The sequence below is a fragment of the Ornithorhynchus anatinus genome, chromosome X2 (assembly GCF_004115215.2).
Source record: "Ornithorhynchus anatinus isolate Pmale09 chromosome X2, mOrnAna1.pri.v4, whole genome shotgun sequence".
NCBI lineage: Eukaryota > Metazoa > Chordata > Mammalia > Monotremata > Ornithorhynchidae > Ornithorhynchus > Ornithorhynchus anatinus.
Genome location: NC_041750.1, coordinates 9,480,661 through 9,544,196, shown reverse-complemented (window position 1 = coordinate 9,544,196; position 63,536 = coordinate 9,480,661). Strand labels below are relative to the sequence as shown.

The 63,536-nt window shown below is 54.4% G+C and overlaps 4 protein-coding genes across 5 annotated transcripts; 2 read left to right on the top strand and 2 right to left on the bottom strand.

The window, feature by feature from the left end:
* The first annotated feature begins 4,444 nt into the window (after positions 1 to 4,444).
* On the top strand, positions 4,445 to 13,908 carry LOC114807439 (TLC domain-containing protein 4-like). The gene is made up of 7 exons (XM_029053351.1): positions 4,445 to 4,490; positions 9,836 to 10,001; positions 11,477 to 11,566; positions 12,048 to 12,106; positions 12,871 to 12,965; positions 13,421 to 13,494; positions 13,614 to 13,908. The coding sequence occupies exons 1-7, from the start codon at positions 4,445 to 4,447 to the stop codon at positions 13,906 to 13,908; spliced, it is 825 nt and encodes a 274-aa protein (XP_028909184.1).
* A 13,416-nt stretch (positions 13,909 to 27,324) lies between these two features.
* On the top strand, positions 27,325 to 35,167 carry CNN1 (calponin 1). The gene is made up of 7 exons (XM_029052475.2): positions 27,325 to 27,483; positions 32,059 to 32,180; positions 32,444 to 32,510; positions 32,643 to 32,780; positions 32,964 to 33,074; positions 33,540 to 33,686; positions 33,953 to 35,167. Exons 1-7 carry the CDS (start codon positions 27,421 to 27,423, stop codon positions 34,202 to 34,204), a joined length of 900 nt encoding a protein of 299 aa, XP_028908308.1. The 5' UTR covers positions 27,325 to 27,420; the 3' UTR covers positions 34,205 to 35,167.
* Positions 35,168 to 39,178: 4,011 nt separating this feature from the next.
* ELOF1 (elongation factor 1 homolog) lies at positions 39,179 to 44,638 on the bottom strand. The gene is made up of 4 exons (XM_001510903.6): positions 44,454 to 44,638; positions 42,394 to 42,527; positions 40,594 to 40,664; positions 39,179 to 40,385 (listed from the first exon to the last, which is right to left on the bottom strand). Exons 2-4 carry the CDS (start codon positions 42,507 to 42,509, stop codon positions 40,321 to 40,323), a joined length of 252 nt encoding a protein of 83 aa, XP_001510953.1. The 5' UTR covers positions 42,510 to 42,527; positions 44,454 to 44,638; the 3' UTR covers positions 39,179 to 40,320.
* A 10,059-nt stretch (positions 44,639 to 54,697) lies between these two features.
* On the bottom strand, positions 54,698 to 62,823 carry ACP5 (acid phosphatase 5, tartrate resistant). 2 transcript variants are annotated; one of them, XM_029052486.2, is made up of 5 exons: positions 62,744 to 62,823; positions 57,620 to 57,886; positions 57,171 to 57,298; positions 55,562 to 55,907; positions 54,698 to 55,451 (listed from the first exon to the last, which is right to left on the bottom strand). In XM_029052486.2, the coding sequence occupies exons 2-5, from the start codon at positions 57,875 to 57,877 to the stop codon at positions 55,209 to 55,211; spliced, it is 975 nt and encodes a 324-aa protein (XP_028908319.1). In that variant the 5' UTR covers positions 57,878 to 57,886; positions 62,744 to 62,823; the 3' UTR covers positions 54,698 to 55,208. The 2 variants fall into 2 exon arrangements, with proteins under 2 accessions (XP_028908319.1, XP_007667528.1); XM_007669338.3 differs by lacking the exon at positions 62,744 to 62,823 and adding an exon at positions 59,010 to 59,109.
* Between the last annotated feature and the right edge of the window lie 713 nt (positions 62,824 to 63,536).

The following is a 63,536-nucleotide window of genomic DNA, read 5'->3' as shown; positions in this document are numbered from 1 at the left end:
TCATTCATTCATTCAGTCAGTCAGTCAGTCAGTCAGTCGTATTTATTGAGCGCTTACTGCGGGCAGAGCATTCATTCATTAATTCACTCGCATTTATCGAGCGCTTACTGTAGGCAGAGCATTCATTCACTCGTATTTATCGAGGGCTTTCTGTGGGCAGAGCATTCATTCATTCACTCGTCTTTATTTATCTGACTGTGAGCCTCACGTGGGACAACCTGATGACCCTGTATCTACCCCAGCGCTTAGAACAGTGCTCTGCCCATAGTAAGCGCTTAACAAATACCAACATTATTATTATTATTATTATTATCAAGCGCTCAATAAATACGAGTGAATGAATGCTCTGTCCACAGTAAGCGCTCAATAAATAATAATAATAATGTTGGTATTTGTTAAGCGCTTACTATGGGCAGAGCACTGTTCTAAGCGCTGGGGTAGACACAAGGTCGTCAGGTTGTCCCACGTGAGGCTCAAAGTTAATCCCCATTTTACAGATGAGGTAACTGAGGCACAGGGAAGTGAAGTGACTTGCCCACAGTCACCCAGCTAACAAGTGGCAGAGCAGGGATTCGAACCCATGACCTCTGACTCCCAAGCCCGGGCTCTTTCCATGTGGGCAGAGCATTCATTCATTCATTTGTATTTATTGAGCGCTTACTGTGTGCAGAGCATTCATTCATTCAATCGTATTTATTGAGCACTTACTGTGTGCAGGGCACTGTACTAAGCGCTTGGAAAGTACAATTCAGCAACAAAGAGAGACAATCCCCACCCAACAATGGGACCACCTTCAGAGGGTACAGATCCTCATTCTTTGCAGCTTGGAGATGCGATGGCTTAGTGGTTAGAGCACAGGCTTGGGAGTCAGAAGACCCTGGGTTCTAATCCTGACTCTGCCCCTTGTCTGCTGTGTTGCCTTGGGCAAATCACTTTACTTCTCTGTGCCTAGTTACCTCATCTTTAAAAAATGGGGATTAAGAGTGTGAGTTTAATGTGGGACAGAGTCTGTGTCCAACCTGATTAACTTCTATCTACCCCAGCGCTTGGCACACAGTGCTTGACACACAGTAAGCACGTAACAACTGCCATAATTATTATTATTTATTCTACAAAGATTAAACCTTTCCTAGTTATCACAGGCAGATATGCAGTGTAATCACCTTCCACATAAGCAGGCTCAAAGTTTTTTATCACCATCGTTGGAAAGCATGTCACTTCTAGAGATAGGTTTCACAATTCTGTACAAATAACCGCTCTTTCACAATTTATTTAACGATCGGTGGGGCATCAGTTATTTGTTCAACGTTTATTTTAATGAATAAAGGAACAACTAAATGCGGCCTCCTAATTTAGCCACCTCTCCCCTTTTGTGTGTCCAGGGGTTGCGGGGGGGGGGGGCGGTTTCCTATCTTTTGAGGTCCCTGATTTTGTTCCGGGTGAACCAGGCACAGCAGCTGCTGAAGTCTCGACAGGCAGGACATCCATTAGGAGCGATTACATCGCTCACGTGACAACTGCTTGGGCAGGAAATCCATACCCAGGCCCAGGTTTGGGTCAGTCAATCAGTAACGTTTATTGAGCGCCTACCATGTGCAGAGCTGTGTACTGAGCGCTTGAGAATGTGGGACACAGACTGTGCCTGACCTGATTATCTTGTACCTATCCCAGTCCTTAGTCCAGAGCTTGGCACATAGCAAGCACTTAAATATACCACAACTGAGAATACAGTAGAATTAGAAGAAATAGCTTTCGGGCCTTGACGCCACTAGAATGAACTGGAAGAGTGTGGCGGCCTCCATGGGTTTCTGGGGGCTGTAGTCCCAGAAGCTCAGGGAAGTCTTTACGCCCCGGCAGTGAGGCCTTGGTCACCGTGGTTTGGGGGCGTTCCCAATGCTTGGCTCTGGTTGTCCTGCCAGAAGGCTGTAAGCCCATCAAAGGGCAGGGACTGTCTCTATCTGTTACTGATTTGTAAATTCCAAGCGCTTAGTACAGTGCTCTGCACATAGTAAGCGCTCAATAAATACTACTGAATGAATGAATCAATCAAAGGCAAGAGGCAGGCTGAGCTCAGCCTGAGCCTGGCCAGATTCAGCTCTGGGCCAGCCCAACCTGATTGTGAGTTCTTTGTTGTCCACCAACTGTTATTCTATTGTTCCTTCCCAAGAGCAGTGTACTGCACACAGTAAGTGCTCAATAGATACCATTGATTGAGTGGTCCCTGCTGGGGGCTGGCATGCTCAATTCACTTCTAACTGCAGTAGCGATCATCTTGCTTCCTCTCTTCCAGTTATGCTGTTTGAAGCTCATGGTACAATCACTCATCCTATCCCGCCTGGATTACTGCAGCAGCCTCCTTGCTGACCTCCCATTCCTGTCTCTCCCCACTCCAGTCATTCATTCATTCATTCAATAGTATTTATTGAGCGCTTACTATGTGCACAGCACCGTACTAAGCGCTTGGAATAGACAATTTGGCAACAGATAGAGACCATCACTGCCCAATGACGGGCTCACAGTCTAATCGGGGGAGACAGACGGCAGAGCGAAACAGAACGAAACAAAAACAAGACAACATTATCACGATAAATAGAATTGAGGGGATGTACACCTTATTAACAAAATAAATAGGGTAATAAAAATATATACAAATGAGCACAGTGCTGAGGGGAGGGGAAAGGGGGGGAGGAGCAGAGGGAAAGGGGGCTCAGCTGAGGGGAGGTGAAGGGCGAAGGGGGAGGAATACAGTCCATACTTCACTCTGCTGCCCAGATTATTTTTCTACAAAAACGTTCAGGACGGGTCACCCCGCTCCTCAGAGAACTCCGACGGTTGCCTATCCACCAGCATCAAGCAAAAACTCCTCACCATTGGCTTTAAAGAGCTCCACCACCTTGCCCCTCCTACCTCACCTCACCTTGATTCTATTTAGTTGCCATTGTTTTTACGAGATGTTCTTCCCCTTGACTCTGTTTATTGCCATTGTTCTCGTCTGTCCGTCTCCCCCGATTAGACCGTAAGCCCGTCAAACGGCAGGGACTGTCTCTATCTGTTGCCGACTTGTTCATCCCAAGCGCTTAGTACAGTGCTCTGCACATAGTAAGCGCTCAATAAATACTATTGAATGAATGAATGAATGAATGAATACTCTCCTTCTACAACTCAGCCCGCACACCTTGCTTCTCTAGTGCTAACCTTCTCACTGGGCCTAGATCTCGCCTATCTTGCTGACGACCCCTAGCCCACATCCTACCTCTGAACTGGCAGGCCCTCCCTCCTCAAATCCAATAGACAATTACTCTCCCCACCTTCAAAGCTTTATTGAAGGCACAACTCCTCCAAGAGGCTTTCCCTGACTAAGCCCTCCTTTCCTCTTCTCCCACTCCCTTCTACAATCGCCCTGACTTGCTCCCTTTGTTCTTCCCCCCTTCCAGCCCCACAGCACTTATGTACATATCTGCAGTTTATTTATTTGTATTGATGTCTGTCTCCGTGGCTGTAGATTGTGAGCTGGTTGTGGGCGGGGAATGTGTCTGCTTATTTTTGTATCGCATAGTCCGAAGTGCTTAGAACAGTGCTCTGCACACAGTAAGCTCGCAATAAATACGATCGAATGAATCTCTCTCTTCCCTTTCCAGGTCTGAGGTCACTCCTCTCCCACTCACTTTGGGATGGGAAAGGAGACCTGTCCTGTCAGCAAACCGTTGATCCCCAGCACCAGTGCTAGGTGGGGAAAAGCCACCCGGTTGGTGCCCTCCTCCCTCCAGAAGGTGCTTGGAACTGCCAGGCTCGGAGGGGCCCTGATCTCCGATCTCAGCCTTAAGTCCCGCTCAGCCTCCCAAATCTCCTTCTCGTGCCAGGCCAGGAAGGCCCTGTCCCTGCCCTCTGCCCCTACCCCCTTGCCCAGGTCTCCACAGGTCTGTGAGGAGAGGGGGAGACAGCAGAGAAAGTGAAGGGGAGGGGATCCGGAGAGAAGGTGAGGAAAAGTCTGGAGACTTAGGGGGTGGTGGGGAATGAGATTGGATGGGAGAGGAAGAGACTGCCCTTGTGGCGCCGATCCAGCCCGAGTTCCAGCTAGCCCACGGGTCTGTCCTCCATGCCGGTGGGGTGTGGGAGAGGCGGGACACGGACCAGGGCAGGGAGAAGGGACCCGGGCCCCCAGAAAGAGGTGTATCCCTAAGCTTCAATTGGCCAGACCTAGCAAGTGGGGTGGAGCCTGGAAGTGCTGACATTGGGTGGAGCACGATTCCCTCTGTCAGAACGCAGGCCAACGGCTCAGCAGAGCGGCTCCTGTAGTATAGTGGTCCCTGTTCACCCCTGCCCCATCTGGCCTGATCCTAAGAACGGGGCTGGGGGGGGGCCTCCAGCCCCCAACTCTTCAGAGAGCTCTTCTCAAGGGGCTCATCCACTGGTAACAGAAGCAGAAGCAGCCCGCCCTGCTCCCATGACTCCTCGGACCGTGGGAGGAGATTTGATTCAGTATCTCTCAGGTGAGTACTTTGGAGGATTCGCCTTCTTTCCCAGAATCCATAACCCCGGCCTCCCTGGATCCCCCCACCCCCCAACTCCTTTCGCCTAGCCACCTGACATGCGTGCCCTCAAGTGCCCTCTTCCTGCCCAGCTCAGAGACCTTCCCTGACTAAGCCTTCCTTTCCTCTTCTCCCACTCCCTTCTGGGTCGCCCTGATTTAGTCCCTGTATTTACTCCCCCCCTCAGCCCCACAGCACTTATGTACCTGTCTGTCATCGATTGATTGATTTCTATTAATATGTGTCTCCCCCTCCAGGCTGTAAGCTCGTTGTGAGCAGGGAATGTGTCTGTTTATTGTTATACTGTACTCTCCCAAGAGCTTAGTATGGTACACACAGTAAGCGCTCAATAAATACACGTGGAATGAATGAAGAAAAGGCAGTGCTCAGGAGCAGGACCAGCTGGGAGCTGGGCTGTGGAGGGTGGTGGGCCTTGGGTCGTAGGGGGGTCAAGGGATGGGCAGGGAGGTGAGAGAGAGACTCCCGGCCTATTCATTCATTCATTCATTCAATAGTATTTATTGAGCGCTTACTATGTACAGAGCACTGTACTAAGCGCTTGGGATGAACAAGTCGGCAACAGATAGAGACAGTCCCTGCCGTTTGACGGGCTTACAGTCTAATCGGGGGAGACGGACAGACAAGAACAATGGCAATAAATAGAGTCAAGGGAAAGAACATCTCGTAAAAACAATGGCAACTAAATAGAATCGAGGCGATGTACAATTCATTAACAAAATAAATAGGGTAACGAAAATATATACAGTCGAGCGGACGAGTACAGTGCTGTGGGGATGGGAAGGGAGAGGTGGAGGAGCAGAGGGAAAAGGGGAAAAAGAGGGTTAAGCTGCGGAGAGGTAAAGGGGGGATGGCAGAGGGAGTAGAGGGAGAAGAGGAGCTCAGTCTGGGAACGCCTCTTGGAGGAGGTGAGTTTTAAGTAGGGTTTTGAAGAGGGAAAGAGAATCAGTTTGGCGGAGCTGAGGAGGGAGGGCGTTCCAGGACCGCGGGAGGACGTGACCCAGGGGTCGACGGCGGGATAGGCGAGACCGAGGGACGGTGAGGAGGTGGGCGGCAGAGGAGTGGAGCGTGCGGGGTGGGTGGTAGAAAGAGAGAAGGGAGGAGAGGTAGGAAGGGGCAAGGTGATGGAGAGCCTCGAAGCCTAGAGTGAGGAGTTTTTGTTTGGAGCGGAGGTTGATAGGCAACCACTGGAGTTGTTTAAAAAGGGGAGTGACATGCCCAGATCGTTTCTGCAGGAAGATGAGCCGGGCAGCGGAGTGAAGAATAGACCGGAGCGGGGCGAGAGAGGAGGAAGGGAGGTCAGAGAGAAGGCTGACACAGTAGTCTAGCCGGGATATAACGAGAGCCCGTAACAGTAAGGTAGCCGTTTGGGTGGAGAGGAAAGGGCGGATCTTGGCGATATTGTAGAGGTGAAACCGGCAGGTCTTGGTAACGGATAGGATGCGTGGGCTGAACGAGAGAGACCAGTCAAGGATGACACCGAGATTGCGGGCCTGAGAGACGGGAAGGATGGTCGTGCCATCCACGGTGATAGAGAAGTCTGGGAGAGGACCGGGTTTGGGAGGGAAGATGAGGAGCTCAGTCTCGCTCATGTTGAGTTTTAGGTGGCGGGCCGACATCCAGGTGGAGACGTCCCGGAGGCGGGAGGAGATGCGAGCGAGTGAATGAGTTCACCGAGGGAGTGAGTGTAAATGGAGAACAGAAGAGGGCCAAGAACTGACCCTTGAGGAACTCCAACAGTTAAAGGATGGGAGGGGGAGGAGACCTAGCCTGTCGGGGGAGGATGGCAACCCCAACTCCTGAGCTTAAACCTTCCAACTCCCTTCTGCCTGCACCTGGGGTTGCTTCTGACCCCTTCTCACCTTTCCCTTCCACAGTCAATTCTCTCATGCCTGCTCTAGGCCGGCATCCTCACTCAGAGACAGCACCCAGCTGGTAGCTCCTCTGTGGCTCACCTGGCACCTGGCCGACTCACCCATCACCCAGACCGCCCCCCGCCCTCTCCCCTGGGTTGGGCCAAGCACCAGATGTCAGCCCCGGGTGAGGACTAGGGTGATCTAAGGATCAGATACCTTCAGGGCTTAAGGGCTTACAACAGAACCGTGAGCCGTGCCAGCTTTCTCCCACACACACCTCTCCGCCTTGGCTCCCTACCTCTCTTCAGCCCCTCCTTCTCCCTGCCGTCTCCTTTTCCAGCCACCCTTGGAAGAGAGGGAAGTTTAGCCCTGCCCCCGCCGCAACCCCCGTTCCACCCTTCGTCCCTGTCCCTGTCCCTATCTCTGTCCCTGCTCCTGTCCCTGTCCCCATCCCTACCTCTGTCCCTGCCTTCCTCCCTGCCCCTGTCCCTACCTCTGTCTCATCCCTCCCTCTGGCCCTGCCTCTAGCCCTGCCCCTAGCCCTGTTCCTTCCTCTGTTCTTGCCTCTGACCCAATCCCTGGCCAGGTCCCTTCCCCATCCCTACTTGGGAGAGTTTCTTATGTCTCCACAGGGGAGGGAGTGGCAGATGGCAGACAGCAGCAGCAGCAGCAGCAGGTTGGACCTTCCAGGTTACTGAGGGAGCCTGACCCTCCCCACCCCCAACTCTAGGACTCTTGGGCTCCTGGGTCGGGTCCCTTTGGCTTAGGCAGCGTGGCTTAGTGGAAAGAGCTCGGGCTTGGAAGTCAGAGGTCGTGTGTTCTAATCCCACTCTGCCACTTGTCAGCTGTGTGACTTTGATCGTCACTTAACTTCTCTGTACCTCAGTTACCTCATCTGTAAAGTGGGGATTAAGATTGTGAGCCCCACGTGGGACAACCTGATCACCTTGTATCTATCCCAGCTCTTAGAACAGTGCTTGGCACATTAATTAATGAATTAATTAATGGTGGTATTTGTTAAGCGCTTACTATGTGCAAAGCACTGTTATAAGTGCTGGGGGGGGGATACAAGGTGATCAGGTTGTCCCATGTGGGGCTCACAGTTTTAATGCCCATTTTACAGATGAGTTAACTGAGGCACTGAGAAGTTAAGTGACTGGCCCAAAGTCACACAGCTGGCATGCGGCGGAGCCGGGATTCGAACCCATGACCTCTGACTCCCAAGCCCGGGCTCTTTCCACTGATCCACGTTGCTTCTCTAGAACATCGTAAGCACTTAACACACACCATCATTATTACTATTATTATTATTATTATTTGGCTCCTCCCGGCTACGGTGTCTACGCAGTCACAATCCTCCCCACAGCTGCAGAGGCTCACGCGTGACAGTTGGCCCTTCCAGGCCCGGGAGCCCACCAGTAGAACAGACCTCGGGGTTTGGGCTCATAATCACCCTCAAGGGCTGAATTGGGGAAGTGGGGTCATGGGTCAGGGGTGACAGGTAAGGGCCCTGTGGGCAGGCTAAGACTGAGCAAATTCAGGCTGGAATGCGTTTAAAAATAAGAACTGTGGTATTGTTAAGCGCTTTGGGATGTTCCAAGAGCCGAGATAGGCAGATCAGATGCAGTCCCTGCCCCACGTGGGTCTCTCAGTCTAAGGGAGAGGGAGAACCGGCATAGTATCCCCATTTTACAGATGAGGAAAGTGAGGCACAGAGCAGTGAGGTGACTCGCCCAAAGGTCACAATGCAGGCATGTGGCAAAGATGGTCTCAGAACCCAGGCCCATGCTCTTTGCGGTAGGCCACACTGCTTCTCCCACTCCCATTCTGCTGCGGCTGCTCATTCCGGGTCATATCCCTTTCCCCCAACGAGATTTCCAAGGCTCCAAAACTCACCCCTGGGCCCGGCGGATGCGGCACGTTGTCTCACCCGGCCTGGAGTTGCAGCCCCATCTCCCTGGGGGAAATCAAGGGGCTGGAGGCTTCAGTTCCCTCCTCAGCACCTCACTGCCCTCAAGGACACAGCCAGGGACTGGGTATTGATCCCTCTCCCTTCCCTCAGCCCCATTCCGGTCCTTGGGGCCTTTGGCTCTCTCTGCCCCTGCTCTCACCTGCCTGCTGCCGAGAGACTGGGCTGGGATGGGTGACTGGGGAAGGGGGAGTCAGTCAGTCAGTCAGTCAATCGTATTTATTGAGAGCTTTCTGTGTGCAGAGCACTGTACTAAGCACTTAGGAGAGTGCAACACAACAATATAACAGACGCATTCCCTGCCCAGAACAAGCTTACAGTCTAGAGGGGCAGGGGGCAGGTCCTTATCCAGTCTGAGTCTAAACATCTGGCGTGGATCATTTGGGCGAAGCCCCCGCTTGGCTGGCTCTGCCCTCATCCTCTACTTCCCTGTTAAGAATGATAATATTGAAGTGCTTACTGTGTGCTAAGTATTGTACTGTGCGTTGAGGTAGGTACATGATAATCAGGTCCCACAAAGGGCTCACGGTCTAAATCGGAAGGAGAACAGGTATTGAACCCCCATTTTGCAAATGAGGGAACTGAGGCACAGAGAAGGGAAGTGACCCGCCTGACGGCAGTCAGCAGACAAGAGACAGAACCGGGATCAGAACCCAGGTCCTCTTTTCACTAGACCACGCTGCTTCCTCTCTCCTCGTTACGGGCAGGGAACGTGCCTGCTAATTCCCTTCTACTGTACTCTCCCAAGCGCTCAGTACAGTGCTCTGCATATAGTAAGCGCTCAATTAATACCATGGATCGATGGATCGATTGAATAATACGTTTCCCCAGCTCCACTCCCCCATCCTTCCCAAGCAGGAGGACAAAGGTGGGGGATTGGCAAAGGAGGTTCCTCTGGGCAAGGTTATCAGGGAGTTAGGCAGGGGGTTCGCCTTTAGGAACCCCTATAGGAGCTATCATGGGACAGCTCTGGAGGGGGCGGGCGGTGGTGGGAGCATCAGGGGAGAGGTGAGGACAGGGAGCGGGGAGCTGCCCTCGGAGTTTTCCTCATGAAAAATGAAGGCAAAGGTCTTGGGATGAGCACCGAGATCTCTATCGGCATTGCGCCACGGAGCAGGTAAGAGACGAGGAGGTGGGGGCAAACCCGTCCCAAGGGAACCAGATGTGTGCTGCTCCCGCCTCCCCCAGCCCCCACCCCCTCACCTCCAGCTCATGAATCTCTTCCAGTCCTCCAAATTCTGCACAAGGCAGAGAGGTAGGGCTGGGAGGCAGCTGAGGAAGCCCACCACTCTGCTCCAACGGGCCCGGTCCCTGCCAAGGTCCTGCCCCGCCCTCCCCTACCCCCCGTCCCCCAACACCATGCCCTAGGGGTGCTGACAGGGGCGGGCTCCATTGGCATGGGCTCCGGAGGCTGTTTTGGGGAGTCGGGACCCCCTGATCCCGGTGCCTTCTGCCCCCTGCAGGCGTTGTCCACATGGAGGAGTCCATTCTTCTGGGGTACTTGGTGCTGACCATCAGCTTCGCCGTCTTCCAGCTCTGCTTCTCAGTTGTCAGCCCCAGGCTCTCCTCAGCCCTCAGCCACAGCTACCAGGCCCTCCCCAGGAAGAAGCACCTTGAGTGGGACTCCAGGTAGAGGCTCCCAAATACCTTTCTCTGGCCTCTCTGGGAGGAGAAAGGACCCTCTCGGGCCAGGTGGTTGCCATGGCTCATCGCCCCCGTTGGGCTCCAAACTCCAGGTGGGAGAACGGCTGTCGGGGTGATGTCCGTCCCGGCCGGTCTGGATCCCCAAAGGGGAAGTTGGGGAGGGGCTTTCATCTTCCCCTAGCACTCTCCTCTTCCCGCCCGTCTCCCCCCACCTAGACCCCCCCCCATCTCCCTGCTGCTCTGCTCCGCTCCTTCCTCTCCCCTCCCGCTCTCCCTACCCCAACCCATTCACCCCTAACCCCCTCATCCCTCTCCCCCGCACCCTTCCCCTCACATCAGTTCCGGTTCTCACTCCACGCTCCCTTCACCTGCTCGTGTCCCCTCTCCCACTTCTGCCCCCCAACTTCCTTATCTCCCCTCCTCCACCATCCCTCCTTTTTTCATGGTATTTGTTAAGCACTTCCTATGTGCCAGGCACTGTACTGAGCGCTGGGGTAGATACAAGATAATTAAGTGGGACAAAGTCCCTGTCCCGCATGGGGCTCACAGTCCTAATCCCTATTTCACAGATGAGGTACTGAGGCCCAGAGAAGTGAAATGACTTGTCCAAGGTCACAAAACAGACAAGTGGTGGAGCCGGGATTGGAACCCACATCTTTCTGACTCCCAGGCCCGTGCTCGTTCCACTAGGCCACACTCTTTCTCCAGCTCCAGTCCTCCCTCCCATCTGACCTTCTCCACCTCACATCCAATCCACGTTCTCCCCTCTCTCCCGCCTTGTCCTGTGCCCCGTCTCACTTCCCCCTACCTCCCCCCCACACCAGCTCCCAGAGCTCTCCCAGAGACTCCTCTAGCCTGTCGCCCCCTCTAGACTGTAAGCTCGTTGTGGGCAGGGAACATGTCTACCAACTCTGTTATATCGTCCTCTCCCAGGAGCTTAGCACAGCTCTCTGCACACAGTAAGCGCTCAATAAAAGTGATTAATTGATTGATTGATTGCAGGGGGAGGGGGGAAGGGTGGGTAGAGGGGAAGGTAAGTGGAAAACTCCGGATGGGGTCGGGAGCTGTGGGATCTTAGAGGGGTGGGCTGGGGATGGGGAGATGTGGACCTGGGGGACGGATGGACATGGATGGACATGGATGGACGGATGGAGGAGCAGCGTGGCTCAGTGGAAAGAGCACGGGCTTTGGAGTCAGAGGTCATGGGTTCGAATCCCAGCTCGGCCACTTGTCAGCTGTGTGACTGTGGGCAAGTCACTTAACTTCTCTGCGCCTCAGTTACCTCATCTGTAAAATGGGGATTAAGACTGTGAGCCCCACGTGGGACAACCTGATTCCCCTGTGTCTACCCCAGCGCTTAGAACAGTGCTCTGCACATAGTAAGCGCTTAACAAATACCAACATTATTATTATGATTATGGACGGGCTCAGCGTGGGTGAAATCCTGTCCTGCCTCCCAGGTGTGTGTCCACCATTCATGCCACCATCATCAGTTTTTTCAGCCTCTACATCCTGCAGTACGATGACGCCATTAATGCCAACAAACTGAGGTGAGTCCTGCCGAAGCCCCTACCCACCCTCCTCCAGATCAGAGCTGTGGGGCCCAACTCCCTTCTTAGCCCCAGGGTCCCTACGGCCCCTCTCCCCTCCCTGCAGGGCCCGGGTCCTCTTCCTGTGGGGACCCTCTTTCTCCTGGTCAAATGTCCAGGACCAATTTTCCACTGTGGGGGCCCAGCCACCTACCCTCTGACCACACACACACACACACACACACCCCTCTGGCTTGAACCTGCCCGGCTTACCTGAGATACCCAGGAAGGGAGAGGTGGGCATCAGCAGCCACATAGGGAAAGCCAGGGGCAGGAGGGGCAGCTGGACAATGCCTGGGGGCGTGCTGGCTCCTCTGCCAGTCTCCCACTGGGCACCTTGCCTGGGGAGGAGGTGTCCGATGGACGAACATCAAGCCCCACAGCTCCCTCCGCCCACCCCCGGTTTCTCCTTGTGCTGCTCACCTCCCACTCTCTGTTGCAGGGGAGACCCAAAGCTGGTCAGGCTCATCGTGGCCATTGCCTCTGGCTACCTGCTCTATGGTAAATGGCAAAGCTGGTGAGGGTCCCCCAAAGCTAGTCAGAACCCCAGATCCATCTCCTGCCCAGACCTGGGATCCAGGGCCTGGCGAAGGCCCCCCGTCCAGCTTAGAGTATATTTCCAAACTGAGCACAGAGATACTGGAAATGGCAGACACACATTACCCAAAGACGTACAGGCAGACAGAAAACACACACACATTAAACACTAACAGCCACATCCACTCCCAATCAATCAATGGTATTTATTGAGATTTTACCGTGTGCAGAGCACTGTCCTAAGCACATGGGATAATACAATATAATAGACACGTTCCCTGCCCACAACAAGGTTATAGTCTAGAGGGGGATAAGAGGTACAGATAGGAGAAGCAGCAGAGTACATGAGTGCTGTGGGACTGGAGGGTGGAGTGAATATCAAGGTGCTTACCGGGTTCAGACCCAAGAGCATGGGTGATGCACAAGGGAGAGGGAGTAGGGGAAGGCCTCTAGGAGGAGATGTGATTTTAGGAAGGCTTTTGAAGGCGGGGGGGAGGGGTGGTCTGTCGGCTATGAAGGGGGAGGCAGTTCCGGGCCGGAAGGAGGACGGGGGCGAGGGGTCGGCGACGAGATAGACGAGATCGAGGTACGGTGAGTAGGTTGGCGTTAGAGGAGCAAAGCGTGTGGGCTGGGCGGTGGCGGGGGAATCAGTGAGGTTAGGTAGGACGGCCTCCATCCACCGCCCCCCTGACCCTGCCCCAGCCTGACCCCACTCCATCTCTGCCTAGATCTGCTGCTGCTGCTCCGGTTCTGGAGCTTCCTGGGCGACGGGATGTTCCTGTGTCACCATGTTATCTCTTTGTTTTCTTTCCAATACCAATTGGTGAGGACACCCCCTCTCTCCTTCCCCGTCCCTTGGCCCTTCCCCTAACGCTCCTCAGCCAGACCCCTGAATCCTGTCCCTTCCCGGCAACTAACTCCCAAACCAAGGACGGAGCCCAAGCTCTTCCTCCCTAAATGCTTCTCCTGCCCCTTCTCTGAGAAGACTGGAAAAGGGCAGGGCCCAGGAGGTCATTCAAGGTTGAGGGGGTGGGAGGAGTCTCTTACCTCCCTCTTTTGCCTGGCTGAGATCCCCTCCCCTTCCCGCCAGGCAGGGGCTCCTCCTCCCTCCCCGATTCCCCACCCCTTTGCCCCGTCCCATCAGTGGTATTTATTGAGCTCTTGGGTGTGCAAAGCACTGGACTAAGCACTTGGGAGAGTACAACAGAATTAGTAGACACGCTCCCTGCCCACAACCAGTTCACAGTCTCTCTCTCTCCCTTCCCGGTTTCCCCCCAGATCACAGGAGCCCTCCCATACTTTGCCAACTTCCGCCTTCTCTGTGAATTCTCCACCCCCTTCGTCAATTTCAGGTAACGGGGCTCCTGCCGGGCAGGTGGGAAGGAGGCAGCACGTTGTCTCCAACCTGGCCGTCCCCAACTAAGCAGTGTGTCCATCGTCCCCCCCCCCCCACATCCCCGTTTCCCCACAGGTGGTTCCTGGATGTAGCCGGATGGCCTCGCTCCTCCCCCATTGTCTTCCTCAATGGCCTGGCTATGGCAGTGGTCTTTTTCATAGCGCGCATTGCCGTGATTCCCACCTACTACCATCACATGCTGGCGTGGGTGGGCACAGAAGCCATGGCCCAGTTGTCCCTGCCGCTGAAGTCCACGTGGGTGTTGTCCAGCCTAGGACTGGAGATCCTCAACATCTACTGGATGTACCGCATCCTACGGGGTCTCCTTCACGCCTTCAGGAGCCTCCAAAGCTCACACCGCAAGGATTGAATGGGAGTCGGAGTAGACGCGGGAGCAGTAGTTAGAGTAGTTATTAAGCATTTCCCGTGTGCAGAGCACTGTCCTAAGAGCTGGGAAAGGATACAGGTGTAGGAAATCGACAGGGTCCCTGGCCCTCAAGGGGCTCTCAATCTAAGAGGAAAGGGGACAGGCGACAGATGGGTAAGGAAAAAAATGAAAAAATGAGAACATGAAAACGACATAAAAGATGAGGACAGAGATAAATACAAAAGTACAATTCAAATAAAATAAAACCCGCAGCGTACTGTGGTTAGAAGAACAAAGTTTGGGGCTTTTCTCAGCTCAAACAGTCACAGCGGCAGCTAGGACTTCTGGGGAGGGGTTAGTGACCGTGAGTTGCTGGGAGGGAGGGGGTGCATTCCCGGACTAATTTAGGGGATCTTCCAGAAGCTGAGGGAGGAGGGAGTCACACTGCTCCTGGGTCTTTCTCTGCCTAGTCCCAGGCCAAAAAGGGGAGGAGGGGCAAGGCCAGACGAGAAAGAGCCTCAGAAGATCAGTCGGATGGGGTCCGACCCCCCCGATAGGCTCTGGGGGTGAGGCAACCAAGGTAGTTGGGGACCCGTGGGGTCAGAGCCACAGGGGGAACTAGGGTTTGGAAACCCAGACCACCGAGGCTAAAGTCAACTGAAGTGTAGGTGGGGTTTGGGCTCTGCGCACAGAAACACACACACGAACACATATCATCCGCTTCCTTGATGGCACATCCCCACCCCCACCCGCCTCAGTGGAAACTCCAGGTCTCTCGGCTGCTGCCCTGCCGCTGCCCCTCCCTCATCCCATTTTTTTCCCTTTTCCTCCCTCCTCCCTTCATCATCGTCATTATCAATGGTGTATATCGAATGCTTATGACGTGCGGAGCGCTGTACTAATCACTTGGGAGAGGCCGATACAATAGAGTTGGGAGACCTGGCTCCGCCACTTGTCCGCTGTGTGACCTTGGGCAAGTCACTTCGCTTCTCTGCGACTCACTTACCTCATCTGCCAAATGGGGATTAAGACTGTGAGCCCCATGTGGGACATGGACTGGGTCCAACCCCATCACCCTTGTATCTACCCCAGTGCGTAGAACAGTGCCTGGCACGTAGTAAGCGCAAAACAAATATCATTTAAGAAAAAAAACATTCCCTGCCCACAGTGAGCTTACAGTCTAGAGGGGGAGACAGGCATTCGTGTAAATAAATAATTTATGATATACAATTTATAGATATGCACATACATGCTGTGGGGTTGAGGGTGGGGCGAATATCAAATGCCCTAAGGTCACAGAGCTTTCCTCTCTCCTCCCTGTTGGCTGGGCCCCCACAGTTAACGGTGTCCCTGCAAGGAAATCATTACGGGGGTCTTCCTGTGTCCGCGTATGAATAGAGCCAGAGGTCTGGTCAAGCCAGGGAGGGAGGATGACCCAGGAGCTGCGAGACAGGGGCCGGGCAGGACCGGGAGGCCGGGGGACTCTCCTCCACCGGAAGAAAAGCCTGCTAATGGCAAGAATAATTACAGCATTTATTAAGTGCTTACTATGCGCTAAGCTCTGGGGTAGATATGAGCCTATGAGACTGGCCCCGGTCCCGAAATCTATCTTATCCCCATTTTACAGATGAAGACGATGGTGATGAGGAGTCGGGGTGGTTGTTAGGAGCATTTAGTCAACTCTCACTGTCCTAAGCACTTGGGAAGTTCAAAACGAGCAAGCGACACATTCCGTGCCCACAAGGACCATAGACTCTAACGGGGGAAACAAACATAGAAGCATTTACAGTCAAAATAATTGAATGTCCAAGTATCTCTCATCTCCCTCTTCCCCAACTGCCAGCTCAGGACTTCTGCGTTGCTGGAGTAGTGGGTGACCGACTGATTTTTTTATGGTATTTGTTAATAATAATTACGGTATTTAAGCGCTTACTACTACTGTTGTACTAAGCGCTGGAGTCCCTGTCCCACAGAGGGCTCACGGTCTTAATCCCCATTTTACAGATGAGGGAACTGAGGCCCAGAGAAGTGAAGCGACTTGCCCAAGGTCACACGGCCGACAAGCGGAGGAGCCTGGATTAGAACTCAGGTCCTCTGACTCCCAGGCCTGTGCTCTCACCCCCCCGCCCAGTCGTAGCATTTATGTGCAGATCTTCATTCTCCATTGCCTGCCCCTAACTGTCATTTATTTTAGTGTCCGTCTCCTCTGCTAGACTGCAGATCCCTTAAGGGCAGGCATCCTGGGTCTGCTAATTCTCCTGAACACTCCCTGGCGTTTAGTCCAGCATCCTGCACACAGTAGGTGCTCATTTGTCTGCTGTGTGACCTTGGGCAAGTCACTTCACGTCTCTGGGCCTCAGTTACCTCATCCGTAAAATGGGGATTAAGACCGTGAGCCCCACGTGGGACAACCCGACTACCTTGTATCCACCCCAGCGCTTAGAACGGTGCTTGGCACAGAGTAAGTGCTTAACAAATATCATAATTAGTCCCTTCTAGACTGTGAGCCCGTTGTTGGGTAGGGATTGTCTCTATCTGTTGCTGAATCGTACTTCCCAAACGCTTAGTCCAGTGCTCTGCACAAAGTAAGAGCTCAATAAATACGGTTGAATGAATGAATAAGTACCACCGATTGATGAGTCGATATACAGAAGCGCTGAGGAAAGCAGCGTGGCTCAGTGGAAAGAGCACGGGCTTAGGAGTCGGGGGTCATGGGTTCTGATCCCGGCTCCGCCGCCTGTCGGCTGTGTGACTTTGGGCAAGTCACCTCACTTCTCGGTGCCTCAGTCACCTCCTCTGTCAAATGGGGATGAAGACTGTGAGCCTCACCTGGGACAACCTGATTCCCCTGTATCCACCCCAACGCTTAGAACAGTGCTCGGCACATAGTAAGCACTTAACAAATACCAACGTTATTATCATTATTATTATTATTATATTAATTTCATACAGGCCAGAGAAGGGTGATGGGTTGATGTGATTAATCGGGGAGGGCATGTTGGAGGAGGTGGGCTTTCGGAGGGTGGGGGGCTTTGAAATGTCCTTTCCCAAGCACTTAGTCCAGTGCTCTGCACATTCATTCTTTTAATCGTATTGATTGAACGCTCACTATGTGCAGAGCACTGGACTAAGCGCTCGGATCGTACAATTTGGCAACAGATAGAGACGATCCCTGCCCAACAGCAGGCTCGCAGCCTGTAAGCGCTCAATCACCACGACCAAATGAAAGAATCGATGTTCTTTTCTATCCCGCTTTTTTCCACCGTCCAGCTTTCGGATCCCTGGAAATACCGTCGAGTTGGCAGTCTGTGTTTCCGTGGCCAGCGTCGCGTCGGTCTTTTCCAAAGAGAAGCAGCGTGGCTCAGTGGAAAGAGCCCGGGCTTGGGAGTCAGAGTTCATGGGTTCGAATCCCGACTCTGCCACTTGTCAGCTGTGTGACCGTGGGCAAGTCACTTAACTTCTCTGTGCCTCAGTTCCCTCATCTGTAAAATGGGGAGGAACTGTGTGTCTCACGTGGGACAACCTGATTACCCTGTATCTCCCCCAGCGCTTAGGACAGTGCTCTGCACATAGTAAGCGCTTAACAAATAACCAACATTATTATTATCCCGGATTCCGCCTGCGGGCTGGATTTTGGGGTCCCAGGGAAGGACGATTAGACTGTGAGCCCGTCCGTGGGAGGGTGTCGATCTGTTGCCGAATTGTCCATGCCAAGCGCTCAGTCCAGTGCTCTGCACGTACTAAGCGCTCAGTAAGGACGATCGAACGAATGAGGGTTGGGAACGGATCGTGAGAAGCAGCGTGGCTCAGTGGAAAGAGCACGGGCTTGGGAGTCAGAGGTCATGAGTTCGAATCCCGACGCTGCCACTTGTCAGCTGGGTGACTGTGGGCAAGTCACTTCACTTCTCTGTGCCTCAGTCACCTCATCTGTAAAATGGGGATTAACTGTGAGCCTCACGTAGGACAACCTGATTTCCCTGTATCTCCCCCCAGCGCTTAGAACAGTGCTCGGCACATAGTAAGCGCTTAACAAATACCAACATTATTATTATTATTATTATTATCGTGGGATGAAGGGGGGGGGGCTCGCTCGGAACGCGCCCCCACGTGGCCGCAACGGGTCGGTGCGGCCAGGCGCCGCCCTCTTCGGCCACAGCGCGCAACGAGCCCCAAGGCCCAGCGCAGGATCCACGGGAGCCTCCTAAACGCTTCCCCTCCCGCTCTGCCGCTTCCTCTAGCCCTAATTGAATTTAACAGTCGCCCCCCCCCCCCCGAAAGCTTTTTCCGGGCCGGGATCAGGTCTGCCCACCCTCCTGCACTGTCCCCTTCCAGGCACTGCAGGAGCCTCGTGGAGAGAGCTCGGGCCCGGGAGTCGGAAGACCCGGGTTCGGATGGTAATCATCGCCGTAACCGTGGTATCTGGGAAGCTCCTTCTACGAGCCGGGCACCGGGGATGGATACGAGTAAACTGCGGCGGACGCAATCCCTCTCCCACGCCGGGCTCATGGCCTCGATCCCCATTTTACAGACGAGGTGACCGAAGCGCGGAGAGGTGAAGTGGCTCGCCCGAGGCCGCACGGCGGACGAGTGGCGGAGCTGGTGCTCTGCACATAGTAAGCGCTTAACAAATACCAACATTATTATCAGAACCCGTGACCTTCCGACTCCCAGGCCCGTGCCCCGTCCGCCACGCCGGCGCTGCCGCCCGTCCGCCGTGTGAACTCGGGCGAGTCGCCTCACTTCTCCGTGCCTCCGTTCCCTCGCCTGCAAAATGGGGATTCAGTAACTGTGCTCCCTCCTACGTAGACTGTGAGCCCAGATCATCGTGTAACTGCCCAGACACTTAGTACGGCGCTAGGTGCGTAGTTAGCGCTTAACAAATCCCATAACTGTGATTATTATTATCATCAATTACTACAGTGTATGCGCACGGCATTTCGTAAATACCGTCGAGTGATCGACCGAGTCTGGGCTCGGAGAGGGGGATTTCAGAATATTAGAGGACCTCTCCCCTGACCCTTCTGAGTCTGAGCTGCCGGAGAAGACTCGACGTGCTCTTCCCCGCCTGGGGGTTTGATCCCCGACCCTCTTCACTCCCCAGGCCAGGCGGGGCTCTTCTTCCCCTCCTCCTCCCTTGGGTCTGGGCAGTGTCAAGGCCCCAAGGTCACCAGTAGTGGTGGCAAGATTTGGGGGTTAAGTCAGGGCTCGATAAAGCTACCCCTCCCCTTTGGTAACCCACCCAGAATGGCCTCATTGTTCCTCACGGGGATCAGAGACACAGGCTGAGCAAACGCTATTTATAAAAGCCACTAAGGGGAGGAATGGAGAGAGCGTCAAGTGCCCCAATGGGCCTGGATCTAGTTTCCATTCATCTGTGTGTTTTAGACGATGTGGTCAAAGATGATGCTGCCAAAGGTGAAACTGCATGCAAGAGGGTCGGGGGGGGGGGGGGCGGGGGGCGGGCAGGGTACTGACTGACTTTATGAATTCCAGAGAAGGAGCCACTTGCCTGCTGTGTGACCTTGGGCAAGTCACTTAGCTGCTCTGGGCTTCTCCTCATCTGTCACATGGGGATAAAATACCTGTTCTCCCTCCCCCTTGGATTGTGAGCCACGGATGGGTCAAGAACTGTGTCCGATCTGATTGTATCTACCTCAGCGCTCAGTACAGGGTGCGGCACATAGTGAGCGATTAACAAATGCCAAAGGTAGAGTGTTTCTCCATGAGGACCTCTGCACCTTTCCCTCCTCCTTCCCCCCCCCACCCGACCCCACTTCTTCCATATGAACTCTCGTGCCATACCACGGCCGTGGAACTTAGAGGCAGGAGCTGTGGTGGAGGGAGGAGGGGCGCCTAAAATTTTTAAATAGACATAACAGCACCGGTGCCATATCAGTACCGGACAGCGGATGGGCCATTCGGTATCGAGCCTCTAAATTGTAAGCTCCTTATTGATAATAATAATAATAATAATAATAATAATAGTACTTGTTAAGCACTTACTATGTGCCAAGTACCGTTCTAAGCACTGGAGTAGATACAAGTTAATCAGGTTGGACACAGTCCCTGTCCCAGACAAGGCTCACACTCTTAATCCACATTTTACAGATGAGATAACTGGAAGCCCAGAGAAATGAAGTGTCTTGCCCAAGGTCACACAGCCTACAAGTGGCGGAGCCAGGTTTAGAACCCAGGTCTCTCTGACCCCCCCCAGCCCGTGCTCTATCTGCTAAGCCACGCTGCTTCTCCTTGTGGGCAGGGAACGGGTCTGCCAACTCTGTTGTACTCTCCCAAGCGCTCAGTACAATGCTCTGTACACAATAAGTGTTCGATAAATACGATTGATTGATTGATTGATCGATCTGAACAAATAATAAGAAATATGGTACTTGTTAAGTGCTTGTTATGTTCCAAGCACTGTTCTAAACACTGGGGTAGATACAAATTAATCAGGTTGAGCAAAATCCCTGTCTGATATGGGGCTCACACTCTTAATCCCCATTTTACCAACGAGATAACTGAGGGCCAGAAAAGTCAAGTGACTTGCCCGAGGTCACCCAGCAGACACGTGGCAGAACTAGGATTAGAATCCAGGTCCTTCTGACTCCCAGGCCTGTCTTCTATCCACTAAGCCACACTGCTTCTCTGACAAATGACCACCCTCTCCGAGTAGCGTAGGAATCACTGAGAGAGAAAATATAATAGTCCCCCTTTCCTGGCCCCTTGCCAGGCAGTCGAACAGACACCAATCAGTTAAAGGGAAAGGAATGCCCTACAGGACCCCCTTCACCAACCCTCACTCGCCTCTTCTTCTTCATTTTTTTTAATGGTACTTTTTAAATGTTTACCAGGTGCCAAGCACTTTTTTAATAGCATTTGTTACAAGCTTACTATGTGCCAAGTACTGTACTAAGCACTGGGTTAGATACAAGATAATCAGGTTGGACACAGTTCATGACCCACATGGGGTTCACAGACTTAATCCCCATTTTACAGATGAGGTAACTGAGGCTCAGAGAAGCTAAGTGACTTGTCCAAGGTCACACAGCAGACGAATGTTGGGGCCGGGATTAGAACCTAGGTCCTCTGACACCCAGGCCTGTGCTCTTTCTCCTAGGCCATGCTGCTCCTTACTCTTCTAACTACTGGGGCAGATACAAGGTAATCAGATGGGACACAGTCCCCGTCCCACAAGGGGCTAACAGTCCAAGAAGAAGGGAGAAGAGGTATCGAATCCCCATTTTACAGATGAGGGAACTGTGAGGCCCGGCAAAGTGAAGTGAGTTGCCCAAAGTCGCACAAGCAGACAAGTGGCAGGACTCATTCTTGCCTCCTTCACCTCCAACCCCTTGCTCATGCCCTTCCCCCTGCCTAGATCTCCCTCTCTCCCTTTACATCTGACAGACCACAGATCTCCCCATCCTCAGAGTCCTTCTAAAACCCCCCCGGGAGGCCTTCCCTGATTAAGATCATATCCCCCCGGCCCACTCCCACCTCAGCACTTTTGTCCCACCTCACCACTCACAACCACCCGTAGCTCTTCTGTCTGTGCCGTCTATTTAAGTACATACTCCCCCACAAATCCATCTTTCCCTTTGTCCTCTGGTCCATATTTTATTTTACGTCTGTCTCCCCCCTGGACTGGAAGCTCCTTGAGGGCAGGAGTCGTGCCTGTCAACATTAGGAGCCCCGTTGGAAGAGATGCTTCGGACCTCGGTCTCTAGGAGTACGGCATCCCACGTCCTAAAGTCTGTTTCCCTTTTCCCTCTGCCACCTGCTGGGGCCCCAACACGGTCAGTCAGTCAATCGTACTTATTGAGCACTTACTGTGTGCAGAGCACTGCACTAAGCGCTTGGGAGAGGAGTACAATATGACAGACACCTTCCCTGCCCACAAGGAGCTTACAGTCTAGAGGACGAGCTAACCGCGCTAGCGGCGGAAGCGAGTGGTGGGGTGAGAACCGCTGGCGATCTCTCCTTGCTAATCCTGGGGCCGACCCTGGGGTGCCCCCTGAGGTGTGTAGCCCTGCCCCCTTCTTGCCCCTGGGGGGACCCGGAGAGGAGGAAAGGAAGGGAGAGAACCCCAGGCAGAGGGGAAGGAGAGGTTGGCCCCAGAGCAGAGCATTTGCGCTGACTTCTGAGCGGGTAAGGCAGATTCTATAAATGGAAATGCACAATGAGGGAAAGGGTGTGGGCGAGCCAGAGGGAGCTGGAAGCGGAGAGAGTCAGACGGGGTGCGGGGGGAGAGGGGGGGAAGGCCTGCAGGGATGACCAGAGAGTCAGGAACTACTGCCCTGTGACTCAGCGGGATCGCGGGAGAGACATCATTCCCTCCCCCCTCTGGCTCCTCTCATCCATGGAATGTCTGGGGCAGCACTCTGGGGGACACACAGAGAGGCCCAGACCCCACAGTACAGATTGGCCAGTCCCGATTCTTTCTCCTGCTCCTCATCCTCCTAGAGAAGCAGCGTGGCTCAGTGGAAAGAGCGTGGGCTTTGGAGTCAGAGGTCATGAGTTCGAATCCCAGCTCTGCCACTTGTCAGCTGTGTGACTGTGGGCAAGTCACTTAACTTCTCTGTGCCTCAGTTCCCTCATCTGTAAAAGGGGAATGAAGACTGTGAGCCCCACATGGGACAACCTGATTCCCCTGTGTCTCCCCCAGCGCTTAGAACAGTGCTCTGCACATAGTAAGTGCTTAACAAATACCAACATTATTATTATTATCTGCTTTTTGCCCACCGGAGACCGGGACAGAACAGGGCAGCCTGGCAGGCTGGGACCAGGGTTGACCCACAAGGGGCCGAGACCCCAAGAGAAGCCGGGGTGGGGCAAGTGCCTAAATTGCGGACTCGATCAATCAATCGTATTTATTGAGCGCTTACTGTGCGCGGAGCCCTGTGCTAAGCGCTTGGGAGAGCACACTACAGCAGAATTGGCAGACACCTTCCCTGTCCACAATGAGTTTACAGTCTAGACTCAAAGATGATCATCTAGTAATGAACCCCAGTGTTTCGCTCAGAGTCGGGGCTCGACAAATACCAGCTTTAAAGCCTGCTTGATTTGTATTTGAATTGGCATAAACCGGAGCCACGGCCATCGTGATGCCCTGGAGGTGGCTGTCTGGCAGGTACGGGTCAGGGGAAGTGGGGTCAAAGCAGCTGATCCCCTGCTGCCGGATCCAGCCCTCTCTTCCTCTCCCGCCCCCCCGCTCTCCCTGCTCCTTGGCAGATTCTGACCTGGACCTCACCCTGCCCCATCATCATCATCATCATCACCCCATTCCCCGTGGGAAAGCCTGGTCCCTGGTTCCAGACCGGTTAGAGTTTCTCTGCCATCCTAGAGGAGGAGGTTGGGGGGAAGAACTGCAGGAGGAATTAAAGTCATCCTTCTGGGCTCTCTCCCCCGCTCCCGGCCCTGCACCTGCCCCTGGAGAATTCCACCCAGCCATATATAGGGTGGAGTACGTGGCAGGACCTGGCAGCCAGCCAGTTTCTTCCCCCCCCACCCCCCCGCGACTTAATCCCCCCACCATTCCTTGCCCAGTCCTTTCCCCTCTGTCCCGTCTCCCCCCCCGACACCCCCAACCTCCCGTCCTCCCCGGCCCCGGCTTGCTCCCGCAGTCTTTTGATTGTTCCCAGATTTATGAAGCAGGGAGAGAAAAGTTACACAAGAGAAAAGAAAAAAAAGGCAAAAAAAGAAGAGAGCGGAGCTGCCAGAGATGCCGGAGCTGAGCAACCACAGCTCAGAGGGGAGACGGACTTATAAGGCAACCGCAGCGGATGCCCAGCACCTCGGTGGGGGAGTTCTGGGAAGGCCCTGCCAGAAAGGGGAGCCCCTGGGTCCAGCCCAGGGTAGCCAGGGACAGCTGGAGACTGCCCCCCCACCACCCCAGCTCTGTCCCCTTGGGCACCCCCCATCCCCACCCCACCCGCCCCCCAGCCTGTGACTTTCCCTCCCTTTGGTGCCCAGGGGATTAGGGAGGGAGGATTCAACTTCTAACCCAAAATAAGGAGTGTGTCAGCCCTAACCCTCCCTTCACCCACCCTCCTTCCCCTCTCTCATCGACTCAGCACAGGCCAATTCACTGACCCTCGGGAACAGCTTGGGGCTCGGCCAGTGGAGGTGTCATGGCCGTGGAGGGAGGGAAGGGTGGAGGAAGGAAGGACAACACGAAGAGAGAGAGGAAGGAATTCTCTCCCTTAGACTCTAGAGCTACCAACTAACTCCATGGGGTGATGGAGCCCCCTTGCCCCTAGATTCAAGCCAACTTTTTATGGTATTTGTTAAGCGCTATGTGCTAGGCACCGTACTAAGCGCTGGGGTAGATTCGAGATAATCAGGTTGGACACAGTCCACGTTCCTCAGGCCAAAGCCACGGCCCCCTCTTTTTCTTGACCCCCGCCCCCCGCCCCTTGACAGAGACAGAGAGAGGTGGAGACAGGGATAGTAATAATAACAACTACTGTAGTATTTGTTAAGCACTTACTATGTGGCGAGCACTGGGGTAGATACAAGGTAGTCAGGTTGGACCCATTCCCTGCCCCACATGGGGCTCACCGTCTTGATCCCCATTTTACGAGATAAGGTAACGGAGACGCAGTTAAGTGATTTCCCCAAGTTCACGCAGCGGACACGTGGCGGAGCCGGAATTAGAACCCACAGCTTCTGACTCCCAGCCCCGTGCTCTTTCCACCAGGCCAGGCTGCTTCTCTGAGACAGAGAACAGAGACAGGGAAAGGGAACCACAGAGAGGGACAGAGAGATAGGAGCAGAGGAACAGAGATGGCAGGGATAAATACCATAACTAACTAGAAGAGCAGAGAGAGAACAAATAGTGCAAAAGTGGAAAAGATTTGTGAAGAGAGATGAGGAGAAACAAAGGGATTTGATAGGCTCTCTTTATCCGTCGCTTCCCAGCTCACTCTCTTCATTCTTCAATCAATCAATCAATCAATCAATCAATAGTATTTAATGAGAGCTTACAGTGGGTAGAGCACTGGAAGAGTGCCATCGAGTAAGGCGACACGATCCCTGCCTTCAAAGAGCTTCATATCTGTACCTCCCTCTTAACTCTCTCACCTCCTTGGAACCCCCCCTCCTCCCCCCCCAGTCCAAAAAATGTCTGCCAGATCCCCGCTCTTCCATCTTCAAAGCTCTCCTAAAATCCCACCTCCTTCAGGAAGCCCTCCCCTACCCCTCCCCAGCGCCCCGACCGACTCCCTTTGCTCTACCCCCTCCCTGCCCCACAGCACTGGTATATATATGTGCATATTTATAATTATAATTCTATTTATTTTGATTAATGATGTGTATATATCTATAATTCTATGTATGCAAAATGATGCCACCGATGCCTGTTTAGTTGTTTAGATGTCTGTCTCCCCCCTTCTAGACTGTGAGCCCATTGTGGGCAGGGATTGTCTCTATTTCTTGCTGAATTGTACTTCCCAAGTGCTTTGGTACAGTGTTCTGCACACAGTAAGCGCTCAATAAATACGATTGAATGAATGAATGAAATAATTCACAAGCCTCGGCTTCTTCACCCTGATGTACTTAAACCACTTTCTGTTCTAGCCGCCCATCTGCAAGTAGTTTTTAATCTGTTTAGATTGTGAGCTCCTTGAGGGCAGGAAACATAGGTATTTCTTCCTTCTGCCGTTCTCTCCCAAGCCCTTAGTATGCCGCTTCACACTCAGTGAACTTGAATCCATCTCCTTAGACTGTGAATCCCATGTGGGACTTGTACCTCCCCCAGCGTTTAGTACAGTGCTCGGCACTGAGAATTATTATTTCTCTCCCCCTCCTTCTTCCTCTCCCTCTTCCCACCCCCCTCCCTCTACTCTCCTCCATTCTCCCCTCTTTCCCCTTCTCTCATTCATTCATTCGTTCAATAGTATTTATTGAGCGCTTACTATGTGCAGAGCACTGTACTAAACACTTGGAATGTACAGATCGGTAACAGAGACAGTCCCTGCCCTTTGACGGGCTTACAGTCTAATCGGGGGAGACGGACAGACAAGAACAATAGCAATAAATAGAATCAAGGGGATGAACATCTCATTAACATCTCTCCCTCCATACAGAGCAGAGGACCCCGGACTGAATGAAAATAATAATTGTGGCACTTGTTAAGCGCTGACTACGTGCCGGGCGCTGTACTAAGCGCTGGGGTGGAGACAAGCAAATCGGGTTGGACACAAGCAGATATATACTTGACCGGCCTTCCCAGTCAGCAGCGGTGAAGCCAGCAGCAATTCCATGTCACCTATGCAGTGCACTGGAACCTGTCCCCTTCGAGCACTTGATAATAATAATGATGGTATTTGTTAAGCGCTTACTGTGTGCCAAGCACCGAGGTAGATACAAGGTAATCAGGTTGTCCCACGTGGGGCTCACAGTTTCAATTCCCATTTGACAGATGAGGTAATTGAGGCACAGAGAAGTGAAGTGACTTGCCCCAAGTCACCCAGCCGACAGGTGGCAGAGCCTGGATTAGAATCCATGACCTCTGACTCCCAAGCCCGTGCTCTTTCCACCAAGCCACGCTGCTTCTCTACTTGATATTCACCCCACCCTCAGCCCCCCAGCGCTCTGTACATATCTGCCATATATTTTAATACCCGTCTCCCCGGCTAGACCGTGAACTCCTTGTGGGCAGGGAATGGGTCTGCCAACTCTGTTGTACTGTACTCTCCCAAGTGCTGAGTTCGGGGCTCAGCACATAATAAGTGCTCAATCAATACCATTGATTGATTAAATGATCGGTCATCATCGTCCATACTGTGGGCAGAGGCCTGTACTGGGCGCCTCTAAATGCAGGACACTGTACCAGGCACTTCGAAGCATACAGAAAATAAAAATAAGAGACAGCACCCCTGCCTCTAAACATCATTCATTGCCCAGGGTAGTTAGGGGCTGGGGAAAGGGAAGTCTCTCTGTTCCTGTCTCGGAGTCTCAGGCTATCTGTACTTCTGCCTGTTCCCCTCTCCCCCCATTATGCCTTTCCCTCCCCACGTTTCTCGCTTTGCCGACCGGCCTCTCCAGCCCAACTTCAGTCCTTTCCTCGGTGTTTTTGTCACCCCCCGTCTGTCTCCACCCGCCTTTTCAACCCCTCTCATCGGTCCCCTCTATCGGTCCCCTCTCCGTCTATCTTCCCGCTTTCGACCTCCCTTTCTGTTTTCCTCTCCTCCTCCTCCTCCTCCTCCCCTCACTCCAGCCCCTCCAGTGACACATCCCCCCCAGCCTGTGCCTCACTAAGGTGGAAAAAATGACACCATCCTCCTCAATACCAAGGGGCTGACATCAGGGGTGGGGGGCGGGGGCAGTGAGGGGAAGGCCCTGCGTGCCATTGGGCAGTCAGTGGGCCAATGAGACAGGGTCCCCACAGTCACACATATGGGGAAGCCCAAGAGCACAATGTTTTAAAAAGTTGCAGGGAAAAGTCCTGGGCAGCAGCTGGGACCATCACCAGGAAGAGTCAGTGCCCGAGCCGGAGACTCCACCCGCCCGACCAACATGTCCTCTGCCCACTTCAACCGCGGCCCGGCCTATGGACTGTCCGCTGAGGTCAAGAACAAGGTAAGGTCACCAAACCTCTGGCCGAGCCAGGCTGGCCGAAGGCATTCCTCATAGGGGACCAAGGCCCGTGCCCACCGGGGTGGGAGGAGAAGCTCCTGGGAAGCTTCATGGGCTGTGAAGGTACCCGAGGGACTGTGATCCCTTGACTCGAACACTGCTGGCCCGGACCGATTATAGGGCCGAGCGACCTTGGAAGAGAAGCAGAGAGGGAAAGGTTCTCTGTGCTGCACCTCACCCTGGGCTCGGAGACACTAGGAGAGGGATGGAGGTGGCTGGAAATAGCAGCAGATTGGCAGTTACACAAGCCGCTCCCCCCTACACACACCCCCGGACCCTCACCCACCTGTGAGAGTCTGGATACGGAGGAGGGCAGGGATGGATCGCGGGGGAGACATAATTGAATAAATGTGGTCTGTTAATACTTGGATATGCTCATCTCTCCTGGGCATCCGCCCCACGCCATCCTCTGCAGGTGGCTGGGGATCCAGGCCAGGGTTAGGGGCCCCAGAGATGGGGGGCAGGAGATGGGGAGACAACTGGAGGCAGAGGGAGGGGCAGAGGTTATTTCTTCCGGATCCAGCCCACGGCCCACTGGGCTCTTTTCTTGGGCAGGGGAAATCACCAAGACAGAAACATCTATGTGGGGAGAAAGAGAATGCAGGCAAGATTCGGGAACAGCTAGGGAGGTCGGAAGGCTTGGAGGAGGAGGGGGGCAAAGGGGTCAAGAGGTAGACTCCGGAGGGTTCCCCTACCTGTGATTCCGTTTAGTGTCTGTCTCCCCTGCTAGACTGTGAGCACCTAGAAGGCAGGGAACAATACTCCATTGTATCGTCCTTTCCCAAGCGCTGAGTACAGTGCTCTGTACCCAGTAAATGCTCAGAAAATTCCACTGATTGATTGGAGGGGCTAGCCAGAAGGGTTCTGGCTAGAAGGGAGGCTGAGAATCCATGCCAGGATGCCACCGTGACTTGACTGACAGAGCCCAGCACCACGCTTGCTAGGACAGAGAGGGTGACTGGGCTTGAATGAAAGCTCTAGCAAGGAGCACCAAGCACCCAGAAACAGGGTAAGATAAAACACATCACAAATCCCAGTGGCCACAGAGCATGGGAAGGTACGACTTGGGGGGGAGAGCTGGGGGAGCCCCATCTCCTGGGGTCCAAAGCCTATCCTATTCCATCCCTTGCCAGGCTGGGCCTTGCCCACTCCCTTCTTGATCCTGGGATGGCAAGGGCAGGGTAGGGGTGACGGCCACTGAGGAGTTCATTCCAAAGGCCCTGCACCCTGGTGCTGGGAGGACGGGGAAGAAAGGAGGTGGAAGGCAGGGCACAGAGAGTCCAAAGAGGCAGAAGAACGCCCTCGCCCTATCCAACCCTACCTCCACATATACGGTCCAGAACCGTACGGGGAATGATTTAGTTCCCCCAGGCCCAAGGCTCCCTTATGTACTGGCTGTGGACTCTGGGCCCCTCGGGGCCCCTTGCGCATACAAACTTTGGGGCTGGAAGGCATGATTTTTGACTTGAAATCTGGGCTCAGGGGCTTGAGAAAGGCACTGGGCGGTGAGGATGGGTGGCGGAGCAGACAGAGAAGCAGACCTGGCTTCTGTTTCCAGCTCTGACCCTGCCTCCTGGGTCCATGGCCAGCGGTGGGGAGAAAGGAACCTATGCCTCAGTTTCCACCTCCCAAGCCTCCAGTTTCATTTGGGATCTGGGGGACTTCACTCCCAAAGCTGTCAGGTCGACGCCACTGCTGGCTGGAAGCGCGGCCCGCTGGGGCTAGGGATCCAGGAGTAGCTTACCAGAGTCCTCTCCTCTTGACTCCCGGGATCCTCACTTCCGCTACCTCGACTGAACTCAACTCGCCAGGTGGCATTTCCTGTTCATTTCCACCTGATCCGGTTTCCACCACCACTTCCATCCCCACCCCCACCCCCGTCCCCCTCCGGACTGGCAGGTGCTTTGATCCCCATGGTCGAAGGGTTGGGGACAGAGAAGATTTCTGGGGGCGGGGGGGAAAGGAGCTGGAGATCCAGGGGGATGGGTGAGGGGGCTATTGCATCCTGGTCTGGCCTGGGGGGAGGGGCCTGTTCCCCCCCTCATTCTGCAGGAAGAGGAAGGGAATTCCTAGTGATTGGGGGGGGGCGTGTTGGGGAGTGAACCTCGGCTCTCTCTCCCCCACCCTTGGACTTTGTGGGGGGACACGCTCCTTATCTTCCTACTCCTGAACACGGCCCCGGCTTGTGGCTCTGAAGAAAACTGACGGGAAAAAGGAAGCCTCCACATCCGACATCCCTTTCTGCCCAAGTCCCGCCACCCTCTACTCCCCCTCAGCCCCCGCCCCCCCCAGAGATGCTCCTGTGCACCCTCCCCTCCCCCCGGCCCCTGCTCTGTTTAAACTGGAACACCATGTTCTCCATATAAGGCTGCCTGCAGGAAATCTGGGCAGGTTTGCCCAAGCTCTATATAAGGCATGATTTGCTTTATAAAGTGGAGAGTGGGGGCTGGGAGGGTGGGGGGCCGGGGGGCTGGGATGGCTGAAGGCCAGAAGCCCAGGTGAGAAGCTGTAGCAGGCAAAAATAATTGGGACAGGATAATTCAGGAGTCCCAGCACTCCTCCACCACCCAAGAAACAACCACGCACTGGGCCTGCCCTCTGTCCCAGAGCTCCCCTAACTCAAATCCTTCCCCTTCCTCCCTCTCTTCGGTTGCCCCTCCACCCGCCATGTCGGGGATAGTCTCTAACCACGGGCGCCATGCCACCTCCCAGGGCTTCCCCTCGCTCCCCGCCGGTCGACCACGAAACCCGAGGCCCCAACGCTTGTTGCTCTCGTCCCCCGCTCTCCCTATCCGCCCCCAGCCCCGTGGGGCAAGGGCACGCCAAGGGGCAGGGCCTGGCGAGGGCTTGGGCAAAGTGGAGCACCAGCAGGACCCAACTGAGAGTTGAATGCCAAGGGCCGAGGGCGACTGGAGCCCAACTCCTTGGGCTGGACAGAGGAGAGCCTGCTGCCCGATGGCTCGTTAGGGTTGAATAAACCCTGGGATGGCACCCGCAGCTAGGACGAAGGGATGGTCCCGGCTCAGAGGCTGGGGTGGGCGGCTGGCTAGGTTGCCCTGGGTCCCGGCTGGGCTGGTCTCCGTCTGGGTAGCAGTAGGGGAAGGAGTCTCTGGAGAGAACTGTCGAACATCTGGGCCCACCGCTCACTGCCACGGGCAGATGGCGGAGGGAAGACTGAAGTGAGAGTATGGTGAGTGGAACAGGGGCCTCGCTGGGGTCCAGACACAAAGCCCAAGGACCTGGGGGCAAACCTGAGCTCCGTCCCCAACCGACAGCAGAGCCGAAGGGGCCCGGGGCCTTTTACAACCATCGCCCAGGACAGAGCCTGAGCAGAAGACCGGGCCAATCTTCTGCCTCACCAGCCGCCTCCCAGCCAGCAAACACAAGTAGAGAGCAGGAGGGCCGGTCAGGAGTGGCCGAGCCCCTTCCCCTACTCCTCTTCTGGAACCCAGACTGGGCTATCCTGGGGAAAGGCACTTTTTTTTTTTTTCCAATCGTATCTGTTAAGCACTTACTATGTGCTGGGCACTGTACTAAACGGCTGGAGTAGATACGAGCTAAATTAAGTGGGACACAATCCACGTCCCACATGGGACTCGCCATCTTAATCCCTATTTAACGATGAAGTAACAGGCACAAAGAAGTTAAGTGACTTGCCCAGAGTCACACAGCAGACAAGTGGCAGAACCAGGATTAGAACCCAGGTCCTCTGACTCCCAGGCCTGAGCTCTTTCCATTAGGCCACACTGCTTCCCTAAACTTCTGAATTTCGCTGAACTCCTCCCCCAGTTTGGTGCCACCCTTTCTGGGGCACTTCCCCGTTTGGGTTAGCAAGATGTTGGGCAGAGGGTCCTCGCGTAGAGGCTGGGGGTTTGGTCGGCAGGAGAGAAGATGTCAGGGAACGCTCACTCTTCCCCCACCGTTGTATCCCCCGCCCCCGGCCCCCTGGCCCTGCAAAACCTGGCACGGGAACAGGGGAAGTTAAGGGCTGCCTGCAGACTCCTCTCTAACAGGATGCCAAGCAGGTAATTAGTGGCCCTGGCCGGGTGCCAGCCCCAAGGGCCCACAGGCAGGCAGGCTAGCTAGGGAAATATTACCTTAGTTGGGAAGATGTGGAGAGAGTGACATCCAGGGGAGGGCCCTGCTGGCTCATCCATCGAGCCCGGGGGAGTTGGGGGGCAGGGAGGCAGCGGGTTCGGTGCGCCCAGGGACCGCTAGATGGCGGGGGGAAACTGAGGCACCAAACGGGGAGGCACCTGCGCCGTCTCCCGGCTGTGGACGACGGAGCCGAGAAGACAGAACCCGGGAGGGGCTGAATCCCAGCGGCCATTCCATCTTGGCCCCAGTTCCCCAGCTCCTCCCAACCCATCCGAAAGCTGCCGAGGCACGCGAACGGCAGGCAGCGGCAGGAAGGGGGGGGTTCCCGGAGAGACGGGAGCAGAGTAGCCCCAGGCCCGGCTTGCCCCGACTCTCTCTCACATGCTTCCCCTTCCGCCCGCCCTCCCCCAACCGCCCCAGCTGGCTCAGAAGTACGACCCCCGGCGAGAGCAGGAACTCCGGGTCTGGATCGAGGAGGTGACGGGCAGACGCATCGGCGACAACTTCATGGATGGGCTGAAGGATGGAATCATCCTGTGCGAGTGAGTGGCCTCCGGGGGCCAGGCAGAGAGCCCCCCAACCGGGGCCGCTCAACCCCCGCTCCAAGGGCTCCGGCTGACCCTCGCCCCTCCCCTGCGCCGGAGGGCAGGTGGACTTAGCTGCGTCCAAGCTCCATCCCAGGACTCGCCGCCCCACGAGGCAGGCCGCTGTGGGACCCAGGCCCAGGGCTGGACGGGAGAGGAGTGGAGGGTGACAGGTGGGAGGGGAGGGGGTCAGGGAGCTCCAGGCTCCGTGCTCCTTTCAGGTTCATCAATAAGCTGCAGCCCGGTTCAGTGAAGAAGGTCAATGAATCCACTCAGAACTGGCACCAGGTAAGGGCTGGGCCCTGTCCCGAGAGACCGACTCCCCCCGCTCCCTGGGCCCTGCAGGCTCTACCATGACAGGTTCCAGGCTCCGATTCCCCCACCCACCCCACTCCTCGCCCTGCCCCTCTCCCCTCTCAGCTCGAGAACATTGGGAACTTCCTCAAGGCCATCACCAAATACGGCGTGAAGCCCCATGACATCTTCGAAGCTAACGACCTGTTTGAGAACACCAACCATACCCAGGTCCAGTCCACGCTCATCGCTCTGGCCAGCATGGTGAGTAGTTGGGGGGGTTCGGACTTAGTGGGTGGATCCCGCAAACTGATCGGGACTGGCGGAGGGGGAGGGGGACAGGGAGGGGCAGGAGTCTCTTAGGGCCTCTCCAGCGGCCCAAAGGCAGACCTCCATCCCCCCCCCAACGGCCTGTGTCCTTGTTCTCGCCCCGACTCCTTCCTTCAGGCCAAGACAAAAGGGAACAAAGTGAACGTGGGAGTGAAATACGCCGAGAAGCAAGAGCGCAAATTCCAGCCTGAAAAACTGAAGGAGGGCCGGAACATCATCGGGCTACAGGTGCAGGCCTCCGCCAGCCCGCTTTCCTCTTAGGGGAGGGCTGGGGGAATCCCGGGGCACTGGTCCACCACCTATGCCAACTCGGGGAGAAGATATTTTCCCTACCCCTTCCTGCTGCCTACCGGGCCAAGGGGCTGCTGGGGAGTTTGGACTCATTCTATCACGCAGCGGCGCCTGCCCGAAGGAAGAGTCTTTCCTGGCTCCGGGAACATGGGTGGGGAAGGACAAGGAGGTGCTCCTGGCCCTGGGCACCATTTCCCCCATTACACTGGAAGGAAGAGAGAGAGGGGGAGATGGGGGGGGGGGGGGGAGAGGGAGAGGGAGAGTGGGAGAGAGTGCGCGCCAGTCCAGCACGTATCCAGTCAGATACCCAGACTGCAGGGGCGGGGAAGAGGACCTGCCTTTAAAGACCCAGGTCTCCCCAGTTCCTGTAATAAAACCCCGGGGTCTGCGGCCTCTCCCCAGATGGGCACCAACAAGTTTGCCAGCCAGCAGGGCATGACGGCCTACGGCACCCGCCGGCACCTCTACGACCCCAAGCTGGGGACAGACCAGCCCCTGGACCAGGCCACCATCAGCCTGCAGATGGGCACCAACAAGGGGGCCAGCCAGGTGAATAGGCGTCTGGGCCCAGGCGGGGGCGGCGGGGGCACTGGAGGATCCGGGGTGTGCAAGAGTGGCGGGGGGCCAGGCGGGGGTGCGTGCCTCGCCTCGCTCTAACCTGGAGGGAACGGCCGGGGCGTGGTGCGATCCGACCCGTAACCCGACGCACAGACGTCTGCCCGCCCCTGACCTCCGGCCCTTTCCCGACCTCTGGTCCGTCCCCTCGGGCCCCTGCTTCTCCGCCCGCCGGACTGACCCTTCCTCCCCTCCCGCAGGCGGGCATGACCGCACCCGGGACCAAGAGGCAGATCTTTGAGCCGACCCTGGGCATGGAGCACTGCGACACCCTCAACATCAGCCTCCAGATGGGCAGCAACAAGGGTGCCTCCCAGCGGGGTATGACCGTCTACGGGCTGCCCCGCCAGGTCTACGACCCCAAGTACTGCCTGACCCCCGAGTACCCCGAGCTCGGGGACGGCGAGGAGCAGTACAACCACCACCCGCACAACTACTACAACTCGGCATAAGAGCCGCCGGGGTTGGGGCTGGCTTGCACCCCACGGACTGAGCAGCAGCCCACGCCCACCCTCGGCTGCCCCACCTGCGGAGTCGGCAAGACGGAGAGTCCCGCAGGGCCCCGGCGGGGGCCCCCCCGGATCCGAAAGCCCCGGCCCTGCGCTCTCCGCTCCCTGCCCCCCTCCCCCCCCGGCTTGTCTAGCCCCGCGCCTCCTCTCCCCAGCCCCACGTGCCTCTCCTACCACCGCCCCTCCTCTCCCGCCCCCGACCCACTCCCCCCGTGGGAAAGCCCGGCTTGGATTTAGGTGCGGAACTGATGGGTGCAACTGTGGAGAGCAGATCCCGGGGACTGGGCCCGGGGAGGGGAGCGGGAACCGGATGGGGATTGGCCGGTGGGGTGGAGGCAGGATTAGAAGGAGGAGGGGGACGCTACCTTCCTCACCGGCCCCATCCCCTCGACTCTGGCCAGCGTTAACCCCGAACCCACCAACCCCCACCCACCCGCCCTCCCTCCCTTCCTCCCTCCACCCCCAGTCGAGGGGGGAGGTCCCGAATCCCGGGTAAGGGCAGGGCGGTCACCGGGCGGCTCGGGTCCCTCACTCCTCCGGCCCCACGCACACAGCTCCGGGCACGTCCGTGCGCATGCCGATCCGCTCCGCCCTCGCCGGCCCTCCCCACTCACCGCCAACAAAACGTCGCCTTCGAGGAACCCAAACAAACTACTGAGAGGAGCAGCCGCTGCTTTCTCACTCAGCAAGCTGCTTTTCCGCCGAAACTGACAACTGAATGGGCGTCTGGATCCCCTTCTCGTGCTCCCCAACCACCCCGGAACAGGAGCAAACTGCATGCTGGCCCAGCCAGAGACTCTTTGGTTGGTTTTTTGTTTCGGCTTACGATGGTTTGTAATATTCTGCTGATGAGCACTTTTTTAAAAATCTCCTTTCACTGTAGCACAATAAAAACAAACAAAAAAAAAACAAACCCAACCCCAAAGCTTGCCCAGGTTCTGGCCTTCCTTTCGGTTTCCCCCTCCTCCGAGCCCTTCCCTCCCGCCTGGGGCCTGTGTATGGCACTGGTAGCCTCGTTCTAGGAGATACGGGGGTCTGCTCTTCTCCTCCTTGGCCTCGGTGGGTAGCAACGTCCCTCCCATCCCAGCGTCCAGAAGCCAGCGGTCTGTCCTGCTTGGAGGGCTGCGACACTCTCCGGGCTCGGCCTCCCGGGAAAGGTAGAGGCGGGGAAAGCGAAGAGCTCCGATTCAGAGATAGCTTTCCTTCCCTTCCCCTGAGTGGGGCAATCCTAGGGCAGGGAGCAACGCGTCGCGCCAAGTGAGCCCTCATCCAGGGTCGCCAATAATCCCGAGGAAGCGGGAGAACAGGATGAGTTTGAGCCCAGGGCAGCAGCAGAGGAAATCTGGCCCTCCAATCAGAGTGCATCACAACATTGGCTGGCCCCACCTCTCCTGGGGCCCAGAAGCAGGGGGAAGAGCCCCCTCAGCTCCTCAGGAAGATGCCGTCTCGTGTCTCCCCACCCTCAGGAACCAGGAGACCCACCCAGATGGGCCAGGTGGTAACAGGCCCCTTGGCCTCCGGCAGCTAACGGGTCCCTGAGAAGGGCAGCGTTGGTCATCCCGCCCTCTGCCTCGAAGCCACCCAAGCCATAGTAGGTGTGCTCAGGCGTGGATGGCAACGAGTCCCTCGCCCCATCCCCTGGGGAAGCAGCAGGGCCTAGGGGAAAGAGCCCGGGCCTGGGTTCTAATCTAGGCTCTGCCGCTTGTCTGCAGTGTGACCTACTTCTTTTTATGGCACTTGTTCGTATTAGCGCACGGAATCTACAGTGGCAACCCTTCATCAACCTCCCTGGCCCTGCTCTAGGAGTGGGAGTAATGGCATCTGCTGAGAGTAATGCCAACCGTACTGAGCCCAACAGAAAGAAGTGAGACACGCTCCCTGCCCAGTAGCAGCTTACAATCTAGTGGGGGGGAACGAGGCGTTAAAACATTAACAGATACAGCCAGGAGACTAGATAATAGACCGCACAGCGGAATAAACCCACAAGAGTGGAGGGTGGGAATAAATGACTGCCCAATCATAATAACTGTGGCATTTGTTAAGCGCTTACTTTGTGCCAGGCACTGTACTAAACGCTGGGGTGGACACAAGCAAACTGGGTTGGATACAGCACCTGTCCCACGTGGGCCTCACAGTCTCGATCTCCATTTTAAAGATGAGGCAACTGAAGCACAGAGAAGTGAAGTGACTTGCCCAAGGTCACACAGCAGACAAGTTGTGCTCGAGGCAGCCGGTGGGCTAACACCACTCGGGTGGGCAAGGAGTTAATGGGGGAGAGGCGGCGAAGAGGGAAGAGACAGTACGGAAGAGCAGAGGAAGGCAAAGAGGATGGAGGAGAAGGGAGGAATATAAGGACTGCCCCGGCCCAACAGAGCAATACAAGGGCAACGGGAGACACCGTCCACCCTCCCCCTCCTAAGGAGTCAAATTCCAAAAGGCTTCGGCTCTTGCCGGTTCTTGTTCTGGCCTGGAATTCAGCCCCCTGACGGCAAAGATCCCATCCCGGGAAATCACCCTTGTCCTTTTTGGAAAACAGGACCATATTAGCACAGGGCCCTGGAACTGGCCTGGGGAAGGGGGACCGGGAAGGGCGGGGGGGGGGGGGCGCCAAGGGGCGCACGGGGGCGGGCGGGGAGGGGCCGAGGTGGAGGGGGGCTAGCGGCGCCTGAAGCAGGCTCCGCATCGACTCCCTTTGCTCGATGAATCTCCACTACGGCAGACTGTAGGCAGAACGGGATGAGACCCCAAACCCGAAGCCCGGTCTTCCCACCCAAAGGGCCGACGCCAGCCCCCTCTGCATCCCACCCCCGGCGCTCAGACAGAGCGCTACCGAGACACGGGCCTGGTGCCCGTGAACCATAGCCAAAATTAATAGCCCAAATCTCCCAGATGAATCCCATCGGGAAGTCACCCCTTCCAGAAATGGGAGCTTGTGACATGGAAGAGCCACTCGGGATGGCTGAGGGAACTCGCACCCTGCTCCCTAGATCCCTATGCTGGCACCTGGCACAGCCTTACTAAGCAGCTCAGACCCACGCCCCCCACTCCTGCCTACTCTGAGTTAGCTGTCATAGATGGTGAGTCCCCGGCGGGCCAGGATCCATGTCTAATTCTCACCTCTATACTCTTTCCCAGCGTTTAGTACAGTGCTCGGCACACAGTGAGCACCTAATAATCGTAATAACAATGATGATGGTATTTGTTAAGCACTTACTATGTGCCAGGCGCTGTACTAAGTGCTGGAGTGGATACAAGCAAATCAGGTTGGACACAGTCCCCGTGCCCTGTGGGGCTCGGTCTCAACCCCCATTTTATAGATGAGGAAACTGAGGCACGGAGAAGTTAAGTGATTTGCCCCAGGTCACACAGCAGACAAGTGGCGGAGCGGGGATTAGAACCCATGACCTCTTCACCTTCCTGCCTCCCTTTCTGGCCCCTTCTGACTCTTCCCCACTCCAATCGAGAGTTCACTTTGCCGCCCAGATCATTTTTCTACAGAAGCATTCCGGCCACGTTTCCCCTTTCCTCAAGGACCTCCAGTGTCTGCCCACCCACCTCCGCATCAGAGACTTCTCACCATTGGCTTTAAAGCCCTCAATCACCTCGTCCCCTCCTATCTCGCCTCGCTACTCTCCTACTACGACCCAGCGGGCACACTTTGTTCTTCTAATGCTAACCTTCTCACTGTACCTCCGTCTCGCCTACCCTGCCGTCGACCTCACGTCCACGTCCTGCCTCTGGCTTGGAATACCCTCCCCTCCTCATAACCCACAGTTACTCTCCTCCCCTTCAAAGCGTTATTGAAGCATCTCCTCCAAGAGGCCTTCCCTGAATAACCTTCCTTTCCTTTTCTCCCGCTCCCTTCTGTCACCCTGACTGGCTTCCTTTATTCACCACCCCCCTCCCAGCCCCACGGCACTTATGTACCTATCCGTATTTATTTATAATGTCGGTCTCCCCCTCTAGACTGTAAGCTCATTGTGGGCAGGGAATGTGTCTGTTATAATGTACTCTCCCAGGCGCTTAGTACAGTGCTCCACACAGAGTAAGGACTCAATACGATCGACTGACTGACCCCAACCTCCTCGGGCACCCTCTCCCATCTAAATCACCTCCCTCACTTCCAGCTCAGTCATCTCCACTCAAGCCTCTTGAACCTCACCACCACCTGATCTCTTCCCAGAGCTCTAGGTGGGACCCACCCACTCTGGCCCCACCCAAACCCAAAATGTAAAAAGTGCTCCTGGCTCTTGGGCTGACCTTGGAGAGGGGATGGGGAGAGACCAGCGAGGGGGAGAGGGGTTGGAACTCAGGACCCCAACAGGCAACAGTAACTTGGAACACGTTCAGTAGCCCATCTGCCAAGATTATAGTCTATATACTGGCTGCACTAGTCATTCGTTCAATAGTATTTACTGTGCGCTTACTATGTGCAGAGCATTGGACTAAGCGCTTGGAATGTACAATTCGGCAACAGAGACAATCCCTGCCCAACACGGGCTCACAGTCTAGAAGGGGGAGTCAGGTTGAGGTGAGCAAAGGCATCATCAAATGCACCATCTAGAAGAGAGCGGCTGAACCCGATGGCAAATGAACACCCTTCACCTCACCAAATAGGTCGACGGTAAGCTCCCGGAGGACAGGGATCGCATCCGCCTACGACGTGGCCCTCTCCCAGTATACAGTACGATGTTCCGCCCACTGTGAGTGTTCAAGGGGTACCGCTGAACCATCAACTTTGCTTCCATTCTCCTTTTCCGAACGCGGAACGACGGGAGGCTAGAGACGCACGGGGACCTGGGACGCAGAGCTGAAGGCCGAGGCCAAGGCCAGATGCTCTAGACCAGCCCCGCACACCACCTCCGAATCTCCCTCCACATCTCAACCGGTTGGGCTTCATTCACCACTCTCATAAGATGGGTGACTCCATTTTTGCTTTATTAAACGAAGTTACTGAAAAGTTCCTATCCAACCCTGTTTGGTTTTTTTAATTTTAAAAAGTCCCATTTTCATTTGGGCACTAGAGCACTATTTACACATTACACAAGGTTCAAAGGCAATGACAATCACCTGGGGAACTGGGATAAGGAGACAGGACAGAGGTGGTAGGCCAGAAGAAGAGAGGCAGTTGGATGTAACAGTGTTCCCTCTACCTGTCACTGCTCTCCACGAGCTCTGGAAAAAGACTCCCCCATTCTATCTCGGGAGCCTGGGGCTATTGTCCCGGAACTGGTCAAATTTAAGAGCCATTCATCCTAGGCCCCTTCTGGAGCACCAAGCCAGCAGGGCAGAGCCCCCGGATGCTCCCTCAGCCTGCCCTTCCGGTCAAACTGGGGCAGTCTGGAGGATTTAAAAAGACAGATCGGCTCTGGAGGCGACAGGGGTGGACAAGCGTTGGTTCCGCCCAAAAGAGAAGTCGACGGCAGTTGCCTGACTTGACCCGCCAAGCGGAGGGCAAAGGCAGATGAGCACTTCCCTGCCAGAAGACACTTCGGGGGGGGGGGGGGGGGGGGCACATTCCAACTTGCCGGGCTCTGGCTCAGAGGCCGATCCACTAAAATGCAGAGCCAGTGGCTCGGTGGCTATTCCGTGGGGAAACAGCGCCTCCTGTTGACTGGGGAGCTAAAACCCTACTAGGGGAAAAGAGATGGGATCTAGGTCTTCCTCGCTCAACACCAGAAGACAGCTACCCTGGGGAGCACGGCCCAGAGGGGACCATAAATCAGAGTAGAAAAAAGAAGAAAAAAAAAATTGGCTCTAGGTTCAGGCACAGTGACAGTCTCAACATCAACAGGAAGTTTTCAAACTCGAGGGCTGAGTCCAACAGCTGCCTTCCTTCTTAAGCTAAGGGGGGGGAGGGCAAGGGAGGGCACTGGGGGGGAACAGTTAGCCAAGACAGAGGGCCGGCAGGGGTGGAGGGAGAAGAAACAAATCTCTACACAAAAACACACGCACGCGCATGGGCGTGCAAGAATGATTCTTGAATGGAAAATACTAAGACACATTCTTCCTGAAGTGCCTTAACTGCCTCATGTTAAAATCACTACGAGCGAGGGCTGCTACTGGTTAGCTGCTTCGCAGGCATCTATCCAATCACTGTATACGTCCACGGGCTCCGAAAGATCTTTAGGGTTAAGGGTCAAGGACAACACTGTTCAAAGCATTGGAGAAGAGTTCCATTCTCCACGGTACTCGCCCTCTGGCACCCTTTTCTTCCCTGCGGTGGAGACTCTCCCTCCACTTCGAGTAGCTCACTGCCCCTTTAGGCCAGAGAGCTCCAGACTCACTCTCCTCTTCTGCCCGGAACCGGCAAAATTCGTAGAGAAGGATACACGTGATGGGAGTCTGGAATTCTTCGAGGCACACGGTACAGGATATGACACCGGTGTTCCGAGCTCGGTCCCTGAAACAAGGGCAAAAAGAGCGCCAGTAGCCAAAAGAACCCTTCAGACCACCGGAGGGGTCAGACAAGAGGGAGAAATCCGCCCCCGGGGCCGCCAAGAACCAACTCCCCGGGGACGGGATCCGGCCCGGGGGAATCCGGAGGGCAGGAAGGACGGGAAGGTGCCTTGAAGGGGGCACGCTACCAGGACGGAGGGCAGCTGCGGCGAAGGCTTCCGGGAAGCTCGAACGAGGATGAAGGACCAATGGAGCAAGAGGAAAAACGTCAATCCAGAAACTCCCGGTGGGCAAGACCTCGCACGTGGGACTGCTATCTCCATAAGGGCGTTGCTAAAGCAGGCAGTGACAAACCCGGAGTGCTACGGCATCGAGACACTGATGAGCCTTGCAAATAAGGCCAATGTCAGTGACACTACAGCCCATGGAGCCAGGTCGGTGTCTGCCCTGGCTAAATGCTTCTTGGAGAAGAGAAGGTACCAAAAGGAAAAATCATTAAAAATTAAAAAATAGAGCCATCTTCAGGGAGTTCCCATCTAGCCAAGTGACTCAGGACTCCGGTGAGGAGGCTCACGTGAAGCACGGACAGCCCGCGGCTGTCTATGGCTTGCCTTGGAAAAAGTAAGAAGTGCTTCTCGGTGAGGCCCGGCCCGAATGGAACCCGGGCTCTGCCAAAATCGCTAGTACCGAGAGACTTAAGATTGGTTTCTCTCCGATCAGGGCCTTGAACTGGTGTTTCCCAGGCAAGGAAATGACAGTCATGGCCCATCACAGTCAGAGAGTTGGAGAAAGTTGTGTTCTTGGGTGACTGCCTGAAAGACGAGAGATGGTCCCAGAAGAGTGGCCGTTTAGCCAGAGGGCGAGACGGGGAAGGAGTGGGAGAGCAAAGAGAAGAACAGCTCAAAATTCACTGTGACACTTGAGATACTTACTAGGGGGTAGCATTCCCCCCTCGAGACTGTAAGCTGGTTGTGGGCAGGGAACAGGTCTACCAACTGTCACATCATATTCTCCCATGCGGTTAGTACACTGCTCTGCACACGGTAAGCGGTTAATAAATGATCGATTGATTCTGATACGCCGGTGTCCAACAAGGCCCCCGAAACTCCCAGGGATCTAAGTCAATCGCTGGCCAGACTGTGGTGCTGACCTTCAACCCGTCATGGGACTGTAATAATAATAATAATCATAATAGTGGCATTTGTTAAGCGTTTACTATGTGCCAAGCACTGTACTAAGCGCTGGGGCGTGTACAAGCAAATAGGGCTGGAGACCGTGAGCCCCACGTGGTTGGACACGGTCCCTGTCCCACGTGGGGCTTGCATCCTCAAGCCCTATTTTACACATGAGGTAACCGAGGCACAGACAAGCAATGTGACTTGCCCAAGATCACAGAGCAGACACGTGGCAGAGCCGGGAATGGAGGGCCTGTACCGAGCCTGATCCCACTTGGGAAGGGCTGCGGCTACTCAGACCCCATTGCCCCTGAGTCCTAACAGCTTAAAGGTCTCCAGAGGACACTGGAACCCCTGCTTATGTGAGATGCCCTCTGCCGAGCTTGCCAGAGCACAGACCCACTGTCCCAAAAAGAGAGGGGAGAGAGGGAGTGGCCCAGCCCACACTAGTCTGGACCTCTAGCCTCCCTCTGCACCGGACCTAGGCTGACACCTTGGGGGGGGTGGGGAGGAGGGCCCCTATCCCTTGCCACCAGCCCCGCCCTGCCTTATATTCACATTTTTACGTCACAAGACTTCTCGTGGTTGCAGAAGGGACAGGTGAACTGGGTCTCCAGGGTGCCGGTCATCTTCTTCTTAGGAGGAGGCTTTCGCTTCGACTTTCTTCGACCCATCTTCCCTGAGGGACAGACCTAGAAGAGGGGTAGAGTCTAAATGAGGTTACTGGGTGGAGACGCACTCCCCCGATCAGGAGACGACAGAAAAATGACCTTGCTTAGGACACAAATGATCTTAGGGTTAAAGAACAAACAAACCTGAATTCTTTCTTCAGGGACAGTTTAAGAGCCCAATCCCACCTCATGACAAACCGAAACAGAGCAAATTAGGTATCTGTGAAACAACGACCCGGCCCATGGGATTCTAGAGTGGACTATGAAATCGTTCACCTTCCACCCAGGCTGAATCTGAAGATATCGCCGAGGGCTGCCTTCCCAAAGTAGAAATACAGATGAGGGGTGCACCACTACAGCTGGAAGAGGGGGTGACGAGAGAGATGGAAGCTATGGACATCCTGAGCCCTACTTCTTTAGCCAAGAAAATTATTCAGTAGTAACCAATATAACTGCCACAGCAGAAAGTCTTTCTCTATCAGCGACGGGGATGAACAAATAAGCAGGTCAACCTTATATAAGAAACAGATCCATCGTCTGAAAGGTAAGGATGGCGTAAATCTCCATCCCCCTACCTTCAGGTGGTTTTGCATGGAATACACGTATAATAATAATTATCGTTATGGGATTTAAGCGCTTACTATATGCCAAGCACTGTTCTAAACACTGGGGTAGATACAACCCACTCAGGTTGGACACAGTCCCTGTTCCGCAGGGGGCTCACAATCTTAATCCCCATTGTACAGATGAGGGAACCGAGGCACAGAGACTGAAGTGACTTGCTCGAGGTCACGCAGCAGACAAGTGGCAGAGCTGGGATTAGAACCCACGTCCTCTGACTCCCAAGCCCGTGCTCTCGCTACTAGGCCATGCGGCCATGTACACTCTGGCCCTAGGTCAGTCTGTGAGCCAAGCATGGCATATACCCCGGTCTTCAATCTAGTGGTTTCAGTTGGCCACAAAAACTGGTTTCAGTCTCCTGTCGTGTTATAAGGCAGAAAATTCAATGGTTCAAGTTTCACCAGTTCTTTAATGTGCGTTTGGTGAGGCATTGGGGGGGGGGGGGCCCACTAGAGAAGGGGAGCACACCCTTTTGGTTTGTTTGAAACGCTTCATTTTAACAAAGAATAAATGCCACTGGTCCCTCGACGGGTTTAGCATCGAGAGGCTACAGAAGCAGGTAAACCGAGCAAGGCACAGGTTCCTGTAAAGACAGAGGGAGAGCGGCAACTCACGTGGCCACTTCCTTTCCCCCAGCCGTTTGGAATCATCATAGCCGCACCCCCGTATTTACAAGGCAGGCGTTTTCATTCATTCATTCAACCGTATTTATTGAGCGCTTACTATGTGCAGAGCACCGTACTAAGCGCTTGGAATGGACAACTGGGCAACAGATAGAGACCATCCCTGCCCATTGACGGACTCACAGTCTAATAACCTGACGTCCCTCCTTCGGAACTGAGCAGGGTCCAACGGCCTACGAAGCCGCGCATCATCTCTGCCCCCCTCACGAACATTAATGAGATGTTCATCCCCTTGATTCTATTTATTGCTATTGTTCTTGTCTGTCCGTTTCCCTCGATTAGACTGTAAGCCCGTCGGAGGGCAGGGACTGTATCTGTCACCGATTTGTCCGTTCCAAGCGCTTAGTACAGTGCTCTGCACATAGTAAGCGCTCAATAAATACTATTGAATGAATGAAAGGTCCGCCCCCCGTCTCAAAAGGCCACGACGGGAGGGGGAACAGGCCTCCCCCTAAGGCTGGCCGGGGGCCCCGGTCGAAACACGTTGTGGACGGCTGCCGGTATAGGCTCGGAATACGAGAGCGGCCGGGGCCGCCCCTTTTCCCTCGAGAACCGGCACACACGGCCCCGGGGACGAGGCCCGGCCCATCTCCTCCCCCCACCCCCCCGAACCACAGCCCACCACCGCCGATGGCGCTCTCACCAGACAACGTCTCCCTCACGGTGTCCAACGCCTTCGCTCAACGGAACGCAACGGTCCGCCTCTGCGCCGGAAGCGGAAACCCCGCCCCCTGTCCCCCGCTTTCGTTAGCTCTGCCGAATCTCTCACAGAAAAAGTTGGGGGTGGTTCTGCACGCGCCATGTTCCGCCCCGCGCCTCTTCCGTCCCGGCGCGCTCACCGTCCTCCCACTGCGCATGCGCGACCACGGGAGCGCGGACCCTTGGCTTCTCCGCCGCGGGAATGAGAAAGCACGAAGGGGGGGGCGGAGGGGGCGAGTGCGCATGCGTGGAGCCGCGCGCGGATGCGCGCGCGCTTCCATAGCGACTCTCGAGGCTCCGCCCTTTTTTTTTTTTTTTTTTTTTCGGGCCGTTACCCCGACCGAATGGAGGCCCAGGCCCGGAGGGGCGGGGGCAGAGATAATAATAATGTTGGTATTTGTTAAGCGCTCACTATGTGCCGAGCACTGTTCTAAGCGCTGGGGGAGATCCAGGGTCAACAGGTTGTCCCACGCGAGGCTCACAGTCTTCATCCCCATTTTACAGACGAGGTCACTGAGACACGGAGAGGTTAAGTGACTTGTCCACAGTCACACAGCTGCCAAGTGGCAGAACCGGGATTCGAACCCATGACCTCTGACTCCCAAGCCCAGGCTCGGACCTTGGTTAGATCGAGCACCCTCGAAAGACCATCTTCAGCAACAGGAGAAGCAGCGTGGCCCAGTGGATAGAGGACTGGGAGGCAGGAGGACCTGGATTCTACTCCCGCCTCCGCCACTTATCGGCTGTGTGACCTTGGGCCAGTCACTTCACTTCTCCGAGCCTCAGTTCCCTCCTCTGTAAAATGGGGACTGAGTGTGTGAGCCCCACGTGGGACAACCTCATTACCCTGTATCTACCTTAGAACAGTGCTTGGCACATAGTAAGCGCTTAACAAATACCAACATTATTATTATTCTAATCCCGGATCCACCACTCATCCGCTGTGTGGCCTTGGGCAAGTCACTTCATTTCTGCATGCCTCAGTTTCCTCATCTGTAAAATGGGGGTTAAGACTGTAAACCCAATGCGGGAAAGGGACCGTATCCAACCTGATTAGTTCGGATCTCAGTTATCTCATCTGTAAAATGGGGATTAAATCCTATTTCCTCCTACATAGACCGTGAGCCCCATATGGGACAGGGATTGTGCCCAACCTCATTATCTTGAATTTACCCCAGTGCTTAGAACAGAACGTGGCACACAGTAAACTCTTAATAAATACCATTATTATTATCTACCCCAGCAGTTAGTACAGTGCCTAGCAGCCCAGCTCTCTCACTCTGCCCCTCCGCTTCCGCACTATCCCTCCTCCCCCCTCCCTCTCCTTCCCCTCCTTCGAAGCCCATATCATTCGCCTCTACCACCCACTCCAGTTACGTGTCGCCGTCATCTACTGCCCTCCCGGTCCCACCTCCGACTTCTTCAACCACCTTGACCCCTTTCTCACCTTCCTTCTCTCCTTCTCTCTGCCCAGTCTGATCCTTGGAGACTTCAACATCCATACGGATGTACCTGACGACTCCTCTGCCGCCCGCCTGCTATCCCTCCTCGACTCTGCCGACCTCCTCCTCCACCATACCGCGCCCACTCACCGACTCGGTCACACCCTCGATCTCGTCATCTCCTACCGCTGCACTATCTCCTCCCTCACCGACTCTGAAATCCCTCTCTCTGACCATAACCTTCTCACCTGCCTCATCTCTCACACTCCCTCCCCCTGCAAATCTTCGCTACTGCCCCACAGAGACCTCCGCTCTCTCGATCCCATCCGTCTTTCCAATAGCATCTCTCCTCACCTTGCCGCCCTGTCCTCTCTTCCCACTCTCGACGAGCGGGTCTCCGCTCTCAACTCCACCCTCTCTACTCATCTCGACTCTCTCGCCCCCCTTTCCCTCCGCCGCTCTCGCTCCACTAACCCACAGCCCTGGATCACCTCCTCCGTCCGCCTCCTACGCCCCTATGCTCGAGCTGCTGAGCGCTGCTGGCGAAAGTCCAAGCACCGAGCCGACCTCACACACTTCAAATTTATCCTTTCCTGCCTTAACTCTGCCCTCTCCTCCGCCAGGCAAAGCTTCTTCTCCTCCCTCATCGACACCCATGCCCGTCACCCCCGCCGATTGTTCCAGACCTTTAACTCTCTCCTTAGGCCCCCTGTTCCTCCCCCTCCCCCATCTCTCACCCCCAATGATCTGGCCACCTATTTCCTCACGAAAATCAACACGATCAGGTCTGAGCTCCCCAAAGTCACCCCTCCGCCTCTCCCCTCCCCCCCACCAACCCCTCCCCTACTTTCCCATCCTTCCCTGCAGTATCCTCAGAGGAGATCTCCTCCCTCCTCGCAAGTGCCACACCCTCCACCTGCGCCTCGGACCCCATTCCCTCTCACCTTCTTAAAACCATCGCCCCTGCCCTCCTCCCTTCCTTAACTTCTATTTTTAACCACTCAATCTCCAAGGGCTCCTTCCCCTCTGCCTTCAAACATGCCCCACGTCTCCCCCATCCTAAAAAAACCCACTCTTGACCCCACTTCCCCCTCCAGTTATCGTCCTATCTCCCTACTACCCTTCCTTTCCAAAATCCTAGAACGAGTCGTCTACAATCGATGCCTAGAATTCCTTAACTCCCATTCTCTCCTAGACCCCCTCCAATCTGGCTTCCGTCCCCTCCACTCTACCGAGACTGCTCTCTCTAAGGTCACCCATGACCTCCTTCTTGCCAAATCCAATGGCTCCTACTCCATTCTGATCCTCCTTGACCTCTCTGCTGCCTTTGACACTGTCGACCATCCCCTCCTCCTCCATACCTTATCTCACCTTGGCTTCACGGACTCTGTCCTCTCCCGGTTCTCCTCTTACCTCTCTGGCCGATCATTCTCGGTCTCCTACGCTGGAGCCTCCTCCCCCTCCCATCCTTTAACTGTTGGAGTTCCTCAAGGGTCAGTTCTTGGCCCTCTTCTGTTCTCCATTTACACTCACTCCCTCGGTGAACTCATCCGCTCTCACGGCTTTGACTACCATCTCTACGCAGATGACACGCAGATCTACATCTCCGCCCCTGTCCTCTCCCCCTCCCTTCAGGCTCGCATCTCCTCCTGCCTCCGGGACGTCTCCACCTGGATGTCGGCCCGCCACCTAAAACTCAACATGAGCAAGACTGAGCTCCTCATCTTCCCTCCCAAACCCGGTCCTCTCCCAGACTTCTCTATTACCGTGGATGGCACAACCATCCTTCCCGTCCCGCAGGCCCACAATCTCGGTGTCATCCTTGACTCGTCCCTCTCGTTCACCCCACACATCCTATCCGTTACCAAGACCTGCCGGTTTCACCTCTACAATATCGCCAAGATCCGCCCTTTCCTCTCCACCCAAACGGCTACCTTACTATTACGGGCTCTCGTTATATCCCGGCTAGACTACTGTGTCAGCCTTCTCTCTGACCTCCCTTCCTCCTCTCTCGCCCCGCTCCGGTCTATTCTTCACTCCGCTGCCCGGCTCATCTTCCTGCAGAAACGATCTGGGCATGTCACTCCCCTTCTTAAACAACTCCAGTGGTTGCCTATCAACCTCCGCTGCAAACAAAAACTCCTCACTCTAGGCTTCAAGGCTCTTCATCACCTTGCCCCTTCCTACCTCTCCTCCCTTCTCTCTTTCTACCGCCCACCCCGCACGCTCCGCTCCTCTGCTGCCCACCTCCTCACCGTCCCTTGGTCTCACCTATCCCGCCGTCGACCCCTGGGTCACGTCTTCCCGCAGTCCTGGAACGCCCTCCCTCCTCACCTCCGCCAAACCGATTCTCTTTCCCTCTTCAAAACCCTACTTAAAACTCACCTCCTCCAAGAGGCGTTCCCAGACTGAGCTCCTCGTCCCCCTCTACTCCCTCTGCCATCCCCCCTTTACCTCTCCGCAGCTAAAGCCTCATTTTCCCCTTTTCCCTCTGCTCCTCCACCTCTCCCTTCCCATCCCCACAGCACTGTACTCGTCCGCTCAACTGTATATATTTTCGTTACCCTATTTATTTTGTTAATGAATTGTACATCGCCTTGATTCTATTTAGTTGCCATTGTTTTTACGAGATGTTCTTCCCCTTGACGCTGTTTAGTGCCATTGTTCTTGTCTGTCCGTCTCCCCCGATTAGACTGTAAGCCCGTCAAACGGCAGGGACCATCTCTATCTGTTGCCGACTTGTTCATCCCAAGCGCTTAGTACAGTGCTCTGCACATAGTAAGCGCTCAATAAATACTATTGAATGAACCTTCTCACTGTGCCTCGTTCTCGCCTGTCCCACCGTCGACCGCCGGCCCAAGTCCTACCTCTGGCCTGGAATGCCCTCCCTCCTCACATCCACCAAACTGGCACAATTCCCCCCTTCAAAGCCCTACCGAAAGCTCACCTCCTCCAGGAGGCCTTCCCAGACTGAGCCCCTTTTCCTCTGTCCTCCGTCCCCTCTGCTCTACCCCCCTCCCCGCCCCACAGCACTTGTGTATATATGTACATATTTATTTTATTTATTTTTATTAATGATGTGTATATATCTAGAATTCTATTTATTTATATTGATACTATTGATGCCTGTCTACTTGTTTTGTTTTGTTGTCTCTCCCCTTCTAGACTGTGAGCCCATTGTTGGGTAGGGATTGTCTCTGTTGCCGAATTGTACTTTCCAAGCACTTTGTACAGTGCTCTGCACACAGTAAGTGCTCAATAAATATGATTGAATGAATTAATTAATTAATAGTAAGTTAACAAATACCATTTAAAAAATAGACAGCATTCAGTGAGCCCATATTTCCTGAACAGTGAAGTTCTGGGATGTAAATCCAATCCTACCAACAAACCTGTGCTCACCTTTAACAGAGCTGTCTTGGGTGGGACACGTGAGGAGAATGAATGACAGCGGAATACCCCAACTGCTGCTGTATGGAGAACTGAAACTAGGAGACTGAATGCAAGGAGGGCAGAGGAAATGGCTTAAGGACACGATAATACAAAGCCTCAGACTACGCTGAAATCTGGGAGTCAGTTGGAGTAAGTATGCCTGCGTAGTTTTACTGCTCTCAAGAAAGAAATGGATGAAAGATAAGGAGGCAGAAGCAGCACTGAGGCCGAGAGAAGCAGCATGGCTCAGTGGAAGGAGCACGGTTTTAGGAGTCAACGATCATGGGTTCTAATCCCGGCTCCGCCACCTGTCAGCTGTGTGACTTTGGCCAAGTCATTTGACTTCTCGGTGCCTCAGTTACCTCATCGGTAAAAGGGGGATGAAGACTGTGAGGCCCAAGTGGGACAACCTGATGACCCTGTATCTACCCCAGCGCTTAGAACGGTGCTCGGCTCATAGTAAGCGCTTAACGAATACCAACATTATTATTATTAGTGGAAAGAGTCCAGGCTTGGGAGCCATAGGTCATCCTGGGTTTTAAACCCGGCTCTGCCACTTGTCTGCTGTGTGACCTTGGGCGAGTCACTTAATTTCTCTGTGCCTCAATTACCTTATCTACCAAATGGGGATTAACATCCGCATAGAGATGAAAGTTGAAGGCACGAGGGAGCAAATGAGTTTTCCAAGGGAGTGGGCGTTGATGGAGAATAGAAAGGGACCCAGAAGAGAGCTTTGAGGGACCCCACCACCACCACCAGTAAGGGGGTGGGAGGCAGAGGAGGAGCCCGTGAAAAACACTGAGAAGGAGCAGCCAGAAAGCTAGGACGAGATCCAGGAGAGGGCAGTGTCTGCAAAGCCCAGGTTAGATAGACTGTAAACTCGTTATGGGCAGGAACCGTACCTGCTAATTCTCTTGTAATTGTACTCTCCCAACTGCTTAGTACAGTGCTCTGCACAGAGTAAGCGCTCAATCAATCAATACCATGAATTGAATGAATTAATCAATACCATTGATTGAGTTTTCATGAGACACAATGGTCCACAATGGCGAAGGCAACTGAGAATTCAAGGAGGATTAGGACGCAGAGGTCATTGGTGGCCTTAGAGAGCACAGTTTCTCTTTAGTGGAAGCCACTGAAGCAGGGTGGCTCAGTGGAAAGAGCCCGGGCTTGGGAGTCATGGGTTCGAATCCCGACTCTGCCACTTGTCAGCTGTGTGACTGGGTGCAAGTCACTTAACTTCTCTGTGCCTCAGTTACCTCACCTGGAAAATGGGGATTAACTGTGAGCCTCACGTGGGACAACCTGATTACCCTGTATCTCCCCCAGCCCTTAGAACAGTGCTCTGAACATAGTAAACGCTTAACAAATACCATCATTATTATTACATTGCAGGGGGTCAAGGAGAGAATTGGAGGAGAGGAAGTGGAGTGGGTGTAAACAACTCACTTGAGGAGTTTAGAAAGAAATGGTACTCTCCCACGTACTTAACTGATTGATGGAGGGCGATGGAGTGATAATCGAAGGGTGTCATAAGGTCAAGGGAGGGGGTTAGGGCATAGGAGATTCTTGGGCGGGTTTGAAAACTGCTCGTTGGAAAGTGAGCAGTTGAATATGATGGTCAGGGAGGGAGGGGCAAGTGTTTAACAAGGTGCGAAGGGATACGGTTCTCAAGAGGGGTGATCTCTTGAGAGCTAGCTGGAGAGGATGAGAGAGTCAGAGGGGACAGAAGGAGGGTGGGACTGGAGAGGTGCAGGGGAGATTTTAAGGAGCTCATGCCTAATGGTTCCTATTTTACTGATGAGATAGATGGTCAGGGACAAAAAATGGGGGAGGTGGTGAGACGGGGATTTGAGGAGGGAGTTAAACTCTAAAATGGCTGACCTGGGCAAAGGGCATGAGAGTCAATAAGGATAGAGAAGTATTGTTCCTGGAGGGAAGAGAGGGCAGAGTTATAGCAGTCCAGGATAATAAACTCAAACTCGACATGGGAAGCAGCGTGGCTCAGTGGGAAGAGCCCGGGCTTGGGAGTCAGAGGTCATGGGTTTGAATCCCGGCTCTGCCACTTGTCAGCTGTGTGACTGTGGGCAAGTCACTTAACTTCTCTGGGCCTCAGTGACCTCATCTGTAAAATGGGGATGAAGACTGTGAGCCTCATGAGGGACAACCTGATTACCCTCTATCTACCCCAGCGCTTAGAACAGTGCTCTGCAAATAGTAAGCGCTTAACAAATATCAACATTATTATTATTATGGTATTTGTTAAGCGCTTACTATGTACCAGGCACTATTCTAAACAGTGGGGTAAAAAGATATTTGGGTTGGACACGGTCCCTGTCCCACATAGGGCTTACAGTCTTCATCCCCATTTTCCAGATGAGGGAACTGAGGCACAGAGGAAGTGAAGTGACTTGCCCATGTCACACAGCAGACAAGTGACGAAACTGAGATTAGAACCCATGGCCCTCTGACTCCTAGGTCCGTGATGTATCCACTAGACCATTCTGCTTCTCTCCTGATGTATGGATTTCCACCAACAGCTCTCTGTAGCTCGTGCCCAGGAGCAGAGGGAGCAAATTGTGGGGGTGATCCAGTGCTGCAGGTTGGTGGTATGTGTATTTACAATCCATGTATATAGGTAACAATGATAGTTATGGTATTTGTTAAGCACTTACTATGTGCCAAGCACTGTTCTAAGCTCTGGGGTAGATACAAGGTCATCAGGTGTCCCACGTGGGGCTCACAGTCTTAATCCCCATTTTACAGATGAGGTAACTGAGGCACAGAGAAATTAAGTGGCTTGATCCAAGGTCACACAGCAGACAAGTGGAGGAGCTGGGATTAGAACCCATGTCCTCTGACTCCCAAGCTCGGGCTCTTTCCACTAAGCCATGACTCAGTTATTTAACTTGACCACTCTAGTCATAAATATTTTGTTTGTTTCCCCCATAAGAGCTGGCAGGGAAATTTTCTACCAACTCTGTTGTCTTGTACTCTCCTAAACTCTCCGTACTCTTAGTGCACCCAGTAAGCACTCAATAAAACCCAGCGATTGACAGATTGATGAGAGTGTAAGATCCTTGTGGGCCGGGAATGTGTCATGTCACTCTTCTGTACTTCCCAAGCACCTAGTACAGTGTTCAGTGTTCGGCACCAAGTGGGTACTCAGTAAATGTTATTACTATTACTTCTCAACCTTTCATTCATTCATTCACTCTTATTTATTAAACGCTTACTGTGTGCAAAGCACTGAATTAAGGGCTTGGGAGAATACAACACAACAACAGTCACATTCCCTGCCCACAACAAGCTCACAGTCTATAAGGGGAAACAGACATTAATACACACAAATAAATAAATTACAGATAGATACACATCTGTCCGATTTGAAGAGGAAGGGTGTTCCAGGTCAGACACAGGATATGGGAGAGAGGTCAGCAGCAGCAAGCTAGCTGAGATCAAGGTACAGTGAATCTTCAACCTTCACATGACTAAAATCCACCCTTTCCTCTCCAGCCAAACTGTTACCACGTTAATCCAAGCACTTATCCTGTCCCGCCTTGATTACTTCTTTCTGACCTCGCTGCCTCCTGTCTCTTCCACTCCAGTCCATACTTCACTCTGCTTCCTGGATCTTTTTTCTACAAAAAGTTCAGTCCATGTTTCCCCACTCCTCAAGAACCTCCAGTGGTTGCCCATCCACCTCCAAATCAAACAGAAACTCCTCACCGTCAGCTTTAAAGCATTCAATCACCTTGCCACCTCCTACCACGCCTCGCTACTCTCTAACTACAACCCAGTCCAAACACCTGGCTCCTCTAATGCCAACCTACTTACTGTACCTCGATCTTGTCCATCTCGCTATCGACCTCTCGCCCACGTCCTGCTTCTGGCCTGGAACGTCCTCCCTCTTCAAATCCAGCAGACAATTACTCTCCCCACCTTCAATGCCTTATTGAAGGCACATCTCCACATCTGACTAAGCCCTCATTTCCTCTTCTCCCACTTCTTTCTGCATCCCCGATTTACCTCTTTTTATCCACCGCCCCCTCCCCAGTCCCACAGCCCTTATGTACATATCCGTTATCGATCTATGTTAATCGCTGTCTCTCCCGCTAGACTGTAAATTCACTGTGGGCAGGGAATGTGTCTACCAACTCTGTTATATTGTACTCTCCAAGCACTTAGTACAGTGCTCTGCACACAATAAAACTCTGTCACTTCACTGGGTCACCTCTCCTGAATGTGCCAAAGAGACTGGCCTCTCCTGACCTCACCAACTCTCACCTAGTGGAGCGGGGTATATTTAACTCTTCAGAAAGTAGAAGTTAGGGGAAGAAGGGTGACTTGTTAAGATAAAATGCAGATACGGACAAGAGGGGGCAGAGGTACTTGTGGGCTAGCTGACTCTCGATCTTTCTTTTAATTTACTGAATGTCCTCAGTTGTGTTACATGCTCTTCAGAATGGAACCTCGATGTGGTCTTTGCCTTCTAGGAAACAAGCCTTCCAGAGGTGCCCGTCAAGTGCTTGAAGGGGTTTACAGACAGCTTATCTTTCAGAGCATTGCTCAACTCGTCCAAGCATATGACTGGTCATTCTGCACCAAGGGGATATCCTGCAGGTTTCCAGGCCAGAAAATGGGCTGTGGTCAGGGCAAAGCAGAACAAAACCAAGTCCAGTGATGGGCCCAAGTAGAGAAGTAGAGTGGGACTTCGGGAGCCTTGTGGGCAGGGAATGGATTGTATTGTCCTCTCCCCAACACTTAGTACAGTGCTCTGCATACAGCAAATGTTCAATAAATATGAGTGATTGATTGGGCAGGCTGCACTAGCACCAAGATGTGGTATGAGGTAAAGAACTGGGACAGCAAAGCTAAGGCGGTTGCATTGGGTAATAGCATAGTTTCATAAGGGAAAACTGGCACCCTAACAGATTCTTCTTGCCCAGCTGACCATCCTAGAGTCCTGCACTGGTCAGCAATCCAGAGCCCACCGTAGTTTCAGCCCCAAATGGAGCACCCATGCTGAATCAAGACAGAGCTGGATCTGCACCCTCATTTCTGGGGGTGCTGCCAGGCAGGTATAGTTGCTGGGAGGTGGGGAGCAGCCTTCCCCCTACCGCCCTCTTCCAAAATGAGACCCGGACCGTCTCTGGGTGCCCTCATATTCCTGGTCTGATGGCTCCCATGCCCAAAACAGGGAGGTTTCATCAGGGGCCACCAACCAACCCACCTGGTTCAATCCCACAGTCCTGGTAAAAGACCTCAAGAGATTTGAAGGAAGAGAGGAACCCAGAGGCACAAAATAAATACATTTAGCCACTTTCAGCAAATATTTTATTGAAAGACTGAGAAAGATCTTTAAAGAGAAGAAAACTTTCCTATCCCACTTTCAATACCCTCATCTCCAATTCAGGGTGGGAAAATGGTCAGAGACCACAAAGGAATGAAACCTTACTCCAGGTAAATGTCTGTTCCTTACCTATTCTGGCATTTGGATAGCAACTACTCTGAGATGCCTAGGTGCTCCGAAAGAGACGCTTTTCCACCCCACCGTAAAAAGCTTTTTCCACCTTTTATAAAGCCCCAAAATTCTGGGCCTGAAGTGACTGCCTGTTGTGATGATGGAGAGGCAGCAGCCAGGAGGGTCAGCTTCTTGCCTAATAACCACCAAGTTCCACCCTTCTGCACAATCTATCTATCCTCTAGTATCTGTCTTGGGAAAGTAGGAGGAAGAGAAAACCAGGAGGGGAAGGAGTTCTCCACAAATTCTCACTAACTCCTGAGACGACCCCCCTCCCAGAGCTGGGGATGTATGGTGTAGCTCAGGGCCTGGGTTTCCGGGGCAGGCTGGTCTTGAAGAGTGACTTGCCCGTAGACTCGATGTAGGTAACCATCATCTCCTTGGGGCTGATCTCCACATAGGCAAAGCCCCCCAGGGACTCCCGGACCCCGTAGTGAAAACGCAGGTAGCCTTCGGGGACCTTGTGCTGGTGTTTCTTGGAGGGGTCCATGAAGTTGCCAGCACCACTCAACACATAGCCTACATCATCCTTGTCCTTGAGATACTAGAGAGGGAGGCACGTGAGAAAGATGAAGGGGCCCGGTTCACTTCAACATCGCCTCCAACCCTCCTAACCCTCGCCACCCCCCGTGCTCCCTTTCCCCATTTCCTCACCTGTAAGTTGTGGTCATGGCCACACAGGTAGGCCGTGACCTTATACTTGGCCAGCAGCGGTTGCAGGTGCCTCACCAGACAGTGGGTGGGCCCATGCTCGGCCACCGACCACACGGGGTAGTGGCCGGCCACCAGCAGGTAGTCCTCCTTTGCGTTGGTCAGCTGCTTCTTCAGCCAGGACAGCTGGGACCTGGCCAGCTCCAGGTCGTTGGGCTTCTCAGGCTGCTGGCTCAGGAAGTCATCGGAGTTCCCGCACAGGGTCACGGTGTCGAGCATGAACAGGGCCACACTCACGTTTGTGTTGGGGACTCTGAACCTGAGGCGGTAGTAAGGGCTGGGAAAGTTCCTGGAAGAAAACAGAAGACTCGGGTGTTGATAATAATGTTGGTAATGTTGGTATTTGTTAAGCGCTTACTATGTGCAGAGCACTGTTCTAAGCGCTGGGGTAGACACAGGGGGATCAGGTTGTCCCACGTGGGGCTCACAGTCTTCATCCCCATTTTACAGATGAGGGAACTGAGGCACAGAGAAGTTAAGTGACTTGCCCAGTCACACAGCTGACATGTGGCAGAGCTGGGATTCGAACTCATGACCTCTGACTCCAAAGCCCATGCTCTTTCCACTGAGCCACGCTGCTTCTTAGTAAATCGTAGTAAATTGTAAATCGTCAAGTCGACACACATTCCTGGCCCACAACAAGCTTATGGACTAGAAGACCTCAAACCCTTACTCTCTGTTTAGACTGTAAGCCCGTCATTGGGCAGGGACTGTCTCTATCTGTTGCCGAATTGTACATTCCAAGCGCTTAGTACAGTGCTGTGCACATAGTAAGCGCTCAATAAATACTGTTGAATGAATGAATGAACGTTGGGGCTAGCTGGGGAAAGCTGGAATCAAATCTGCAGCTCCCAAGAGTCAGCAAGTGTCCTGCAGATCCTAGCCTAGCCTCCTCCAAAAGGGGGTCACTAGGGCCGATGAATTTGGCAATGAAGGAAACAACTAGAGACAACAGGTTCTGCCAGAAACCTGCTCTGCCCACGGGGAGGTGAGGCCAAGGCCAGGGCCAGGTCCTCCCTGCTGAGGAGGAGAAAGAAAAGGGGTAAGGAGCAGAAAACACATATCTGCTGCTGGGATCTACCCTGTGACAGCCCCAAAAGAGGTACAGACTGGCCCTTTAGTGCGGACAGATCTCAAGCAAACTTAGTACAGTGCTCTGCACACAGTAAGTGCTCAATAAATACCATTGACTGACTGAAGCAAAATCAAGGGGCTCAGAAGAGGGCGAAGCTAGGGAGCTGCAATAGGTCAAAGGGTGAGGTGGACCACAAGGCCTGAGATGGGGTAACCAGCTCTGCCACTGTGTTTCGGGCCAACTGAAGGCCGGATGTTGGTTATCTTCAGTCTGGACCCAGCAGGGTCTTCGGTTGGAGGATTCAGTTTCCTCATCGTACAGTCTCCACGCTGAGATGGAGTCAATCCCTAAAGAACTGGCACCCCCCCTGCATCCTGCTGCCCCTCGGCCCAAACTTCCCAGGGTAAGGGGGTGGGAAAGCTGAAACGTGAGGAGGAAGTCCTCCCTCCCAAAGCCAAGGGCCCCAGGCATCCTCACCAACGCTTGGACACCTTGGAGTAGGCGATCTGAGCCGAGACATTTCCCAAGTGGTCATGGTTTCCGGCCAACACATACCAGGGCACGCTGCGGAGGGAGGAGGCCGTAAAAACCTCCTCAAAAGTTTCCTGTGAATGGAGAGGGGAAGGCAAATCTCAGGCTGAGCCTCTCTGTATCGCAACCCTGGAGGGAAGGAGCAGTGACCAAGTTCCCAGGAGTAGACTGGGGTAAGGCCAGGGGGTGGATTACCCCATCTAGCCCAAATCTCCCGCTTCCCTACCCCGCTTCCCACCATGAAGCAGGACCTGGAGCTGAGAGAAGTAGAGAGCACTTCAGGGAAAAAGGAGAAGAGGAGGGCTGGGAGGGCAATGTCATCAAAATGGGTCTGAAGTCGAGCACGTTGACAGCGTGATAAGGGTAGGGGGGGATGGCGGGGGGCGGGACATTACCTGGAATCTCTTATCGTTGATGTCCTGGACACCATGGTAGTAGAAATTGTCCCCCAGTGACAGGATGAAGTCAGCTCCCAGAGTCTTGACGGTCCGGCCCAACTCCTTGGCCGTGGCCATCTCTCGGGCAGTGTAGAAGGGGGCATTGGGGACCCCGCCCCAGTCCCCCAAAGCCACAAAACGGAGGGTGGAGCCGCTGGGGCCGCTCACTGGGAGGCTCAGGGCACAGGGTAGGAAGAGGGCCAAGAGCCACACCATCTTCTCCACCTGTGGATAATCAAATCGATCAGTCGTATTTATTGACCACTCACACTATGTGCAGAGCACCGGGTTAAGCGCTTGGGAGAGTACCACAGATTTAGCAGCTCGTTCTTTGCCCAGGGCGTGGAGGGGGTGGGGGGCATCGTGGGGCAGCTCAGCAAAAAGGCTGCAGTGCTGTCACTAAAAGCTGCACAACTGGCGACATTCCCCCTGCCCCACCCGGCACACACAAACCCCAAACTTCCCACAGAATGAATCTCTGAATCCCACCTGGGGAGAGGGATCCCCGCCCCCCACCCCCAGCCTGGTCCAACCTTCCCGTCACCCCATCGACCTGTTCTCCCCTTTTTGTGCTCCTGTGCTAGGAGCAGGGAGGTCCCTCCCTGCTTCACTCCTTCCCCCAAGAGCCCAGGCCGACAAACAGGCTGCATGAGAGAGAAACACATGAGACGAGTTCAGAGGTGAGACTCCATGAGCGAAAAGAAGACTGATGGATCAGAATGTTCTCCAAGCAGGAGATACAAGGTTTGAGGGGCCCTGACTGCATTTGAAGCCCCGTGCACCTTACGGGCTTCACTGCCACCACCTAGAGCTTCAGTCAAAGAGAGCCTGGGGGGGTGGGGGGGGGCAGGGGAGGGCGGTGGAGAATGGAGAGAGCCGGGTGCTACCCTAGTCCCCAAGCCACCAGCATGAAAGGACACCGTGGTCGGGATCATGTTTCGGGTGGAATGTCTGCTTCTGTCCTTAACTGCAGAGGCTGTTCCTGCAGGCAACGCAGATCAGTTAACATGACAGTTCCTGTTCTCGCCGCTCCCCCTTGCCCTCGATCTGCAGGATGAACTGGGTTTCCAGTCCCACTACCTCCACCACCACCGCCATCCCCGCAGCAGCTGTTTTCCTTGAGCTGTGCCGCTGGTGCAGCCCTCCAAGGTCCCATGTCCCTATCCAGCCAGCCAGCCAGCCACACCATCTACAACCTAGATGAAAGAGACACCGCCATCCAGCCCTCTCTTTCCCAGCCCAGCCCAGCCCAGCCCAAGCCAGCTGAAACCCAGCAAGGGGAAGCAGGCGAGGTGGAGTGTAGGCCAGAAAAGGGAGCCCAGGGTTGGAAGGAAGAGTGGGCACTCACTCTGGGCAGGAGAGCCCTCCAGCAATTATCAGGGGTGGAGGCTTGGAGGCCTGCAGGAGAGTCCCTGCAGGAAAGTCCCCAGGTCCCCTGAGAGCTTATATTCTAAGGAGGGAACCGGAAGGTCTAGAGAAGTTGATAATTAATGAGGCATGATAAAGTCTCTCCACCCTGATCACATGAGGCTGGGCTGGGTTGAGATGGTCACACTTCCCCACAGGTCCCATCAGGGAAAACAAACAGGGCTGTCCATTAACCCTCCTTCTGCTGCAGTCTGTCGCTCCTCCAGCCCTCACTGGAGACCCCACTGGGAAGGGGCAAAGGAGAACTTTCCGGGGGATGGCTAGGCAGGAGGGAGAGAGACGGCCTCCCCCGTCCCCAAGAGTCGGGCTGGGAGGAGACCAAGAGGCTGCAAGGTTTGGGGAATGGGGGCTTAGAGAGAGTTGGGGGGCAGAGCCAAGCATTGGGAAACAGTGTGGCCTAGTGGGGAGATCCCGGGCCGAGTCAGGGATCAGGGTTCTTATCTTGGCTCCACCACTTGCCTGTTGGGTGACCTTCTCTGTACCTCAGTCTCCTCATCTGTGAAATGGAGATGAAATGCCTATCCTCCCTTTTAGGCCACGAGCCCCCCTGGGGGACAGGGACTTTGTCTGATTTGATTATACCATTTTTGGAGTTTTTTATGGTATTTGTTATGTGCTTACTATGCACCAAGCACTGTAGTAAGCGCTGGGGTAATAATTGTGGTATTTGTTAAGCGCTTAGTATGTGCCAGGCACTGTGCTAAGTGCTGGGATAGATACAAGATAATCAGGCTGGACACAGTCCCTGTCCCATATGGAACTCAGTCTTAATCCCCATTTTATAGATGAGAAAACCGAGACACAAAAGTTAAGTGACTTGCCCAAGGTCCCTCAGCAGACAAGTGGAGGAGTCGGGATTAGAACCCAGGTCCTCTGATTCCCAGGCCCGTGCTCTTTCCACTAGGCCACACTGCTTCTAAGTGTTTAACAAATACCACAATTATTAGTATTATTATTGGGTGAGCAGAGCTCCCACCACCCTTCCACTTCCCACAGTCCATCAACCTGTCCTGGTCCAGCTCAATCCTAGCCTGGGCTTCCCAGCCCCAATGAATGAGCAAACAAATTTTGCCCCAAAATGGAACTCAAGTCGAGGTCTTGGCTGAGGCCCCTGCCCCCTGAATCTGGGGCTATGAAGGAGGAAGATGGAACAAAGTAATCAGCTGGGAGGGATGGGTCACTCAGGAGAGAGGGTGTATGTGTGTCTGGTCTCAGGCTAAATTTAGTCTCCTACCCAAGAATGGGATCCCTTCCCTCCCAGCCCCTGGGAACTTTTTGCCAAAGGAAAATCATACCATTTGGAAACCTATGCCTCCATAGAGCAGGCACCTTACTGCCTCCCTCTCTCCCACCCCTCTAGTAGATTGGGAGCCCCATGAGGAACAGGGACTATATCTGACCTGAGCTTGTGTCTACCCTAGTGTTTAGCACAGTATTTGGCACATAGTAAGTGCTGAATAAATACTATATTATGATTATTATTATTAAGCTCCTCCTCAACCTTCCCAGCCAGCACTGGGAATTCACTGACAAACCTAACTGTATAGCCTATGAAGCTGTGCTGTTCTGGGTAAAAGCCTTCTCCTCTACAACCCCTGAGAAGCAGTGTGGCCTAGTGGAAAGATCACAGGCCTGGGAGTCAAAGACCCAGGCTCTAAACCCGGCTTTGCCACTTGCCTGCTGTGTGATCTTAGGAAAATCACTTCACTTCTCGGTGCCTCAGTTTCCTCATCTGTAGAATGGGGATGCAATGACTCTTCTCCCACCCCCTTAGACTGTGGGACAGGGAATTTGTCTGACCTGATTATCTTGTGTCTAACACAGTGCTTGGCACATTAAATGTTGGTATTTGTTAAGCGCTTACTATGTGCCGAGCACTGTTCTAAGCACTGGGGTAGACACAGGGGAATCAGGTTGTCCCACTTGGGGCTCACAGTTAATCCCCATTTGACAGATGGGGTAACTGAGGCACCGAGAAGTTAAGTGACTTGCCCAAATTCACACAGCTGACAAGTGGCCGAGCCGTCATTCGAACCCATGACCTCTGACGCCAAAGCCCGTGCTCTTTCCACTGAGCCACGCTGCTTCTCTGAGGCATTGTAAGGATTTAACAAATACCATTATTATTTGTTCTTGCAGCCTAGAGGTGACAATTTCCGGGCATTTCCCACATCTTTGTCCCTTTCCTTTGCCCCTTTAAATCATCATAAAAATAACTGTGATATTTGTTAAGCGTTTACTATGTGTCAGGGATTGCACTAAGCGTTGGAGTAGATACAAGTTAATCAGGTTGGACACACAGCCTCTGTCCCACATGGAGCTCAGTCAATCCCCATTTTACAGATGAGGGAACAAAGGCACAGAAGTGACTTGCCCAAGGTCATACAGCAGACAAGCAGCGGAGCCAGAATTAGAACCCGGATCCTTCCGACTCCCAGTCTGTGCTCTATCCACTAAGCGAGCCTGTTTCTTCCGTTTTGAACTGGGCCCCTCGCTCTTTCCAGCTCTACTCCCCTGTTCTCTTCACCTGCTCCTTCAGGGAGCTAAATGTTTCCCATCCAGAGCTTAGCAGTCCCTGAGCTGAAGGTCAGGCGTGACTCACAGTCCATCCTGACAGCATGAGACTGGGGGGAGGAGGGGGGGCAAAGGGAAAGAAAAAGGTTGTCACTGTGCTGATGGGTGAGGGGGCAGTCAGTCAATCAGTCACTCAATCGTATTTATTGAGCGCTTACTGTGTGCAAAGCGCTGTACTAAGCGCTTGGGAGAGTACAATATAACAATAAACAGACATATTTCCTGCCCACAACGAGCTTAGTCTACGGGGAAGACAGTAATATAAATAAATAAATAGTAAATAAATAATAAAGCTGCCCTGGAGTAACCCCTTCCCAGGTCTGGGCCTGACCCCTGCCTACCTCCATCCCCACGAGGGGAAGGGCGGAGAAGTGGGTCCACGGAGGGCAAGGGTTTCTCAACGCCCCTGGATTTGCCTGTGTGAGTGGGGAGGAGGCATTCATTCAGTCGTCTTTATCGAGGGCTTACAGTGTGCAGAGTACTGTGGCAAGCGCTTGGAAACTACAATACAGCAATAAAGAGAGACGAGCCCTGCCCACGACGGGCTGTACTGGCCCGTCTGGGTCCGGGGCCGGGGGGAGAGGGATGGGTAAAGAGGGAGAAGGGGGAACGAATTTTGACCCCCCCCCCCCCCCAGAGTTAATCAGGCCCCTTCAGTCAAGTGGAAGTTGTGTTCGGTGGGGGGAGGCAGGGGGAGGATTAGGGAAGTCCTGGGCGTGTGGCTTGGCAAGATCCCCAGGAAACTCTGCAGGAATCCCGACTCCTGGCTCGCCCCGTCCGCTCCTCCGGGTCCTCGCAGTGGCAACCCGAGGGGTGGAAAGTAGTGGCGGGGGCGGGGGGAGGGCACTCGTGTCCTCGTGGGGCCAAATGCGGAAAAGGGTGGCCATCAAGAGGCAGCGGTAGCCAAGGGGCCGGGCGATGGCTGACCGAGGGGACTGGGGAAGGGCGGGGGGAGAAGGGGAAGGAAGGGGCTCGGCCAGGCAGAGAAGTCGGGAGAGGATGTGAGTCCGGGGATGGGGAAGGACCCCTAGAGAGTTTCGCTTTCTCTATGTGCCCCAATTCCAGAAACCACCCACTCACCGGCGATCCCCGGAGGTCGCGGGGTCAGAGTCGTCTCGGGAGACCTGCAGCTGGCTTTCGGAGAGATCGCAGCCCCTTTATAAAGGGCAGGAGGGCGGTCGTAGACCACCCCTTCCGCCCTCGCCCCACCCTCCCCTCGGGGAACCTTGCTGATTATATCAACCCGAGGTGGTAACACCTCAGGCTAGGGGCTGGAGAGCTAGCTAGCTAGCTAGTTAGCGCTCTCCTCTCTCTCTCCCTCTGTCTCTCTCTGAATGATTCCAGCCCGAGGCTCGCTCTGTCACTTCTCCTTAGCCCCCCTATAACTTGAGAATGGGGTTCAAAGAGAAGAATAGACTGCACTGCTCCATCAGACAGGAAGGTCCTGAATTTATCTTCCTCCTCGAGGAATCCTAGCTCCTGCAACTTAAGGATCTGGGCAGGGACAGGAGTGGTGGGAGGAAGGAGGGGGGGGGGTGAGGTGGGACTGATTGAGCCTCTCTTTCCCGGTTGCCTTAACTGAGCTGGCCAGAATCCTCCCCCACATCCCCGGAACCCCAAGCGGGAGGGAAGCCTGATGGAGAGACTCCCAGAAATGGCGGGGGGAAGGAGGGGGAGGTCAGAGCAGTCAGTGGCTAGACGGGTACAAGTTATTGAGAGGCCCCACTGGAAGCAGGTCTGGGAGAAACCCGAGAGAGTTGGCAGGCTTCCAGGACTACATCATCAAGGTTTACAAGCCTGTTGTGAAGCCCGGAATGAGGTCAAAGCTGAGGCTGATCCTATCACCTTCCCAGACCCCAGCAGCACAGGCCCC

What these genes read in the sequence shown, in the direction of transcription:
- LOC114807439 (XM_029053351.1), top strand. Translation starts at nt 4,445, where the DNA reads ATGACTCCTCGGACCGTGGGAGGAGATTTGATTCAGTATCTCTCAG. An exon ending in ATTAATGCCAACAAACTGAG is followed by an intron (nt 11,567 to 12,047) that starts GTGAGTCCTGCC and finishes TCTCTGTTGCAG; the next exon opens with GGGAGACCCAAAGCTGGTCA. An exon ending in ACCCCCTTCGTCAATTTCAG is followed by an intron (nt 13,495 to 13,613) that starts GTAACGGGGCTC and finishes GTTTCCCCACAG; the next exon opens with GTGGTTCCTGGATGTAGCCG.
- ELOF1 (XM_001510903.6), bottom strand. Translation starts at nt 42,509, where the DNA reads ATGGGTCGAAGAAAGTCGAAGCGAAAGCCTCCTCCTAAGAAGAAGATG. An exon ending in AAGTCTTGTGACGTAAAAAT is followed by an intron (nt 40,665 to 42,393) that starts GTGAATATAAGG and finishes CCCTTGTTTCAG; the next exon opens with GGACCGAGCTCGGAACACCG. An exon ending in ATTCCAGACTCCCATCACGT is followed by an intron (nt 40,386 to 40,593) that starts GTATCCTTCTCT and finishes TTAACCCTAAAG; the next exon opens with ATCTTTCGGAGCCCGTGGAC.
- ACP5 (XM_029052486.2), bottom strand. Translation starts at nt 57,877, where the DNA reads ATGGTGTGGCTCTTGGCCCTCTTCCTACCCTGTGCCCTGAGCCTCCCA. An exon ending in TCAACGATAAGAGATTCCAG is followed by an intron (nt 57,299 to 57,619) that starts GTAATGTCCCGC and finishes CTCCATTCACAG; the next exon opens with GAAACTTTTGAGGAGGTTTT. An exon ending in TCCAAGGTGTCCAAGCGTTG is followed by an intron (nt 55,908 to 57,170) that starts GTGAGGATGCCT and finishes GTTTTCTTCCAG; the next exon opens with GAACTTTCCCAGCCCTTACT.
- CNN1 (XM_029052475.2), top strand. Translation starts at nt 27,421, where the DNA reads ATGTCCTCTGCCCACTTCAACCGCGGCCCGGCCTATGGACTGTCCGCT. An exon ending in CCGCTGAGGTCAAGAACAAG is followed by an intron (nt 27,484 to 32,058) that starts GTAAGGTCACCA and finishes CAACCGCCCCAG; the next exon opens with CTGGCTCAGAAGTACGACCC. An exon ending in CCAACAAGGGGGCCAGCCAG is followed by an intron (nt 33,687 to 33,952) that starts GTGAATAGGCGT and finishes CCCCTCCCGCAG; the next exon opens with GCGGGCATGACCGCACCCGG.